This window comes from Hevea brasiliensis, chromosome 12 (assembly GCF_030052815.1).
Source record: "Hevea brasiliensis isolate MT/VB/25A 57/8 chromosome 12, ASM3005281v1, whole genome shotgun sequence".
Taxonomy (NCBI): Eukaryota; Viridiplantae; Streptophyta; class Magnoliopsida; order Malpighiales; family Euphorbiaceae; genus Hevea; species Hevea brasiliensis.
In genome coordinates this window covers 14,038,810-14,110,898 of record NC_079504.1, presented here as the reverse complement: position 1 = coordinate 14,110,898, position 72,089 = coordinate 14,038,810, and the positions used below count along the sequence as shown (strand labels likewise).

The 72,089-nt window shown below is 32.5% G+C and overlaps 3 protein-coding genes and 1 non-coding gene across 9 annotated transcripts; 3 read left to right on the top strand and 1 right to left on the bottom strand.

The window, feature by feature from the left end:
* The first annotated feature begins 15,754 nt into the window (after positions 1-15,754).
* On the top strand, positions 15,755-15,861 carry LOC131171493 (small nucleolar RNA R71). Its single transcript, XR_009142153.1, has one exon. It is a non-coding gene; the product is annotated as a small nucleolar RNA R71 (small nucleolar RNA).
* An 18,617-nt stretch (positions 15,862-34,478) lies between these two features.
* On the top strand, positions 34,479-50,480 carry LOC110640539 (uncharacterized aarF domain-containing protein kinase At1g71810, chloroplastic). 6 transcript variants are annotated; one of them, XM_021791874.2, is made up of 21 exons: positions 34,488-35,135; positions 35,785-35,829; positions 35,991-36,029; positions 37,296-37,466; positions 37,626-37,778; positions 37,875-37,910; positions 38,990-39,033; positions 40,198-40,288; positions 43,517-43,558; positions 43,674-43,782; positions 44,437-44,551; positions 44,646-44,695; positions 44,819-44,897; positions 45,128-45,178; positions 45,317-45,458; positions 45,546-45,590; positions 46,967-47,071; positions 47,194-47,235; positions 48,344-48,526; positions 48,861-48,980; positions 50,272-50,480. In XM_021791874.2, exons 1-21 carry the CDS (start codon positions 34,776-34,778, stop codon positions 50,344-50,346), a joined length of 2,097 nt encoding a protein of 698 aa, XP_021647566.2. In that variant the 5' UTR covers positions 34,488-34,775; the 3' UTR covers positions 50,347-50,480. The 6 variants fall into 6 exon arrangements, with proteins under 6 accessions (XP_057987170.1, XP_021647566.2, XP_021647564.2 ...); XM_021791872.2 differs by lacking the exon at positions 50,272-50,480 and adding an exon at positions 49,203-49,514; XM_021791873.2 differs by lacking the exon at positions 50,272-50,480 and adding an exon at positions 49,521-49,975 and having other exon boundaries at positions 34,493-35,135.
* A 4,898-nt stretch (positions 50,481-55,378) lies between these two features.
* Positions 55,379-64,611, bottom strand: LOC110640538 (cleavage stimulating factor 64). Its single transcript, XM_021791871.2, has 10 exons — positions 64,121-64,611; positions 63,848-63,926; positions 62,371-62,545; positions 61,698-61,731; positions 61,345-61,589; positions 61,182-61,259; positions 60,493-60,528; positions 59,886-60,404; positions 58,691-59,032; positions 55,379-55,780 (listed from the first exon to the last, which is right to left on the bottom strand). The coding sequence occupies exons 1-10, from the start codon at positions 64,152-64,154 to the stop codon at positions 55,637-55,639; spliced, it is 1,686 nt and encodes a 561-aa protein (XP_021647563.2). The 5' UTR covers positions 64,155-64,611; the 3' UTR covers positions 55,379-55,636.
* Positions 64,612-65,746: 1,135 nt separating this feature from the next.
* On the top strand, positions 65,747-70,597 carry LOC110640540 (very-long-chain aldehyde decarbonylase GL1-9). The gene is made up of 3 exons (XM_021791876.2): positions 65,747-65,866; positions 66,182-66,544; positions 69,760-70,597. Exons 2-3 carry the CDS (start codon positions 66,314-66,316, stop codon positions 70,300-70,302), a joined length of 774 nt encoding a protein of 257 aa, XP_021647568.1. The 5' UTR covers positions 65,747-65,866; positions 66,182-66,313; the 3' UTR covers positions 70,303-70,597.
* Positions 70,598-72,089: the final 1,492 nt, after the last annotated feature.

Here is a 72,089-nt window from a genome sequence, read left to right as displayed (position 1 = left end):
CTGACTAAAACTGGGTAAACCAATTGACTAAAGTTGAGTAAGAGCAATCTGCCACTGCACAAACTGACCAAATGAATAGTAACTGTTCATTTGGTCATAACTAGAGCTACGAAGGTCAAATTGACCTGAAATTTTACCAGCAATTAGATAAGATATAGACCTAAAACTTTCATGAAGAACACCATCCCAAATTATGCCATTAACCTAGTCAAATTATTGAGCAAAGTGGAGTTACTGTACCTACGATTCTGCAGAATTGCCATTGAGCAGTAAAGTTCCAATGGCTATAACTCTCTCTAGAAAACTCCGATTTAGGCGATTCTTAAACCGATGGAAACCTAAGACATAGTAGAACATTTCATATGAAGAAAGTTAGACCAAATTATGAACTTAACTTGATCAAATTACTGAACAAAGTTGGATCAAAAATCTGCCAGAACCAAAATCTCAGCATGAACAGTGCACGTGAACAGTAATTATATTTTGGCCATAACTTGAGCTACAAAACTTCGATTGGGGTGATCCAAAAATGAGAATACACTTAAGACAATAAGGAACATTTTCTATGAAGGAAGTTTTGCCAAATTCCAATAGTAGATTGACCAATGGAACAGTGCAACTTCGGAGCACCAAAACTGAAAATTGGCAATTTTGCCAAAATGACTTAAGCTTTGAGAAAATGACCAAAACCAACAAGTTTAATGGCCAAAATGTGGTATGTGGGTGAAGTTAGAGTTCCCATACCTATTAAGCCTTAAAAAGTCAACAATTTGACTTGAATAGTGTAGTGAATAGTAACCCGAAACACAAAATTTCAAGAACATCGAATTTAGCACGTTAGAGCTGGGTAAAAGTGAAGTTAAATTTATTATTGGATTTATGCTAAGTTATGGTACTGAAACACTGTGAAATTGTGTGTTTCAGTGGAAAAGAATACCGGGACAGAACCCGAGGAGTCGAGTCAAGGCCAACAGGCGACTCGTTTGAGGTTTGTGCACAACTAACACTTTTGTTACTTTTCAATTCCAAATTGATTTGAAATAAATTTATTGTATGATTTATGATTTTGTTGTGTTGAGAATTTTAACTTATCGAATGAAATTGTATAATTTGAATATAAATTTTCTTATGCATTTAAGGATTTATTGCATTGTTTTGAGGATTATAAATTTTAAGTTTGATGTGTTGCCAACCTTGAGCATGAATTTATGATGATTAAATATGTTGATTTGTAAATACTTTATAAATAGAAATTGTTTTGAATATGATTTGAAACCACAGTTGACATGACAAAATATGTTGTGAATTCTCATTAGCTTGTCTAGTGAGATAACTCCTCCACTTGATGGGGCGAGTTTCTTTCTCTCTGGCTTGCCAGTTGGGGAATGATGTGAATGAGTACTCATATATACTAGCTAGTCTTTGTTTCTCCCTTTTAGCCTCGGTTATTGGGAGTATGTGAAATGTCGTGGTGTACAACACGGCATCTATTCGAATATTGGGTCATGGGTTCGACTGTGTGTATTGTTGGCAACGCCTTTTAAATTATGCATAATTTGATAAATTGTGATTGAAATAAATAATTTGTTAATGATTCAAAAATTTTTGCATTGTCTCGGAATTTAAAAGAAATGTAAATAAATAGTTACTATTTGATCAAATGTTATTCGAATGAATAATTTGCATGAATGAAAATGTTGATTTCTGAAGGTCATGGATTTTGAAGAATTTAGAAATTTTAAAATTCTATTTGTTATGAATTGTCAAGCATAAATTGTATTAAGTTTTAAATTATTAGTTTGTGCACCACTGAGTTCACTACTCAGCGATAGCTTGTCATGCTGTCGCAGATATAGAGACTAGAGGAGCAGCAGTTGAGCTGCTGAGGACAGGGGAGCTACCTGCTAGAAGTTATCGGGTATAATTTATACCCTAACTGTAAATATTCATTTTGATGTATATATTGCACGTAATTGTATGGACATGTAAAAGCGGTCTTGAGCAGCTTGTACAAAGTTTGTATAAAGTTGTAATAAATTTTAGTTGGATTTTCTTAATGAAAATTTCTTGTAATGATGTATCTAAATTGTTTTGTTTCTAAGGAGATATGGATGATATTGATTGACAGTATTTTGAGAATTACTGAACTTGTGAATTTGAGAAATTTGTTGAGATTGAGTATGAATTTGAAGCAGTGGTTAGAAAATTATTGGAAGTGCTTTTATTTCAGGTATTTGAAGAACTGGTTTCCCAAAATACAGACAGAACTCTGTTAAAATTTTTATAAAATTTGCGGAAAAAGAAAATGAGCCAAAAGTTTTAACTAGTTTTTAATTTCAATTAAATGTTTTAAGTACTTATTAGAAAATGCTCACCACTTATCAAAAGTAAGAAAATTGTTTTAAAATCCCTTGTAGGGTACTTAATGAGTTATCGGTTGGTGAAGTTCGGTAGTTCATTAGGTATTCTACGGGATCATGTTATACCTTACAGAGGAGTAGGGTGTGACATTCAACATTGGGCATGAACTGGGTTAAACCGAATTGCCTCATTACCAAAGCTGGGATGTAACACGTGCGCCCGGTTAGTCCAATCAAAAGTACTAAGTGATTATCCCCCGTACTGAACAAAATGTGTTAGCCCATAGTTCATAACTTCCTCCAGTAATAGTTATGACTGTTGAAGCTTAGAATCTGCTCTTACCATTGTAGTTCATTCTTTGGACTTATGGCCAATTTAGCCATTTTTTCAATGAGAGGCTAGTTGGGATACTGGGTTAATCCCTTAGTTTCCAAAGGACGGATGTGGCTAAGGATCCAAAGATCCAGTAATTGGGAACAGCACTTGATGGTTCCCTTACCTGTCATCGGCAATACGTTAGAGTTAAAAAGGTCTTTGTGAGGATGGCAGGTATTAGGTTGACATTTTGCTTCTCTACCGCCCAAAACATTTCCGTGGTGCTGTAAGTTATAACTCCCAAAGGCCCGAGAAATAAGATTAGGCTGTAAATTCCCAAAGTTAGTGCTAACGAAGCCTGTTCCCATTGCTTGCTCTGAATATGCAGATCCAAATGCCTTTTGATGTAAGTCCAATACTACCCATGTGTGCTTCCCTTGACGGTTTCTTTTGCCTTTGCTTCCTCTATAGAGATTCCAGGTATATGCACAAACTATTTCCAGGTCTGCCTATGCTCGAGGTGTAGATAAATCCTATTCTGTGTCACATAAGGGATTTCTAGCAGCGCCTGACATTCCTCTATAGTGGGAATTGTATCAACATCGTTGAAGGAGAACACCCTACAGCTGGGATTCCAAGTTGATAACATGGCCTTTAATGTAGGAACTTGTACTCTGACCCGTATCAAAGTTGCAATCCTCCCATATTTTCTCTCAAACTTTACTTTAACATGATCAGGAAGTGATTTCCAACTGCTGGATAAATCCTTAAGACCGGTCATTCTAACCTCAACCTTACTTGGATCCAATGGAGGTAATGGGCCAATGTCTGCCCCTATGTCATCAATCTGTAGGGACTTTGAACAATGAATTAGTTTGGACCATTGTTTAGCATTCTATTCCTGCCTTGAAACTCCTTCAGTTGACTGACTCAAGGATGCCATTTTAAAGTTTCTGTTTATCCTTTACAAACTCCAGTTTACAATACCTGCAGAAAGTAAGTCAGTAGAATAAACTTAGGTAATTTTAAATTAAGGTGATGACATCTTTACACCTATCAAGGTAGGAAGGTGTATAGATTATCTTATCAACATAATTCAAAATCACCTTTAAATTACATAAAAAGTAAAAAGTAAACGTGGGAGTAGAGCAAGAGCAATTATGTTCCTTTTGTCCTGTGAATAAGGAGAGTCCTAATACCGAGTAAGTACTATCTAATCGGATAGTTCTATCTTACGAGGTAGTTGGCTATAGCTTTCAGCTAATGTGATAGTTTAGCTCGAGTTGTAAAAGCTCAAAGGTTCCAAAATTGTCCCTACTGTATACAGCAAGGCCTCATTCCACCACCATGATACTAATGGGAGAATTCCACGGGTATCACAATAGATGAAACAAGTTCCAATCTGAGCAGAAGCCTTCACGGATACTAATGGGGTAAAACCCACGGGTATCGCTACATGACTCCCTCCTATTTCCTAAAAGGGTAAGAAAGCCCGGGTATAGGGCTGAAGTGTGTGAGGACATAGTGTAAGTAATCAGTGTGTGAAGGGACATATTTACCTCTTCCCTGTACGGGGGGGAGTTTTAGACGAAAATTGCTGTAACAAATAAGATAAGCAAAATAAGCAAAATGGTTAGAAAGAATAACAATAATCAATATATCAAGACTTTTGAATTTTGTAAGTTAAGCCCCCTAATTACGATTTTAATTTACATGAGCATAAAATTAAATATGCTTTTGGACCTCTAAACCAGGGTTAAGGAGGATAAGTCCCCAGTGGAGTCGCCAAACTGTCGTAAGGGTTTTGCGGTCGCCGGACGGTTCTCAATGAAGTGGAAAAAGTGAGGAGTCGCCACTTTAATTTTGAGGGAAATTAAAGAAAACTATTTGTAAAAATAAAAATCCACTTTGAAAATAGAGATTCTAGGTTCGGGGTCCGTATACGGGAGGGGAAGGTGTTAGGCACCCCACCTCGTCCCTTAATGAGGGTAAGCAGATTTAATATTGTGCTCTTTATAAATTGATAATTTAAGGGTTAGAATGATGATGTTAATCCTTTGTACGGATAAAATGAATATTTGATATTTCACTATTTAGGGTTGCCCAAGAAAACAAGTACATGAGATGACCCTTCAGTGAATAGGTGCTGTGTAATAAATTTTTGTTGGGGGGTTAATTTGAATACTGAAGTTGTGATATTCTCAGGGGGGGGGGTCCTATAAATATGAGTACCTTGAGGAGAACTCTCCATCGGGCCTCAACCTAGTATTCAAGATACTTTGGGAAGACCTCTCTCACCGACCCTTTGGTGTATTAAGCGTTTAACTGGAGAGCTTCGTGTAAGAAATCTCCCCCAACTTCTTAGTATATTTTAGTTTGGATTTAAGCAAAGAGAATTCAAGTAAGAACTCTATCCCGATCTCTTAATGTCTTCTATTAAAATTTAAGCGGAAGATTTCGGGTAAGAACTCTTCCCCGATCTCCACATATTTTATTAAGATTTTGGCCAAGAATTTGGGTAAGAACTCTCCCCCAATCTCTATATACTTTATTAAGATTTTAGCTAAGAATTTGGGTAAGGACTCTCTCCCGATCTCTTGATATATTGCGTTAAAAAAATAAAGCTAAGTTCGGATAAGAACTCTCCTCCGATCTCTTAATATATTGTGTAAAAAAATTAAGCTAAGTTTGGCTAAGAACTCTCCCCCGATCTCTTAACATATTGTGTTAAAATTAGGCTGAGTTCAGGTAAGAACTCTCCCCCGATCTCTTAATATGTTGCGTTAAAATATTAGGCTGAGTTCGGGTAAAAACTCTCCCCCAATCTCTTAATATATTGTGTTAAAAATTAGGTTGAGTTTGGGTAAAAACTCTCTCCCGATCTCTTAATACGTTTATTAGAATGGTGTCTTATAAGAACTTTTAACAAAGGATTCAGGTAAAAGGGTCCTTCTTAATCCCTTTTATATGGGAATGAAGTACCGAAGACGTAGGAAACCCTTGTGTAAAGCTTTTCCTAGTCCATGGGACCTTATAACTAGATGGCGGACGATAGGCCGAACTCCTTACCGATCTTCTACATGATCGCTTTACTAGAACTCCTTGATTTGCGACATCCGATCTCTTTTTAGTCACTCGCGCGGGATCCGAACTTATCTTGATTCCCGATCTATTGTATTATCACCTAGGTTCGTTCTAAGGCCCGATCTCATAACTTATTTGTTTTACCTAATCTTGTTTCCATCCTATTCGACCTTTGCTACACCTATCTTCCTTTATCATTTTTCACGTTAAAGTACTTCTGCCTATATTCTTTAGAGTATTTACGAGTCGTCAATGACTCAAACATCTACTCCCGAAAGGAATGAAAACTAAGTGACGATAAATGGAGTTTACAAATGAATAAAGAGAAGGGACAGGAAATAACTACTGGCCTAGATAACCTATTCTGAGATTTAATGTGATTGGATATAAAAGAAACTTTAAAAGAAAACTGGAGAAAACAAACCAAGGATATTCAACAAAATGACAGTTTAGAAGCTTACCTGTGGAAAGTTGAGGAGATAGGTGAGTTGACTCCGGTATCCACAAATCTTGGAGAGGTGAAAGCTGACGGCCAAAGGACTTGAACTTACCCGAGGTAATGGGAATGGATCGGAACGAAGTTGAACTCGGGCGGGTAATGCACAAATACTTGGGTGGTGGGAATGAGGCGGAGTGAAGATGGTTTTATAGGGTAATGCACAGGCACTGAAAATAAAAATGTTCAGGATTTAGAGATCATTGTGATGAAATACTTCAGAAAAATGGTTTCTAAAGTTTTCCAACACTTTGAAAGCTCCGAATGACAAGTAGCAAGACTGAATCAAAGTCCAAAGTCTTTCCACGATAATCACCACCTTTTTCCCTTTTTTCTACAGTATTACATGTAGGTATTTATAGGGAATGGGTGCCCAAAATGAAGGGTCAGGATCTTATCAGGAGGAGACGGAAGACTTAGATTCAAAAGGACATAATCTGATGTCTGAGAATTAAAGAGAATCAAAATGGAGGGTCGGGATTCCGTTCAGAATATCTGTCCTTTCTCCCCTTGATCCAACGGTCACGGGTCTTGCCTTACGAAATGGATCCAAAGGCTGGGAATAAAAAGCACCAAATCTGTCATCTGCTTTTGATCTGAGGGCTTTAAATCCATCCTTACAATTATAATCAATAGTGTAGATCGGGATGTATAGGGCTGCTTTAACTATTTTGGCGTCTGGGTGCTAGGAGGGTGTCCTTACGAATGAGATGTGTGGTGAGGATCTGATTATGCCTGCAATGCTTTAACTAACTCGGATCTAATGGTGGGGGAAGCTAATTGAAGGCTATGATCGGTAGTTATCCAATCTCCCTGAGTTCTTCAATCTTACGGGTCGTTCTTTGCTTTTTCGATCTTCCCATTATGACCATCCCCTTTTAGGGTTATTATTCTGATCTCCGATAAGTGTACTCATTTTGATCCCTAGACGAATCGCCATTTGCCGATCAGTGGGTTTGGAAATTTGCTCAATCCGATGACCTTAGTTGGCCAATCTAATTTATCTGATTTTTTTACTATGTTTCTAGAACCTTCTTGCGATGTGTCAAGGAGGCGGCACGGTTCCACTAACCGATGCGTCACTTGGGACTTCTTGAGCATTTAATGCTCAGACGGGTATAAATCAGGGAAAGGTGAGTCATTTGTTTCCTTGTGTCATTTTCAGAACTTCCCCTAGCGATTCAACACTTCCTCTCACTTTCTAAAGTTTTCAGGCATCGATTCACACTCCAGTAAGGGTTTTGATCTTTTCTCGATTAATTTTCCTTTTATTTTGTGAAAATGAGTGGTACCGAGGGTCAGAGAGCTGCGAGTCTACCTTCCGTCCATATTTAGTGGACCTCAGAAGAAGGCAACGCGATTAGACCAGGCAGACAATCCAGCACAGCCATCATTCCTGTTACTAGTCCGGTTACCAGACCAAAACAAAGAATGTCTTTGAGAAAGGAAACCCTGTCGGTTGATGAACTGCTGTCAGTCCTTAGAGAAACAGATCTCCAATCCATAAGTCAAGAATACAATTTGCAGATCGACTCTTTTGAACTGATCAGATGCTATGGCGATCTTCGGGCAGATCACTTCTTTGAAGAAGGCGATCTTATCATAGTGTACAAGGAGCAGCTGAAGTCCGGGCTCTATTTTCCCTTGGATGGATTCTACAAGGCCGTCCTAAAATTCCACCATGTCTCGGTAGCTCAAGTGCATCCTAACTCCTGGCGGATTTTAGTAGCCTTCTGAGGCCTCTATTGAGCCAAGAAATTGGAAACCACGGTTAGGGTCTTTGCCGAGCTGCATAGGCTTGCCCGAAGAAAGGATGACAAATTCTGGTTCTTTCAAGTGAAGCCGAACTACGGGCTTTTTACCGATCTCCCTTCTTCGCTGAAGAACTGGAAGGATCGGTTTTTCATCCTTAGAGGCAAGGATCGGAATGGCTGATGGCTGTCGAATCCACCAGAAATTAAATTAACTGAAATTACCAATTATGAAATATTTTTTGTAGCAAGTGGTAAATCCAGGTCGAACCCTAGAGACTGAATTACTAAATTTCGTGCACTTGTGTAATGGAAAACGGAAGAGACAAAGATTGGGGGGGTTTTGTAACACAAAATCAGAAGAAATCAAAAATTCAAGAACTGAATATGAAAATCTCAATTTAAACAAACTTCTGTCCAAGGTAATTCGCATTCCACTGCATTGATTTGATCATAGACAAAAGAAATACAATTATCTCTTATTGAATACTTAACGTAGATTTACCAAACAGCAAGGTAAACCCCTGACTTCCCTATACTCATCAATTCGAGCCCAGCACTCTTATTGACTCTAATTATTAACTGAGTTGGTATTAAGCAATCCTCATCAAATTAATAACTATTTTAAGAAAAGGAAGTAGTTAAGCTGAATAATAATTTATGAAGCATAAATCATTTAATCCACCCTATTATTTCTTTAGGTTATTATCGAAAACTGGGATCATAATTAATAAAACTTAATTGCTACTCATGTTCAATCTTACACAATAATTACGGATTATAAAGATGAACTAGCAATTGATCAAATCAAACAATTAACTAATAGGCATTTTTAGCAAATCATTCAACAGATCAAAAACAATTAAATCAGAAAACAATAGATATTCAAAAAGGCATAAATTAAATGAAGAACCTGGTCTCACAAATCAAGCAAAAGAACTTGAATCCCTTGAACTGAATTAAAAACTTAGCCACTCATGTTCATGGCTTACAGAAAAATGAAGAAAAGAAATCTAAAATGTGAATGGAGAATAAAAGTCTTTCTGATGTCGAGAGAGGCTCTGAATTTCGGATCTCCCCTTGTGCGGCTGTTGTCTCTTCTATTTATAATAGATGGTCTAGGGTTAGGTTTTTAGAATTTCTGTCAAAAACTGCAACTGGAGTAAAATCAGGAATCTGACTGTCGACTGATACATAGCCCGTGTATCACTACATGGCCCATGGCTGTATAACTTACTGGAGCTGAATGGGCATGTTTCGCATGGGCACAGAAAGTTACACGAGTCTCCAAGATTTATACAGGTCAAGTTACACGGTCCGTGTACTTTGTCTCTTCCTCAGTTCTCTGGATTTCTTCTGGCAGAATGTTACACAGCTCTCCAAGATTTACACGGATCAAGTTACACGGCCCGTGTACTTTGCATCAACCACGCTTCTCAATCCTTTAACCTCTCCAAGTTTTCTTCCACACTTCTACGTTATGGGACTTCACCAAAATCCTGAAAAATACAGAAAGAGTCAAATTAATGCAAATGCTAACAATTTCTCCATTTAACACAATTATTCCAACAACTCTCTAAACATATGCCTAATAGATAATTATACTTTAATCAACTGAATTAGACATAAAGATATCCTAGAAACACTCAATGTGATGGAAGTAAAATTAATAAATTATGTACTTATCAAATTCCTCCACACTTATTCCATGCTTGTTCTCAAGCATGACTTAAACTCTCAATCAACTCCACTTAGAAGTTCCTTAACTTCACCCTATCACAACATTCTCCAATAACAGATTAAAAGTTTGAAAGAAGAGGCAAGTAAGGTAATAACCATCATAATAAATTCCATCAACACTGTGACACCCCTTACCTGTCTACAGTATAGCCGAGTAAGATATGTCACATAGTGTACGGAACACCATATTTTATTTCAATCATTTTTATTTTTCCTTAATTTATTTTTTTCATAGTTATGAAATACAATTTGTGAAATATAATTCATTGAAGTCATTTATTGAAATTATAAATTTATTTGAGGTTCCGCAAATTTTATAGAAAATTCGGCAGAGTAACAGCTAAAAATAGAGAAAACAGTTTTTCAGAACCTCTGAAAAACACTTTCAATACTTTTCACTCATTCCCAAACTCCATTATATCAATAAAGTCTCAATATTTCTCAACAATACTTCTATTTCTCATTCATTCATTTCACATGATATTCATTTACAAGTCATAAATAAATACTTAATTTTTCATTTATAAACACAAATTACAAATATTTATATTAATACCAAAATATATTACATGAGTCTCAACTATACATGAGAAAATAAAAGTTTAATTATAAAATACCAAAATGAGACCTAGTGTCCTACCAATGCACTGAAGTCTATGAGGTGACACGGACACTATGCAGAATTGTGGATGGCCTCACCCAGTCTGTGGTCTACTGAGCTCTCTGTCAGTCTCTCTAGAACCCACGCATGGCAAAAAGCAATGCGCTAAGTAATAATACTTAGTGGTGCCAATAATAAAATAAAAAGAGCTAAAAGGAAATAAATATGCAATGAATGTATTGATGTCTCATGCAGACAAATTTTTGATAATTATTTGTAGTCTTATTTATTTGGTACTTGTTAGATTCATTATTTCATTAAATTTTTCAACTTTCATTTTTGGTTGCCCAAGTAACCTATATCGGATAACTGGACTGGATAAACGGGTAAACTGACACTGGGTATCAAGTATCTCGGGCCGTCACCGGTCACATATGTATCTCCCGGTATGCAACAGAACAGCTGATAAGCTGTAATAAATATTAGGCACAAGGCCAAGTATTACCATAATTTTAGAATGGCTAAAAGCCATAAAATCACATAATGGAATAATGCCATATGCAGTTCTGCTAACTGAACCCTATTGGCATGCCAACCTATCCAAACCAATCTTACTAGGTGTACTAGGGCATGTTACACTTTTAAATTTTACCATTCTTGAAATTGAAGTTTAATTGTTACTATTCATTTCATTAGTCAACTAAAATGTTGACTTTTTTATAGACAATAGGTATATTGGTTCTAATATCCCCAACATATCACATTTTGCATTATAAAGTTGCTGGTATTGGTTGCCAATACCATTTCAAAGCTTAGTGTTAGTTATTCACAATTTTCAGATTTCAAGCATTAAGTTTACTGTTCTATTGGTCATTTGTACAGTAGGAATTTGATAAAATTGTCTTCATGAAAGTTGTTCCTTATTGTGTCTAGTTATATTTCTTATTTTGAATCACTCCATTTGGAGTTTTGTAACTCAAGTTATGGCCTAAACACCATAATTGGTCGGATTACAAATTTCCAGATTTTCTGGGCAGAACCAATTCTACAGTGTTTTCTACACTGACTGCAGGTCAATTTTTGAATATGTTATAATCAAAATTGGGGTTTGTTTTCTTCATGAAAGTTGTAGGTCTATGTCTCAGCTTTCTTCTGGTAAAATTTTAGGTCAATTGGACCTTTTTATGCTGAGTTATAACTAAATGAATAAACACTGTTCATTTGGTCATTTTGCCCAGGCATAATGTAAGTCACCCAGATTAGGGTAATTTTTAGGTCAACTTGGCTTGATTTTCTGGGCAGGGTTTCTTCACCAAAGTTGTGCCATTATGTGTCTAGTTTCATTTCCAATAAACCTTAAACCAATTGAACCTACACAACTCCAGTTATAGCTGCCCAAAACTACTGGACTCACACCCTGTCCTACAGGTCTCCGAAGGCAGCATGCCTAACCTCAATTCCATTGCCCTAAATCACTTCAATTCCTCCTCACATATAGTCAAATGGTCACTAATTGATCATTACAATGTTCATATACCATTATATGAGCAAACCCTAATTTTGTTCAAGTCTCCAAGTTCTCAAAGTTTAATTTATGCATTAAACTTACAATTTCAACTTATATCATGTACTTAAACATGAATTGAGTGAGAGAGAATAAATTATTCACTAACCTTGATTTAGCTAATTTTCAAAGCTTGAGAACTTCTCTTTTCCTCCTTATTTTTGCTGCCCATGACTTGCTCTAGGTGTAAGGAAAATTTTTAATGAAAGGAGCAAAGGATTTTATGGTGTAAAATGGTGGGAAAGGAAGCTTGGTTAGGATGGCAATGGTAGATACCTTGGAGCTGGTTCGTTGCAGCTGAGGAAGATGGAAGAAACTCATTTGTTTTCTTTCATTTTCTGCCCATTTAGTCATTTTAAATGAGTTATTGCCATGTGTCACAATGTGATTGGGTGGGAGGATTTTAATTGCATAAGCATGATGTCAAAAGTCTCATTTTTTTTTCATTTTTTTTCTTTTCTTTCTATTCATTTTCAATTAAATTTTTAGCAATATTTATTCATATTTTAGATCATATTAATTATTGACCTAAATGGTCAAGTTAGTAAAAAATTATCTCTGAAGATGAAATGACCAAAATGCCCACCGTTTGGCTTAACAGACCAAATTTATCTGTACCGATTGAAAAATTTTTCTAAGCATTTTCTTGGTATTCTAATGCTATAAAAATCTCAATGACTCTTCTCTGGAGTCTCAAAAATTATTTTATGAATTTTCTCTCGGGTTTAGGGCTTCTAGTTGCGGGGACGACAACTTTCCACTGGGTTACCCATTGCTAGGGCACCGGCTCATTTAACTAGGTTGTATTTTATTTCTAAAATTTTTCCTAAATTTTTCTTATTAATATTTGAGTTAATTATAGTTCCTCACTTTAGTTTAAATATTTTTCAGATGTTCTAGCTATCCGAACCGACACCGGTCACCGGAACAGTAGAATGTACGGAATTGCTACAGTGAGGATGTTACAAACACCATACCAATATATCAACAATTCTTCAATACAAAACAAAAGGCTTGAGATCAATTAAGCTCACACAATTAAAGTTTCATAAAATTTTAAATCAATACATACCAAAACACAAGGCTAATTTATCAAGGCATAACAATTATAGCTCTTTGCAAATCTTAGGGGAGATAAAAATGGGCTTTTTTTTTTTTAATTGATACTTCTCTCTTGTCACACTTATATATATATATATATATATTCTTTTTTTTTTTCAACTGTCATCTTCAGAAAAGTACCTTGCTCATATCCTAGCTAGCTTTTGACCTGAGAATCGATATGGGATTTATAAAGACCCCTGGTTAGTTTGCTTAACTAAAATAGTGAAGCAATTTTCAAGTTCAACATTTTATTTCCCCCAATATATACATCTATATATTATAAAGTACCCTGATAGATTGAACAAAGTTCTGAAATATGCATGACACTAGTTTAAAGCACACAAAACTAATCATTTCACCACTAAATCAAGCCTAAATGATTTATACAGAGAAAAATTTTCTCTATGGTATGGAGAATAGGGAAAATTTATCGTTAAAGTTACTATTACCTTGCCTAAAATCTCAAAAATTCAATCTAAAGTAGAAAAGTCATTTAAAGGACAAAGCACTTCTCTCCGATAGTTAATAAAGAATCATGAATCAAGCTTATGAGAACAAATTTTATTTTTATTTTTATTTTTTTTATTATTTTTTTTAAATTGCAGCAACAAATTTCTCCTCCTCCACACTTAAAACTTATATTGTCCCCAATAAAGCTCAAATGTAAAAGAAAAGAAAAAAAAATGCTAGAAAATAAAATAAAGTAAGGGAAAGAAAACAAATCTGATTGTAGCTAACAAGCCACCCATGGGTTGCCTCCCAAGAAGCGCCTTTGTTTATTGTCATTAGCTCGACATGGCAAAGCTCCTTAATCCTCATAAATTGGGTTACTCAATTTGAGTTCCTCCACTTGTATGCTCCTGAAACCCTTCATAAAATGGCTTGAGTCTATGACCGTTGACCTTGAACACCTTATTAGTTCTTAAACTTTGAATTTCAACTACACCATAAGGAAACACATTAGTAACAACAAAGGGTCCAATTCAACGAGAACGCAACTTACCAATCATCAGCTTCAATCTGGAATTATACAATAAAACTTTTTGCCCAATCACAAACTGCTTCCTTAGTTTATCATGGAATGCCTTTGTTTTTTCTTTATAGATCCTAGAATTCTCATAAGCCTTAAGGCGAATTTCCTCTAATTCATGCAATTGTGATTTTCTTTCTAACTCATCCTCAAAAACATCCTGCATAAATGTATCAACAACATTAATAGAAAAGACAGAATGATCATCAGCAGGATACTTCATGACGTCAAAGATATTAAATTGGACAGTCTCCCCATCAAACTCCATAGTTAAGGTTCCCTCATCCACATCAATTTTTGTCTTGGCAGTTTTTAGGAAAGGTCTTCCAAACAAAATCAAAGCTGACTTTGATGTGGGAACACTATCATCCTCCATATCCAGAATGTAAAAATCTGCAGGAAAAATCAATCCTTCAACCTGCACCAACACATCCTCAACTACTCCCAATGGGTAAGCACTAGAATGATCAGCTAACTGAATAATGACACTGGTTTCTTTCAAAGGACCCAAATTCAAAGTTTGGAAAACTGAATTTGACATAACATTAATAGATGCTCCTAAATCTGCGATTGCATGTTCAAATTTAGAATCATCTATTTTGCAGGGAATAGAAAACGAACTTGGATCCTTACACTTAGGGGGTAATTTTTGCTGAATTAATGCCGACACATTTTTTCCCACACTGATCTTCTCATTATTCCTCAACATGTGCTTTGTAGAGCATAGCTCTTTAAGGAATTTAGCGTACTTGGGAACTTGTTTGATTGCATCAAGGTATCCAAAATTTCTTTCTCTTGTTCTTCTTTCTTCTTCTTGGCCAACCTGCAAGGGAATGGAGGAAGAACAGAATTATTTACCATATTCAGTTTAGGTTCAGTACTTACCTTAATTTCAGGAACTTCAGACTCTTTTTCTCCTTGCTTCTTCGTTGGCTCATGTGGAGTTTGGTTATCAACTTCTTTCCCACTTCGCAACAGTATTGCACTTGCATTTTCTCTGGGGTTCAGGACTGTTTGTGATGGAAGCTTTCCAAAACCTTGAGCTTCAAGCTTGCTCACAGATGAGGCTAACTGACCAATCTGTCTCTCTATATTTTGAATGCTATTTTTGGTCTCCTGTTGAAATAGTTGAGTATTGTTAGCCAAAGCCTTAACAATTTCATCAAGTGACATACCTTGATTTGAGGGAGGTGGAGGTGGTAGATTCACTTGTCTCTGCTGCTGGTATAGGTTTTGCACCGGTTGATTCCCATAACTCAGATTGGGATGATCTCGCCATCCTGGATTATAAGTATTGGAAAAGAGATCATAACTATGTTGTGGCTATCCATAATGTCCTACTGCATTAGCATGTTGCATTGATTCATCCTCTTGTAATGCAGGACACATATCAGTAGCATGACCCGAACTCGAACAAATTCCACATACCTTAACAGCTTGCATGTTCCCTATAGCTAATTGCCTCACCAAAGAAGTTAAATAAGAAATTTGTTTCTCAATGTTAGATGTACTTACCTCATTAACCTTCATGGGTATGTGATCCATTCTCATTCCAAACTACTGAGAATTCACTGCCATGTTAGCAATCAACCTCTTTGCCTCTTCTGGTGTCTTGTCAACCAACGCTCCTCCACTAGCAGCATCTATCATACTGCGGTCCATTGGCAGAAGTCCCTCATAGAAATATTGAATCAAAAGCTGTTCACTTATTTGATGATGGGGACATCTTGCACACAACTTCTTAAATCGTTTCCAATATTCATACAAGCTCTCTCCATTGTACTGCCGGATGCCACAAATTTCTTTTCTTATGTTGCCAGCATGGGAAGCAAAAAAATACTACTCCAGAAATATCTGCTTCATCCCATTCCATGAGTTGACAGATCCAGATGGAAGGTAATACAACCAATCCTTAGCTATGCCCTCCAGTGAGAAAGGGAAAGCCCGAAGCTTGATTTGATCCTCTGAAACTCCTTAATTAAGGTTTCATGCTGGAACACACAACATGAAATTCTTTTAAATGCTTATGTGGATCCTCACCTACAAGACCATGAAACTTAGGCAATAAATAGATTAGTCCAGATTTCAACTCAAAAGCAACATTTAAAGCAGGATATTGAATATAAAAAAGCTGTTGGTTTAGATCAGGAGCAGCCAACTCTTTCAAGGTTGTAGCAGCCATGTTTTTGTTTTCAGAATTTGATTTTGAATTTGAATCCGAACTTAACTCCCTTGGAGATTAGACTCCTTCAGATATACTCGGAATCAACCTACCTTGCTTAGCCAATTTTCTCAACTATTTAGTTATTTTTTCTACTTCTGGATCAAAGATCAACTCACCAGATTGAGAAGTTCTTGTCATAAACAAAAAGAAATCAAAGTAAAAATAGAAAAATGCCTCAACACCCTAGAAAATGATGGAATTTTGGTCTTGATCAGAGCGTCATTTCCTTCAAAATAGGTATGGGTAGCCCTCCAAATTCAACCAAAATTCTTGATGAACAGTAACACCGTAAAAAAATACTTTTTTTAAAAAAAACCTAAAAATAGCACAAACAGAATTAATAACAACATATCCTAACACCAAAAATACGAATTCCAATAAATTTCAGTTCCCCGGCAATGGCGCCAAAATTCTTGGTGGCTGTCAAATCCACCAGAAATTAAATTAACTGAAATTACCAATTATGAAATATTTTCTGTAGCAAGTGGTAAATCCAGGGCGAACCCTAGAGACTGAATTACTAAATTTCTTGCACTTGTGTAATGGAAAAAGGAAGAGACAAAGATTGAGGGGGGTTTTGTAACACAAAATCAGAAGAAATCAAAAATTCAAGAACTGAATATGAAAATCTCAATTTAAACAAACTTCAGTCCAAGATAATTCGCATTCCACTGCATTGATTTGATCATAGATAAAAGAAATACAATTATCTCTTATTGAATACTTAACGTAGATTTACCAAATAGCAAGGTAAACCCCTGACTTCCCTATACTCATCAATTCGAGCCCAGCACTCTTATTGACTCTAATTATTAACTGATTTGGTATTAAGTAATTCTCATCAAATTAATAACTACTTTAAGAAAAGGAAGTAGTTAAGCTGAACAATAATTTATGAAGCATGAATCATTTAATCCACCCTATTATTTCCTTAGGTTATTATCGAAAACTGGGATCATAATCAATCAAACCTAATTGCTATTCATGTTCAATCTTACACAACAATTACGGATTATGAAGATGAACTAGCAATTGATCAAATCAAACAATTAACTAATAGGCCTTTTTAGCAAATCATTCAACAGATCAAAAATAATTAAATCAGAAAAAAATAGATATTCAAAAAAACATAAATTAAATTAAGAACCTGATCTCACAAATCAAGCAAAAGGACTTGAATCCCTTGAACTAAATTAAAAACTTAGCCACTCATGTTTATGGCTTACAGAAAAATGAAAAAAAGAAATCTAAAACGTGAATGGAGAATGAAAGTCTTTCTGATGTCGAGAGAGGCTCTGAATTTCGGATCTCACCCTGTGCAGCTGCTGTCTCTTTTATTTATAATAAATAGTCTAGGGTTAGGTTTTTAGAATTTCTGTCAAAAACTGCAACTAGAGCAAAATTAGGAATCTGATTGTCGATGAATACACGGCCCGTGTATCACAACGAAAATGGTCAAATAATGTAAATGACCTTAATTGAGGTTGAAAATGGTCAATTGGGACCATTTGTAATATGTTTGAATTGGTAGAAACCAAGGTGTAATTCAAATTGGTTAGGGTCACTATTCTAGCAGCTTGACCTAGGTCTCTTTCAGGAACTGAAACTGAAAATTTACCAACCCAATTGGTGTGAGGCCAATTGAGAATGAAAACAAACACATAATGACACATTTTTTATGTAGAAACCATGCCCAGAAAATGACATTAGGATAGTTAACAATTAGGTCAAACCCGGGTGTAGTGCACTACCACTGTACCAAAATGACTAAATGAACAGTATTTGTTCATTTGGCCATAACTTGGGCTATACAGATCCAAATGACCTGATTTTTGTGGCATTGGAAAGGTAAAAATAGCACTACAACTTTCATGAAGAACACCAACCCAAATTCTGCCCATAACTAAGTCATTTTGCCTCCCAAATTTAGAGATCCAAAACTGCTAGAAAAAATTAGGTGCCCAAAAAATCTGGGTTAAACCAATCCGGCCAGCCATGTTCAAATGGCCATATCTTGGGTTACAAAACTCCAAATGAAGTGATTCAAAAAGGAAATTAAAGATAAAACAATAAGGAACAACTTTTATGAAGAACACTTTGCCAAATTCCCACAGCAACATGACCAATGGAACAGTGCAAAGTAGGACATCAAAACTGAAAATTTGAAATTGTGCTTAGGAGACTTAAAATTTGAAGAAACAATCAAAATCAACAAATTAAGCAACTAAAATGTAGTATGTGGGTGAAATTGAAAATCCCATACCTATTAAGTATAAGTCAATAATTTGACTTGAATAGTGTCATGAATAGTAAACCCGAAATGCAAAATTTAAATAATATTAAATTAAGCATATTAGAGCTAGACATAAGTAATTGTGAATTTATTATATGTTATGAAACTGAAACACTGTAAAATTATGTGTTTCAGTTGAAAAGAATACCGAGAAAGAACCCAAGACGTCAAGTCAAGGTTTAGAGGTGACTCGCACAAGGTTTGTGCACAACATAAAATTTTTTTGTAAATTCTCTTGACAATTTATTTTGATGAATAAATTGTGATTTATTTTTATTGCAAATTTGTGAATGAAATGAATATTATACTTTTGACTTAAATTTTTGGAAATTTAATTGTATGTGTTTGAATTGTCAATAAATGTTTAGTAAAATGTTAAGATGGTTTTGAAACCGCAGTGTCATGACCATATATCTGAATGCCTCACTAGCATGACTAGTGAGAGGAATTAGTTTTGAATTTTGATTCCCTCTCTGGCTGAAGTGCTGAGGTGTGTACCAGTAGAGGAAGAAATTGAAGGGGTACCCATAGATTGAGCTAGCTAGCCTTGAGATTCCTCATAAGCCTCTGGCTATTGAGATGGATATTACACTGATGGCATGACATAACTGTGTGTTTTTATGAAATTATTTTGTGACTTCTGAAATGAGAAGGTTTGACTAAAAGTATAAATTGTGTTTTGTATCTGCTTTTCCTTTTTAGTACCATAATTGAATAAATGTGATTTGATTTACACATAAAATTGTATTTCTGTTATGTTGTGCACTACTGAGTCATTGTTCTCTGCGATAGCTTTTCATTACTATCGTAGATAGAGAGACTAGTAGAGCAGCAGAATAAGCTGCTGAGGATTTCAGAGCTACTTCTGGACCTTCTGTCGGGTCTAATTTTATACCCTGATTGTACATGTTTATTTTGATGTAATTAACTGTATGTACATTTGTAAATTGGTCATGAGCAGTTGTACAGATTTTGTAATATTATTATTTTGGATTTTCAGATGTAATTTCTGGACTGATGAATGTAACTTAATTTTTCTTTAATGCAATGTGTATGAAACTAATTATCTCTATTTTCGGAAATATTTGAATTGAAATTCTTGAGTTGTGAAATTTTGATTTGAATCATGGGAGTTGAGCTAATTTGTATTGATTTGAGTTGAAATGGTGGTTGTGATTTGATGAAGTGTTATATTGGAAGTATTTTCTACAGGTAAAATTTTTGGTTTTTCTCAAATACAGTCGACACTCTGCTGAAATTTTTCTAAAATTTGTGAAAAAATAAAAATGGACCAAAATTTTATCAAAACTTTAAACTTCAAGTAAAATGTTTTTAATACCTGCTAGAAAAGCTCACCACTTTCAAAAAGTAAGAAAATTATTTTAAAATCACTTATAGTGTATTTAATGGGTTATCGATAGACGGAGTAGGTAATTCATTAGGTATACTGCGGAATCATGTTATGCCTTACAGAGGGGTAAGGTATGACAGAGTTGATGTTGGAAATAAGGTGAATGCTTTGTGGTGTAGTTAAGAGATCAGGTATGAGAGCCCTAGTCAAAATTCCATATGACTGTATTAGCCTCAGATGCTTTCCTGTGACCATCACCAGTTTGTCTATATTAAACTTTAGTCAATGTCTGCATTTAAAAAATAATGGTGTCTGTCACGAAAAACTATTTCTGTCTGCTTTAGTCATGAGAATGTTGTGTTTGTACTTAAAAAATAATGGTATCTATCACGAGAAAACTATTTCTATCATGAGAAAGTTGTAAAGGACCATAGGGTCCCATTGTCTACTGTTTTACGTTTGACTTTTCCTACCCTCTTCTCCTACATAAGAGAGGGTTTGTGATGTTGTAAGATTAGTTGTCCAAGAACCTAAACAGATAGCTCAGCATCTACCCCCTTTAAAAATTTCCCACTGTCTATTGTCTTATGTTTGACTTTTCCTACCCTCTTCTCCTACATAAGAGAGGGTTTGTGATGTTGTAAGATCAGTTGTCTAAGAACTTAAACAGATAGCTCAGCATTCATCTCCTTTAAAAATTCCCAGTACAGGAAAAAATACTCTAAACTAATACCAGTGATGAATACTGGGTTGCTATCTTGATTTAAGAGACTGATGGAAAGTAACCACATCTATGGATATGCTAGTAGATAACTCAAAGAATTTGAAAAGTATTATCACACAGTTTACAAGGAGATCTTAGCTATTAAAAATGGCATCATAAAATGGTTTTGTCCTATCTCCTCTTGGAGACGTAATCTACATAAGATTATTGAAATCAATGGAGTATGGAAAATGCCTCCTGCACAGGCAACCATAGTCCACTCTCTGTTCATTCTCCACCAACCATTTTTCAGGAATTCTAATGGAATGCTTTGTCTTAGAATTCTCAATATGAATGGAAAACTTATGAAGGCACTATCACCAATAGGAGTGAGTATTCGATTCAAACCGAACCAAACCGAATTAAATTATAAATACCGAATTATATATTTTAGAAATCGAACCGAATTGAAATGGATGAAAAATCAAATCGAACCGAACAGCTCTATTTTGGTTTAGTTCGATTCGGTTCAAATCGATCAGTTTTATTTTTATTATTTTTTAATTTAGACTTAATTTTCAAGTTATTTGATCTAATTTTAACTTTGGTTTGAACTTAATAACCATTAATCAATGAAATTAAACAATATATATATATATATATATATATATATAATTAAATATAATTCATAAATTTTTCATAAAAATAAATCAATTTAAAAATCGATTTGATTTGATATGAATATATAAAATTACTATTTTGGTTTGGTTCAGTTTAATCAATTTTTTTCCCTTCAAAATTGAACAGAATTAATTCGGTTCGGTTTGATTTTTCAGTTTGAACTAAAATATGCTCACCCCTAATCACCAACCACCAACAGATGGCAGGCATAAGGACTAAGTTGAACACTCACCTTTGTGCAATAAACAATTACCAGCCCAAGAGAAGAATGATTAACTGTACCTCCTTGGATCGTCAACTATTTTCCATTAATCTATATGGAAAGCTCTTCCAAGTCGTCTAGTCCTTCCACTCACTTGATTTGTCCACTTGATAGTTTTCCTCCTGGTTGTAATCCATCCATGACCTGACACAAATCCAAGACTATGCAAGAAATAATCTATTTCATTTCCAGAATTGTTGAATTTGCTTTATCATCAGATTTTTATCAGGAAATTTTAATGGCTAGGATCTCCTAATAAACTATGTGGTAATGCTTTTCAGATTCTTTGAATTGTCCACTAGCATGTTCACAGATGTGTTTCTATCCATCAATCTCTTCAATCAAGATAGCACCCCAATATTCAGCACTGGCATCAATTTGGAGTATTCCTAGTTTGTGAAGTTTGTTGTGGTTTAGGTCTAAGGGAGGTATAGTTAATCATTCTTCCCTCGGGATGGTAATTATTTATTGCATAAAGGTAGGTGTTCAACTCAGTCCTTATGCTTGCCATCTGTTGGTGGTTGGTGATAGTGCATTCATAAGTTTTCCATTCATATTAAGAATTCTGAGACCAAAGCATTCCCTTAGAATTCCTCAAAAATCTTGAGTTTTAAAAATTAATTGTCAAATAAAATAATTATTTAAATAATAAAACTTTAGATGATAGTGATAATAATAATTATGCTTTAAAGAAAAAAAAATTAATACGAAAGAAAATGTCATGTGGCAATATCATGAAAAAAGAATGTCACGTGTGTATATATATATATATATATTACTTTTGAAAAGAATATTCTATACATTTTAACAAAATTGTTTAATTCTTATGTTTTTGAAAAATATATATATTATTAGTTCCTATATTTTACTTCCATTAAACAACTTAGTTTATTCATTAAATTTTCTGTTAATCAATGTCAAGCAAACTATTATTTAATTTTTTTACTTTAGCGAAACTAATTAATTTGCCTCTGTATTTTGAAAAAATACCACTATTTAGTTTATCTATTTTATTAGTGAAAGTAATAACTAATTAGTTAGTTCTTATATTTTGAAAACACAATATTTTGAAAAACATATTCCTGCGGTGAAAATAAAAATTTTGTTATATAGAGACTAAATTTGAATTTATATATATTTTTTTAATTGTTTAAATATTTTCATTCAATTCCCTAGTATCATTTTTGTATTTTTTTTATTAGAAAACACTTTTTCTTGATTATTATATTGATTACTTAGAGATTTATGGCAACTAATTGACCTTTCTACTTATATGCCAATTCATATCAAAAGATGAAAATAAAGAGAGAATGAGGAAAAGAATAGTGCAGGTACAAAAAGAAAGAAATATAGGTAGACAGTCAAAGCAATTTGAGTATAAAAAAGATAATACGAGAGATTAAAGAGTTAATGGAATCAAATTACAGGGACTAAAGAGTTAATAGAATCAAATTATAAGGACTAATTAATATCGTTTTTTAAAATACATCGATCAGTTAATTAGTTTTATTAAAATATAGGAACTAAGTAATAATTTGACTGACATTAAAACTCTTTGACTAACGAAAATAAAATATAGAGATTAAATAGTATATTTTTTAAAACATAAAAAATTAAATAATTAGTTTTATTAAAATATAGAGACAAAATAGTGATTTTTTTATTTTTAATTTGAAAGTAGTGTGAATAATTTAATTCTAAAAATATATATTAATTAAAAAAATAAGAATTAAACTTCTGAGTTTTCAATTTTGGCCCAAAGGAGAAAATCATAAGTTTGGAGTATTGTTGAGTATGGGACCTAAATATCATCAAGATTTAGATTTGATTTCATAGACACTAATACTAATTCATATGGTATGTGAATTATTATAATAAATTATTTTTCTAATATTAGATTCCTTTTTTCCACAAGGTTTGAATATGTCGTTTTGATTATTTTGATGAGGGCATTTTTTCACGGCCTCTTTCAACGCATTATGGGCCGACCGCGAGTGAAATTTTTTCTAAATATACTAATTGAAAAAAATTAAAATATAATTTAAAATTAAATTTAATAAGTTTAATAACTATAATATTAAAATAATAAAATAATTTTTTTAATTTTTTTTAATAATATTTAAAATAATATATCTTTTATTAAAAATAATTTTAACTCTCCAACCGTCCCTAAATATTGTTTGGTTTAAACTTACAAAAGCAAAGACTATAAGGGACAAAAAATTATGTTTCTCATAAATTTCCGATTGGATTTCGTAATATAATCATTGGGCTACGTGGAGTAAAAATCTCATACTTAAAAATCGATCAGTTCGATTTTTTTTTTTTTCAATTTAAAATAATCAATAAATAGAAAATAAATTTTTTTAAAAATTAATTAAATTAAATCAAATCAATTAATAAAAAAACTAAACCAAAAAAATCAGCTCTCAGCCCTACTTTCAAATCAATTGTTTATTTATTTATTTTTGTCATAATTTTATTATGTTTATTATTTTGAATGAATGAATATTATTTGCAGTTTTAAAATTATTACAATTTAAATCTTAAAATTTTTCAAATTAAAATATAAATTTTTATTGGTAAAATAAGAATTTTTTAAAATTATTGTGGTAGGAAATTTTTAATATTGAGGTTTTTTAGTATAATTTTAAATGTTAAACAATATATCACAGTTGATTTTATAAATGTTTTAATTAATTTATATATTATTATAATTTTTTATTATTTATTTAATTTTAATTGAAAAAAATTTAAATATACATTCATCATGCGTGTACTAAAGCTTGTTGATATAAATGAATTCTACAAAATGTTGAAAATTTTATTTATAAATCCATTTATATCATATTTGTTATAAATCAAATTTTATTTATAAATTTAAAATTTAAATTCTATAGAATTTATTAATTATAATTAATTCAAAATCTATCAATTTTAATGAAATTTGTAAATAAATTCTGACCTTAAAATATTAAAAATTTTATGGGACAAAAATACCCTCTACTACTCCCTACTCCAGAGAATCAATTCCTTATCTCCCATTTTTTTCCTTTCCGTGTTCATTTCTCCCCTGCTGCTCTGCTCTCTCTCAATCATTTCTAGTTAGCTCCTCCAACATCTCTATTCGCATGCCATTCTTCGATTCTACTCCTGAGGTTGTCAAATGAGTTTGACAGCTGAGCTTTAGTATCTAAAGGTATGTTTGGTATTGGTAGTGTTGAAAATTTGAATGTGTTTAAGCCTATTACTTCAATTGATACAAAGTGATTGAGAAAATTTGTAATCAATTTTATGCATGCCACCTATTTGTGTTTTTTCTCACACAACTCAAAGCTGCATCTACATTGTTCTTGAATACATAGTGAAGTGGTGGAGATAGAGGTGGTGGTTCAGGGGTGGAGTCTGTGGTGACTGTAATGGAGTAATAACGGTGATAGATATAAAAGGGTATTTTTAAAAATAAAATAAATTAAATTAAATTTCACATTTTTATCAAACATTAAATTTATTTCATTTGAAATGAATTTCATATTTAATTTATATTTTACAAAATAAATAAATTCATTTATAAATGAAATCCATAATGAAACTCATATACAAATCAAGTGAATTTATTCGAACCAAACAGAGGCTAAAGCTCATATTGCACTATTTTTGAAATAGTGATATATAATTATTTTATTACATTTGTTAAAATGAAAAGAGAGGCACTGCTCATTCAACAGTGCTAAAATTTTTTAAATTATAAGAGTATCTTATCCAATGTGCTCAAATATATGAAATTACCATGCCAATATTGTTATTAATTTCTTTTATTGTATTTTTTTATTTTTAATTTTTTTACTTATTTAGTTTTATTACTATTCAAATTTAAAACTTTACGGTTTTGAATATAATTCCATTATTCTACTCAACTCAACTAAACTTTTATCCCAAAAATTTAGAGTCGACTGTATAGATTATCTTTCTCCACTCTAAATGATTTTGGGTTAAATCCTCCGAAATGTGTAATACTTTTAGATCATGTTATACTACTCTCTTCCAAGTCAGTTTAGGTCTAACCCTTTTTTTTTTTTTTATCATCTATCCTAATGTGCTCTACTTGTCTAACTGGAGCCTCCGTATGTCTATACTTCACCTGACCAAACTACCTCTATATCCCTTCTCTCAACTTATCCTCAATTGACATCACTCCTACCTTTTCTCTAATACTCTCATTACGGACTTTATCTAGTCTAGTATGGCCACTCATCCACCTTAACATTCTCATATCTGCAACTCTTATCTTAGATACATACAACTCTTTCAGTGCCCAACACTTACTACCATATAACATGGTCAGTCGTATGGCTGTACTGTAAAATTTTTCTTTCAATTTATTGGAAATCTTGCGATCATATAAAACTTTCATGGCATGTCTCCACTTCAATCATCCGGCTTTAATCCTATGAGTAACATCCTCCTCACATCCCCCATCTACTTGAAGGACTAGGCCGAGATATTTAAAGTGATTACTTTAGGATAGTACCACTCCATCCAAAATAACTCCTTCTCTATCACCAGTTCAGATGCATGTATTCTGTCTTCGTTTTACTTAACTTAAAGCTCACTGACTCTATAGTACTTCTCCAAAACTCTAACTTTCTATTGACTCCTTTTTACGTTTCATCTATCAGAACTATATTTTCTGAATTCCATTCTTATTGAGATAAATTTTATTAAACTTTCTGAATTTAAGTTATTAAAATATTATATTAATAAACTTAGTAAATATTTACATTAAAATTATGAGCTCTTTCAAATGATTTTCATATGATTTAAATAATATATAATTAAATTATCAATTGAATGTACAAAACATTTTTCATCTTTTTTTAACAAATAAATACCATAGCAATATAAATTTAGAAAATTCAATTTTTTTATTCAAAATAAACAATAAATAAATAAATATATGCTTTTGTCATTTTATACATGCATACATATATGTATGAACTTCCTTCTTTCAATTGGCTGAACCTCTATTAAATTTTGAACTTCACTGAATTATTTTTAAAAATTTAAGTGAACATCTGATGACTTAAGTGACTTTGGTCATTTTTCAAGGACTTAAAAAGGGGTTTTGCGTTTTAATAAACTGTAGGATTTCTGTGACACGTTGCTGTTGTTGTGTTCTGGAAGAATTTGATAAAGGAACTTGAACCAGCTGGCATATATGGCAGGAAGCAAAGCGTTCCCCGCTCCTCCTGACCTCTTTCCTTTTCAGTCAGCGCAGAAACTAGATACGCGGTTGACAGGAGGAAACATGAGTTCAGTTATTGATTTTGTTTAGCACTGTTTTGGCCGGTGGATTGATCTACAAATTTCTCAACACTTGTCCATTCTCTCTGTGGAAAATAATGCATTGCCATCCGTTGTTTTCACTGTAGTTTGAGATAAAGGTATTCTAACTAAATATAAAATTTACGCAAATCTCCCCCTCTAAAACTATATTTAGTATTGAGTTAAATCTGATTTATTTCCTTTAATGATATTAAATCTTGTTTCACGCTTTAAATTTTCATATTTAAATATAAGAGATGTGTTTTTTCATATTAATTCAGAATAAAGTATCTGAGCTAAATGTAAGACTTGCAAACCCTCTCTTTTTAAATTAGGTTTTAGAATTAAATTAGGCTCGATTCATTTTTTCTACACTAATTATATGCACCTTCTTTGTTAATGGCACTTAAAGCAAAATCAAATAAAGAAATCCAAACCCTTTAAATAGATCAAAAGTAGCAGCGGAGGTACAATAGATCACTAGTCAACAAAAAGAGTATCCATTCAATCTCAAAAGGCTAACACAAAAGTATACTAGAACCTTCGCAATCCAAGTCTAAATGCCAAACCACCTTATCAACTCCTCAAACAAAATCAAACTTAGATGAATTGGACAGGAAAATTATTAGATGTATTCGGTGTATATATATTTTTCTCTAAAAAATATAAGTCTCACATTCTTAAAAATATGAATAACTAATTTTTTGTATCAAATGAAACACTATTTTTAATACTCTCGATATATCTAATGATTAGCCAATTCGACAAGTGGGAGGAGACAAACATTTGATGATATTTATTAAAAAGTATGAGACTTATATAAAATAAAATTTTCATTTATGATTAAAAAATATCTCATATTTACATGTATACTGGTATTTTATATATAATTTAATTTTAGGATCTGTTTATTTTGTAAAAAATAATTTGTATATGAAAAATATTTTTTAAGAAAATGTTTTTATGAAAATATTTTTATTTATTTGGTTGTAATATTAAATAATAGTATGTCTTTATATCATACATGTTAGACAATGACTTACTCTTTTGGAAAGAGAAAGTTATTTCATTTAAAAATGACTTTATATTTTATTTAATCAATAAAATATTTTTTGTTAATATTTTTCTAAATGTCTTTAAAGCTGAAAAAAAAAGAGAAACATATTTTTTAAGAAAGTATAAATATTTTTTATGAAATAAACGGAGGCTTATGTTAAAAAACTATGTGTAAAAGCAAAAGAGGGAATGATTTCCTTTTTTTTTTTCTTTATATATTTATATATAAATTTACAACATGTCTTATATATAATGTACAAATTCAAGCTAAAAATAATACACTGCTAAATAGGAGATGTAGTTCTGGTTTAGTTTAGAGTTTGTTTAAGAATTGAAATTAAAATTAAACTTTTGACATAGTATTAGTTTTATTTTTTATATTTCGATTCTAATTTGATTTAATTTTTAATATTTCAGTTTTATATGATTCAATTTTATTTTGATTAGGTTTTAGTTTTAGAAATAATTTTATATAATACTATCATAAAACTTATATATAAATTACTATTTAAATTTTAAAATTAATAATTAGCATACAATGTATTATATAATATAATCTTTAGTTTTTTAATTATATAGTTTTATATATAATTAAGAAATAAATATTTTGTATAATATATTAATGCATTTATAATTAAAAATTATAAGGTGTTGCCTAGCATAACTTGATATAGTAACTGAAAATATATAATAACTTATCTGGCAGATTCAGATTCAAATCTTAATTTTCTTATCCCCTATTAAAAGAAAATATAAGGCGTTAATTTTCATAAGTTAAGTCAAACACATTCTAAATAAAAAACCTTACTAAAAAAAATAAAAAAATAAAAAAACAACCATAAAAATTACTATCGATCAAACTTTCATCAGCAATTACTGATCTTTAAGTTCTAACCAGCAAATTAAAATGTGAAATAAATTTTATTGACGAAATAATTATCAACAATAGTAAAATTAGCATCAAATATTGACAGCAATGATATCGACAGATGAAATAATTTGTATCAAGATCCCAAAAAATTTGCATATAATTTCTTTAAAAATTTATCTAAATTTTAAAGTTTAATTACCCAATAAATTTCCATGTTATTGATGAAATAATTTTATAATGGAGTTATAAAATATAATTAATTTTAAATATATATATATATATATTAAAACAATTTCCAATCATATGGTAACAAAAGAGAACAATCTTTTTTCACTATAATAATACAATCTTATTTTTATAAGTAATATTAATGTATTTTAATTATATTAATACGTTAGAAATAAAATATGTGAAAATAAAAGGATTTATATCCGATTAATACAATTAATTCGTATTTTCTAATAATAAATATTGTAAATTATAATATAAAATTGAAAATCAATAGTCCAATTTAAATGAGAGAACTAATTTATGAACTAACTAAGTTATACATGGTTAAATTAATATATTTAAAAATATAAAATAAAACTATTTTCAACTATAAATATTACCAGTAATTTCAATTTTAAATATTTAGGATTTAAATTTTAGTGATTTATGTGATAAAAAAAGCATGTAATTTTATTAAAAATAAATTAAAAGTTTGATAAATAATGGATAGATCACTTGATTGTTCAGTGAAAAAGTAAGAAAAATTATTATTTTGTTAACTTATCAGGGTTCTTAATCAATTGGAGTTATTAAACATTATCTATTATTTTTATTTAAATAAATTTATAAAGTTGTGTGTTAAAAGTATGTTTTTTTTTTTAAATAGTGATTAAAAATAATAAAAGTGCACATATTAAAAATAGATAAGATAAATGTGCAAGTGTCATAAAAACTGGTAAATTAGTGAAATTATTATTTAGGGCAACCCTCTCATGATAAAAATAAGAAAAATAAGAATAAAGACAAAAGCAAGAATGACAACTGGGCAGGTTAGAGGTAGGATCACTTTCCCGTCCCTGTCTCATAATAATTCAGGTCAAAGAAGAAACCTCCTCGTTAGGCAGGGGCAGCGTATCCGCAAAAAACATCCTACCTGAATCTAAATTTTATTAACATTCTTAAAATTTAAATTCATTTTTAATTTGATTAAAATTTATTCTCAATTACTTGAATTCATCTCAAACTCAATTATTATTATTCGAAAAATATTTAAATTTATTTAATTTTATATATTTAATTAATAATCTATATAAAAAATTATTTTTATTAATAATTTATATTTTTAAAATTTAATAATTTCATAAAATATTTTAATTTTATTTTATATAAAATAAAATATATACAAATTTATAAATATTATTAAGAAAATATATATTTTATATTTAATTAAATATTTATATAAACGAGTTCTGGTAATGGATACCCAACATATAAAACCCGAACCCGACCCGAACCGATCACGAGTATTAAATTTCAAATCCGACCCCGTCCCAAACCCGATTATATACTACCTAAACTCGTCTTATTAGGTTCGATTGGATCGGATACCCGTAAAAATCCGATCCGTTGCCATTCATGGGCAGGGGCGGATTTCCCCACAAAATATTTTTTCTTTTTTTATTTTTTCATTCTTCATTTTAATTTATTATTATATAATATAAATTTATTTATTAAAAAATAAATTAAAAATTGGAAATATAAATTTCAATAAAATTTTAATAATATATTTATATATTTTTTTATAATTATCTATAAAATATAAATATATGAAGGGGACATTTGATTTGACAAAATTGCCATCCATCCTATATAATAATTACAACATTATAAATTTTAATAATTTATAGTTATTAATATAATTTTTTCTAATATAATATTATTTTACAAGTAATTATAAATTGAATAAAATTCTATTTAAAATAAAAAAATAATATTATGAAAGTAAAGGATTTGTTTTATTTTATTTTAATTGGTGAAAAAAAATAAATTAATTAACATAATATAATAAGTTTTAATTAATAAAATCCTAATAAAGAATATGAATTTTAGTAAAATTTCAAAGCCAATTTATGGTGAAAATAATCTATGAATTTTAAGCCACATAAATATACAATATATGTAAGAAGTTAATTCAATCGAATAAAGAAAAATAAGACTAATTTTAATTAATTAAAATAAAGTAATATACAAAAAATGGAAGATATTAAAAGGTCCTCTTAAACAAAACCACAGCTTCCTAAAAGTAATTGTATTTTCCTTATATATACTATGGCTCTATTTGGACGGATTGCTTTTTGTTTCTTAAAAATTGCTTTTTGTAAATTTATGTTTTTCTAGAAATATAATAATGGAGGATTAAATTCAATTAACTATTGAGAATTGATAAATTTTAAATAAAATAAAAATATCATAAAATTAAAAAATAAAAATATTATATAATTTTAATTGTAATTATCTATGAACATAAATTCTTATTCAAATAGGAAAAGAATACTAAAAATTTTAATAACTATGAACTAAATTATATTAATTCCGTATTTTCTATATTCTTTTTTCCACATTCACAATATTGAATTGTAGTAAATTAATTAATAATTTAATGTAAAAAATATCTATATAAAAAAATAAACTATAATATAATCAATTAATTTAATTTTAAATATTTATTTTTATATAATTAAAATAATTATAGAATAACTGGTAAAAAATAAAAAAGTCCTAAACTAATATGTGCACTACTAATAATAATATAAGAAATGATTTCACCCTAAACTATATAAACATAAACAAATAGTAGAACCAAATAAATTGTAAATTATATAAATAGTATAACCAAATATAATGAATGAAAAAAGTACAGTTGAATTTAGTTTATAATTCACTAGTTTATATGAATCATGATAGTGCACTATTACTATAATTGGAATTAATATAAGAACTCGCCAATCTCATATGCGCTCATATGCAAATAACTTTGCCGCTCAAGGCACTACTCCAAGAAGGCTCTACTCTAAGAAGGCTCAATTTGCATGTGAAATTTGCTCCAAGAAGGCTCCATTTGCATATGGAATTTTCTGTTATTTCTTCTGAAAATAGAGTGGAGAGGGATATAAATAAAAAATAAGATGAAGATGAAGTGCACTAAACTGTAATAGAGATAAGTGTTGTAAAGTGATGGCATGTCAAAAGTCATTTGAGATGTACACATTTTTGTCCAATCCAATCACTGGCATTTAGCTTTAAAAAGGTGATAAAAAATAACCTAATGACATCTATAACAACTTTTAGAGGACCTTCACAAGGAACAACAAGAGAGAGAACAACATAAGTTATTTAATGGTATCAATAAACACAAACACGTAGCTAATAATAGTATAAACACGTAACAAGCATTTATTTGTGTGTGAGCTCTGTGCAAGAAATTTATTATTTATAAGATAGAAGCTCATGAAAAATAAAACCGAAAATGAAGGCTTTGCATATATAATAGCTCATCTCACATTCTGCAATCTTGTAAAAAAATACCACCATTTATATGTGTTAAGATAAACTCTGTTTTAGCAATTGGCAAGCATGTCATTATATGCCTGCATATTCTAATGGTGAAATTGATTTAGCTTCCTTCCAAAGAAAACTATCACACCTCAATTTAGTATGCATATTAACATATAATGATTTACTTCATGATTAATAAAGTATAAATGAAAATAAATAAGAATTTGCAGTACATAGCACATTTCTTACATGTTAATTCACCTTAAGATCTTCATGCAACACTTATTGTCTCCTCCTCTATCAACTGGACATATAATTTTTAGGTTACTTAGGTATATCACATATATTGAATTTTAATTTGAAATTATTTCAAAGTCTCCATAAAATCTTTGCTCGAAAATTTGCACACCAAGCCATTGCTATAGTGTGTTCTCCCGTAGATTATACATTATGCAAACATCTATTGTAATTATTTGATGATTCATTATGCAAATATCTATTATAATTATTTGATGATTCATTTAATCTATGAACAAGGAAACTATATAATGATCTTTGATTTTAGAATAGCAGTTCTTAATAGGAGTTGTTATCCCAATAAGAGATTATTACATTGGAAACCATTTACAAAATTCCCAAATTAATGGCAAGCCAACCATGGAATCATCTTTTATTTATACATAGAAAAAATCCAAAAAGTAATCACTATAATTTTAACATATATTACTGATAGCTCCAAAATGAGCTTGTGACATTCATTTACTTCATTCTATTAAAATATCTTAAAACGAAATTTAACATATGGGCTATAAATTCATACAAAGGAGAACCAAGATTGAATTGAAACAAATAAAGTTAATAAGATAGAAACCTCACTTATTTTGATCACAAATATAAAACGATACTAGTATTCCTCTTAATTACACTATTAAACCTCCTTAACAACATGAAACATTCTATAATAGCTAATATAGAAGGAAGATAATTCACGAACCTCGAATCTAAAATCATTAATATGCGATATTAAATTATAATTATAAAATTTAGAATTATAATTATAGAATTACATAAATATATTGATTAATTTATTTTTATTAGCCAATCAAAACAAAATAAAATTAGTGTTTTTTATTGTTTATCGGTATTTTTGGCTATGTCATTATTTCTCTTTTCCCACTTTTATCTATGTCATTTATATTTATAGAATTATAAATATAGAGATAGATAAATATTACACTAAAGTATAGCTATGTGAATAGCAATTATTTTTCAAGTAAAGTATTATCATCGTGCAATTGCATAATTTATTTGATATTTACATTATTTTTTTTTATAAAATATGGCTTTTAATATTTATTTGTAATAATAGAATTATTAAAAATTAATTTTTTTCTCCTTTACGTTATTTTTCTTATAAAATATTGATTTTGATATTTAAAATTTTAATATTACTTTTAGTCATAATTGAATTAGAATTGAAATTTTAACTCTTTTCTTAAATATATTGATTTTTAATAGCTAATTAGTAAGGAATATAAATATTGTGTAACACATGTTTAAATAAAAAATTAGTAATATTTAAATGTTTAAATAGTAATATATTGTAATAAATTATTTTTTAATAAAAAATAATAAAATATTTTTGTGGTCAGATTAGAGAAAGTAATGGGTAAGGTACTACAAAAATAATCTGCTTGAATTCGATTAATATTTTCAAAATTCAAACTCGATTATTATTAAATGGAAAATACTCAAATTCATTTAATTTTATATATTTTAATTAACAATTTATATAAAAACTATTTTTTATTAATAATTTATATTGAAAAATTTAATTATTTTATAAAATATTTAAATTTTATTTTATTTAAATAAAATATATAAAAATTTATAAATACCATTATAAAAAATATATATATTATATTTAATTAAATATTTATATAAATAAATTTAATAACAAATATTTCATATGCATAATCCGTAATAAATATTAAATTCCAAAATCAACCCATTCAAACTCGATTATATGTTTCCAAATTCGTTCAATTACGTTGAATAAATCCAATACCCGCAAAAGTTCGACCCGTGAGATCCTTGGCCAGATATGAAAAAGGATACCCATCTCTGTCGCGTAGTATCGAGAGCGGAGCAAAATTGGAAAAAAATTAATCGTGTCGAGGCTGGTCGGATAGAGCCCGGAACGATCGCCATCCATGGACAAAAGGATAATATATAAATGGATCACAAAAGCCACAATGGCTAGAGACACTACGGGACGCAATCTTTTCCCTCCACCAGCACACAACTCAATCCTGTAACACAACCAAACTGTGAAACTGACTTCACCCTTCTCATCCTCTCTCACTCTCTCTTCCAAGCGCCAATTCAAAGATTTCAATATCTAAGTTCCTCAAACAATGTTACTCCTGCCTCCGCCTTCTTTACACCCCTTTCCCGCCAATCTCAGTTCCAATTTTTCGCCGATAAATCCTATACAATCACCGTTCAGGTCCTTTCCCCAGCCACCTCGGGCCGTTAACCGTCGTCGCAACGACGATGTCGATGCGTTTACAAAGAAGTCTGGTTACATATTCGAGCTCGGTACCAGCGAAGCTGACTCTTTAATCGATTACGATATTAAAAGAATTGCTGCGATTTGTAGGAGGAAACCGTTGATTTTGTTTCGAAGATTGTTTCAGATTGGTACTACTTTTGGGGGGTGGTTTGGGGCTCGTTACATTGATGGCCTTGCTGAGAAATCTGATCAAATGTTCAAGGTTTGAGAGCAAGACAATTTTTTTTTCTTCTAATTGTTAGTGTTTTTATTTTTTTTATTTTTTTTATTTTTTCTTTCTATGAAGGAAATTTTAGTGGGCATACACTTGTTAAGCATATAACGTCTAGTTATAGTATGTCAGTTTCTGTTTCCGTAGGTGAGTTGGTTATATTTGCTTCTCCGACTGTGTTCAGTTGTCTTGAACATCTTATCGTTTCTGCTAAATTTGGTGTTTGAGTACTCAGAGAAGGAAAAACCTTGTGATTTTGTCTCAGTATCCAAAATTTGGTGTTCTATTGGAAATGTTACGTAGTGGAGCATACTAAAATGTGACTGGTGTTGAATCATAAATAAAAACTTATTCATTACATTCCTTACACCCAGTTATTGTTTTAACTTTAAGGGAACACTGGCTAAGACCATATCATTGGCTGGAATTTTTTGTGCCAGGGTGTTGGCGTTTGAGGAAATTTGCTATGAATGACTAGAATTCTTAGGCATGATTCGGGGGCTGTAGTCACAGCCTTAATGTCTCTGATGTCTGATTTGATTTTCATTTTTGGTGCACAGTAATCATGGTGTTTTTGTGCGTTTAATGGACTCATGCTCTTTTTTTTTTTTTTTTTTTTTCTTATGTTTTTCGACCGCAGATTAGAGCTGCAGATCTTCGGAAAATATTGCTGGAACTTGGTCCTGTATGTTTTGCGTTTTAATATTCACAAATTTGGTTTTCAGTAGTTGTTGTGCTTCTAGTACTATTTGTTTTGGTTTTAAGATTTGTCCAGAAAAAAGAGAGAAGGGTATATAGATAGATAGTGTCTTTTGAGTAAGTTGTTTTTCTTCTTTCTGTTTTCAGGCCTATGTCAAAATTGCACAGGCTGTTTCATCTCGAGCTGTAAGTAGTCATATCTCTGAAGCAGCAAAGCTTTTCAGTTCTTGCCCATATTTTGTTATTAGGAAGCATCAAGCATCCCTTTTTATAGGGTGCATTTGATGTTTAATTAGGTTACTTATAAGTCGTAACATGATTGCTTTTAGTGTAGGTGATGTGGATCTTGGCTAGGCCCATTGTGATGTATTCTTCTTAAACTATATTACACGTACAAATGGAATGAATAGTATATTCTCATGTTAATGTCATAACATTATTTGAAATATATAGTCCATATCATGTAGTCATATGGTAAATAAAGGAGCATTTTCCAAAATGATAAAGAAATAATTCAGAACTTGATAGGATGAAATGAACAGAGGATTAAATAATAGAAAAGAAAAAGAAATTGTCTAATTAATTCATTTTTCACTAATGAGAATCATAAAATTAGAATTTTATTTGTAAATATTTTACGATTTTGTTAAATTTCAATTTACATGCGCAATTCAAAGCAACAGACACTTGAATTGAATTGAATCACAAGATCTGAATAATAATTGTATAATTTTAATACAATCTCCCTCATTCCCTCCCACCCCGAAATGTTCATTTGAAAAATTATTGCTTGTCACTCCAGCTATTAAGCAGGCTTCAATTGAGCATTGTTGTTGTTGTTTTTTTTTTTTTTTAGGGAAGTGCGAGTCTATGGTTAAAAAACATAATAATAGCCAATTGTAATGTACTTTATGGAAGGTCATTTTAGGACTTGAAATTTGGTGGACTACTACAATATCCTCAATATATTTGGATGATAACTTGTTAAAAGTTGTATTATTTTTACCTCTCTCCAGTTTTTAGGATAGTTTATGTCTAATCTTGGTTACTGCCTATAAATTATTAACAGGCCAAACAGTAAAGGGTGTAGAGATTATTTTGTGCAACACCTTAAATAAAGTAAATGTCTTTGAAAAGTTTACATTAGTTTCTCTGAGGCACTCTTTTAATTTTTTTTTTGTTTAAATATTTAAAGGAGGAAGAGGGAGGTGGTTAAGAGTATCTAAGCATGTAACATGACTATGATATGTTATACTGAATGTCATATTTTTGGCTTTTGATTTGAGTAATATTTTTTATGCCCCCACTGATCTAAATTCTGGCTCCACTACTGTTCATGATGTGGTTATTAAATCATAATATCTTGTAAGATTAGGTTTGCTTTCACTTCAGTGCAGAACAAAAAAGAATATATGTTGCAAGTAGGATAATATCAGCATATTTTTCTTGTAGGATTTGATACCACCATCATACCTTGATGAACTTTCACTATTGCAAGATCGAATAGCTCCATTTTCCTCAGAAATTGCTTTCAATACAATAGAACAGGAACTTGGATTGCCAGTAGACGAGCTTTTCTCGGAGATTTCACCAGAGCCTACTGCTGCAGCATCCCTTGGGCAGGTGTGTTCTTAATTATGTACCATGACTTATGATGTAGGGATTAATTTACAGTGTGTGTGTGTGTGTATTAATATGAAATGTTTTGAGTTATCCAATTGAAAATGCAAGTGACTACTCTCTTCCCGTCTCTTTCTCATGTGTGTGCATGCATACATATAGGTCTATCAAGCAAGGCTTCGTCATAATGGACAGCTTGTTGCTATTAAAGTGCAGAGACCAGGAGTCCAGGCTGCTATTGCCCTAGACATACTAATCTTGCGTTCTATTGCAGGAGTGGTGAAGAGAGCAGGCAAATTTAACTCTGATCTCCAGGTACTACACTTATCATACTTAATGAAACTTGAAACATGGGTTTTATTCTTTAAATTATTATGTTAATAACTAAGAAGCACATGCTTCAATTTGCAGGCAGTTGTTGATGAATGGGCATCAAGTCTTTTTCGGGTAAGTTTTGTCCATTAAATGTTACTTATAAAAGCAATTTTTCTTTCTGATTGCATAATATCTTGCCTACACTTTTGCTTTCATTTCTTTTCTAGTGTATGAATTGTGTGTTGTCTGTGTACACTTGGTCGCACCTGCCTTATTTACTTTAGGAAATTTTAATTATTTTCACATTAAAAGGGAAACTCTTATGCTGTAATCAAGCACTACTTTTGATGCTGGGGGCAGTTTAACCAAAATTGCTGCTGATAATGTAGATTTTATTACTACTGTTCCCAAGTCTTTGCAAGATTTGTATACAATCCTTTTGAACTTTCTTTTGTTGAGCACATGATCAGTCTTGGTGCATTGTTGATGGTTTCTCTTTTTCAACTGATAAAGGGTGTCTAAGCATGTCGAAATTTGAATAAGATGGTATAAGTGCAGTTAATACATGTTGGTGCTATGTTCATTTCAACCACAAGTTTTATCATCAAACTCTCTGTAAATGGAAATTTGATTTTCTCCCTTATTTGGGATTGGGCCAAGCAATTTTCATTGTTGTGTTGTTATTTGATGTAGCTTTTGATTTAGTAAGTAAATAAATCCATCTATAGAGCAGAGTATGAAATTGATTATGTCTCCCTCTACCAAACAGTCAAATAAATGATCAAATAAATGATGCTACAAACAAATGGATTGAATTGAATACAACTCAACTCAACTCAACTAAGCCTTTATCCCAAAAATTTGGGGTCGGCTATATGGATTCGCTTTTTCCACTCTGAACATTGAATTGAATACAAATGATATTTTTAGCTAAAGGAAAAAAAAAAAAAATCAGAGTATGTCCTTCTGGTATTTTAGTTTTTAATTATCTTTATTGACTTTGTAAAGGATAGTCTTGTCCTTTTCAAACTCTAATAAACTTTTTAACTATAGGTGGTTGCCATTTCACTTGCGAGGCCCTTTAATTGTGGATTGCATTATGCATTTTCTGTTGTTAGATGAATTTCCATTAACTATATGTTACTTTTAGCTAATTTGAGGAATATTCTTAGAACTTCATATTGAATACAGGTAAATCACATTGAATGCAGGAGATGGACTATGTGAAAGAAGCAAATAATGGACTTAAGTTTAGGTAAGAGAATATTAAAAAAAAAAAATCTAGACTTGCTATTTTTGTTATTGAAATTTTCTGCCTATTATAAGCATTATTTTTTTTTCTAACACCTAATAGACTCCTGTTTGCACTTTTTCAATTTGTTAAAGGAAAATGGTTATTGATGTGTTACATATCATGCACCAAATACTTTTCCCTTTGGGAGCCGCCCAACAATTGTTTATAAAGTTATTTATTTTTTTGGAGATTTTTATTTGGTTGGCTCACAGTTGATTCCTTTTATTATTTCTTTGTTTTTTATTGCTTTGGGCTGAAAAACTAGTCATTGAGGACAGAATTGTTCAGAGGTGTTTGTAGTACTGTATCAGCTTCGATTTGGAGAGTCTTTGCATAATGCTCTTAACTACAAATTATGAGTGGAGCCAAAATGGAAAAGCGAAAAAATGTCTTAATAAAAGACGATATTTTAATAATTTTTGTCAATAATAAGGGGATCTTGGCATCTCAGCGCAGCAATTTTTACTATTGTTCCTTTTCCTCAATTAAATGATTAAAAAAATTCTCTCTCACTATTGCAACTAGGAAGAGCCATTATCAAGCTTTCCTTTATATTATACATTCCTCACTCAAATTTCCTTTTAAATAGTTTCAGGGCCTTCTAATATGTGATTTACATGTCAGTTTTGAGTTTCTGATTATTTGACAATCATTTTACAAAGTATATTCATAAAGATTTCTAACTTATGGGTTGTATTTTGTGCAAGTTCTGTGAGTAATGCATCCTCAAAGTAGATGCGTAGATGCAGTGATATTTTGCGAGTGAAATTGGATATTTTCATACCATGAATTGCATGGTTGTTGCATATATCCTTTGCTTCATCAAGGCATGGTGCTTTAAAACTAGAAATAATATTAACTCTCCATGCTTGTTTATATATTGCATGTAATTTTCTAACTGACAGTGTAAATGACTGAAGAAGCATGCTTGCAAAGTTTTCAGACAGTACTTAAGTTCTCATATACAGAAAAGTTTCCTTGAATCATGCCAAGGCAGTGGAGCATTCTGATTTTGTTTATGCTTTGTTTATTATTTCATCGACAAAAAAATGCACATACTTGTATATTCTGGTATTCTACTTTGCAATTTATTCTCTGTTAACGTTATGCTAAATGCTTAAACAGGAAGCTTTATGGTGGCATACAAGATGTTTTGGTTCCAGAAATGTATATGGAACTCACAACTCAAAAAGTCCTTGTAATGGAATGGGTCGAGGTACTTCTTGTTCCCTAGTTGTTGTGTGTCTATTTGTTCATTTTGACAAGGAAGATCACTAATGGGAACCAAGGGCATAAGAATAACCCAATTACAAAAGGAAGGGAGTTATTAACAGGAGAGAGTAATAGAAATGATAGCAATGTGAAAATCAGCAAAATGTTTTGCACAATTCAAAATCTGATGTTCCTAGGTGACCAATCTCTAACAGTGTAGTTCCTCTTTACTGAAAACTGTTGTTTTTTTTTTTTTTTCATCCTTACCAGAAATTGTGAAGCACCAAAATAAGAGCCATTTTCCCTCAGAGGATGCATGCCCTTCGATTCCCATGACTCAATTGATCTTGCTACTGAATATGCAACTCACTTAACTTCCTAGTTTAAGGACAATGTCGAGACAAGTTTTGCATAAATGCTGCTGCCTAATCACCATGATTTTTCCTTTCCTTTTCTCTTTATCATTTGAAATATTATCAATAGTCAAAGCCCTCTTTAAGTAACCTTTCAAGGGATAAAGCAAGCTTAAACGATGCACAAACCATCCAAATTGTTTTCATGGATAATTGGTTTATTTGTTCTTTTAGGTATCTTTAATAATGGGATGACAATAGGATTTCCAAATTACCATTCTCATCTCCCTTTGTTTATTCCTATTCTCCCTTATGCACACTAGACCATGTCATGCAACAAACAAATAAAAAAAATTGAAAAGTTTCTTAGCTTCTAATCTTGAGCATTCCATGTAGAAACACATCCCAAGTTTTCCCTCTAGAGGATGATTGCATATGGATGTTGACTATGGCATCCTTGTCCCTAACTATTAAGAAACGGTCAATTAATTGGCTTTTAATTGAGGATTTGCTGCATTCAATTGCAATGCCAAGAAAAAAAAAATCAATTAACTGTTGCCCACATCAAATATGACATAAAGAAAAAGCTCATTTGACCTCTTTCTAACAAATTCACTTTCGCCATCATATGTTACCTTAACCACCTTTGTTGTGCACCTATTATGATTCCATTCCACACCTGATAATCATTGATTTTCAGATGTTGTTTATCAACATCCTGCTTCACCACATGGTCTTCAATCTCATTGCACACATTGCCTCAAAGAAATTTCTAATTAAGCAGTTTAATAATTTGATAAACACTACAAATTCTTAAAATCATATTGCTATTATCTTTAGATTCACTTCAAATATTCAAGTTCACTTTAATAGAGTACAACTAACTAATAGAATCTTAGCCGAGTTCAACTGTGTTGAAATTAGCCAAAAAGAAAAAAGAAAAAACTCAAAACGGTACTCAAATCATGCTGGTAATGTGGTTGTCTATCGCCAACCACTATCATATGCTGTCCCCAACAACATTGATTTGCGACACCACCCACTCCTGAATCTCCTCCTGGCAACTCCAAAAGTCTTCCAATCTTATCATTGAATAAGGTATAGGGAAAAGAAATGTGAAATAAATTGAAGATTGGGGAGTATATTTTGTAAGGATAATCCCTCAATTGTTGATCAACTGTTGTTGTCTATAGTATAGCATGAATCATTTAGCAAACTCTGATCAATTACTAATTGACCATATTGTTGAATTTGCTTCCTGATCATGAGATAGGATCACAAGTCAACGAACTTTGACTTCATTTATTTTTCCTTGAAAGAAAGTAAGGTAATTGTTTTTCATCTTTAGTTGCTATTTGCTTTAGCTTGCAAAAGGTTTGTTTCAGTTAAAAATCATAGGCCCACGAGTGTTGATCAACAAATAGGCAAGCCTCCATGTCATTTTGTTTTGGTATTGCCCCATTTATAAACCCTTCCATTTTCACATGCACAGCCGATGTGGGACATTGTCTCTTAAGTCCATATTCCAACACTGCTTCTCAAATGTAGCTGGGTTCAGCTCAGAGCCTCAGACTTCATAGACCCAATTGTTACTTGGCATTGCATGGGATGACTCATCTAATTTGGGTATGGCTCCTCTTGGCTTTGCTCTCAAAGTCTAGCTTCTCTTAGCTAGCCCATGGGTCGACCTAAGTCTGGCTTATATTGGCTCAGCTCACAAGTTTGGGTCATTCAGGCTCAGTCCACAATATTTTTGGGCCCAGATCTATGGCCATTGGCCATCACTGCTTCAATACCATATTGAAAATTAAGGCCCACAAGTGTGGATCGATAAAAACCCAAACCACCATGCTAAAATGGGCTTGAAATTGGGCTACCTATTGCCAAAATGGCCTAAGGCATTTTGGTTTGGCTTTGACCCATTTATAAACCCTTTCATTTCATGTGCCACTGATGTGGGACTTTGTCCTTTAAGTCCATATTCCAACAGTTTCTTGCATAGATCACATTCCTAAGTGGTCATTTTCTATCTTATTTGATGTCCCTAAAAAAAAAAAGGATATACCAAACACAAATACTCTTTTTGTTGGCTGCCCATCTACTTACCCGCCAAGACTACATTTTTTTTTTTTTTATAGAACTAACAAAAGAATATTTAGCCACCAAGACTGCTCACTTTCATCCACCATCCCTCCATTGCCCCTCTCTCGAAGAAAAAGAAATAACTCTTGAATATATGCAAGTCCTGCATTTGAGGATAAAGAAATTACTCCTGAATTTGGTACAAGTGGTGTTCTGTTCCTGGACTGATATATTTCAAGATGACAAGATCTGTATCAAATGGCAACTGCACAAAATTGTTGCCCAAATATGCTCTTTTGAAAGATAAGTTAACTATGAAATTCTCCTTCTCTCTCTAATACCAGTATATCTCACACATAACTTTTGCCTTGTGATGCAGTCAATGAAAACTAGATTTAGGAATTATTTTTTTGAATTTTTAATTGTGAAATTAAGATATTTAGTTTGCATTTTCTAGTAAAATTTTTATTAGGAAGTTTAGATTTCTATTTTTTAGGAATATTTAAAAAGTTACAGTAGGTTTAGAATTTCATAGGTAGTATTAGTTCAGTATTTTCCTATTTTGAGATTCCTAATTCTTGTAGTAGTAGGATTAGTTATTAGTCTATAAATACCTATGTAATTTAGTTATTTTTCTAGAGTTATTTTTATTGACAATTGAGAATTAATAGAATTTTGTGGGCTTTATTTCTTTTTCCTTTTAGTGTGTACTGTTGGTTCTACATCACCTTGTACATGTGTTGTTGTTGTTGTTGTTCTTCTTCTTATTATTATTTTTTTCTTTTTTTTTTAAACAGGGGCAAAAGTTGTCTGAAGTGAAGGATATTTACTTGGTTGAGGTATTTTTTGAAACTATATGTCAATTCTGTGGTTTTTGTTTTGATGATTATTCTATGTACCTTTATTGTACGGTTCTGTGGCTGAGTCAAATTACTCTTTTCTGGAGTTGAATAGGTAGGAGTTTACTGTTCATTCAATCAACTTTTGGAATATGGATTCTATCATGCTGATCCACACCCTGGAAACCTTCTTCGTACATCTGATGGGAAACTAGCTTATTTAGGTATTTTTGCTGAGTTTTGATTACTTAGATTGTAAATTCCCCCTCTTATCATGTTTCTTTTAATTCTTTACATAATCTCATATTTTTAAGGTGTAAATTTTGTATGGCATTATGTTATGCATGACATGAGCTTCTCCAACTACTTCTTTAAACTTCTGAGGTTAGTGTGTGCCAGTTTGTTTGATTATTGCTCTTGATGCTGCATCTTGTGCTAAGCTGATTTTTTGTTAATTTGGTAGACTGAAGTGTGATTTTGTCAGGCCTGGTTTGGGGGGAGTTGGTTGTTGATTATAAAGTTTGGTATAGCCTTATATAGGGTGTATATTGGATCATTGATGGAAAACCTGTTATCAAACACTGTCAGGTAATTGCATTATTATATTTTAAAAAGGTTTCTTAAAAATAAAATAGAGTGAAGTCTTTGATACAAATTCTTGGACATGGAAATGAATATTTAATGATTTTTAAGCTTAATGCTTTGGTCGTCACTTGCAATCTGCATTATAAAAGGAAAAAAAATGAATGACATCTTTTGTTTTGATTCTGTATCTATTACTGTTTTGCCTGCGTCATGGGAACTGCATAATACAACATATTGTGTTAATGAAAGGTATGTACTCTTCAGAATTAACTTTTATCGTCTTTCCCTGCCAGATTTTGGAATGATGGGTGAATTTAGACAAGAACTCCGTGATGCATTTATTGAAGCTTGTCTCCATCTTGTAAATCGTGATTTTGATTCACTGGCTAAGGACTTCGTTACTCTTGGGTATGTTTATTATCCATCTTCTAAGCCAATTGCTGGGGAAATTATTCTCATTGATGTGGGTATATGTAAGGCTGAATTACTTTTTGCTTTACAGGTTTCTTCCACCAACTGCAGACAAGGAGGCTGTTACAAAAGCTTTAACAGGTTTTATTTCATGTGTTTGGGAGGCTCTAATTCCAAATCACTGCATTTGTTGTTGGATTGTCCTGAAGTTATATTTTTGGAGTTATATTTTAAGTGTCTCCGATATCACCTGCATATTTGTAGGTGTCTTCCAAAATGCTGTTGCAAAAGGAGTCCGCAATATAAGTTTTGGAGACCTTTTGGGAAACTTGGGAACTACAATGTAATGCGTTCTCATTGCAACTTTCAAATTTTAGACTCACAAGATATATGCTTCATGTATAACTAATTTGCGATGTTATTTAGAGGTGGATTTGGATTTGTGTTTCAAGTGAAAAAATGATAAAATTCAAATACCCATTCATTTGAATTCTTATCAGTCGAAATGTACCCTTAAAAGTGCTGATTATGTTTTTCAAATGAGTTAAGTGATTGTATGTTCATTATTTGCAGGTACAAGTTCAAATTTCAAATACCTTCCTATTTTTCTCTTGTCATCCGGAGGTAGTCATATTACTGCATCATATGAACGCAACAATTCGCGAAGAGTTGTTGATAGTTCTAAGTTCTTTATGGCTCCTCTTATTCCACAAATATTAATATTGCCTGCCTAAATTTCCAATTCCTTTTTCTGGATCTTAGTCTTGCAGTGTTGGAGGGCATTGCTATCAGTTTTGACCCAAATTACAAAGTTTTAGGTAGTACATATCCATGGATTGCTAGAAAAGTACTAACTGACAGCTCACCAAAGTTGAAGTCGTCTTTGCAAGGCCTGCTTTACAAGGCATATCTGCAAACTTTTCCATATTGTTAGATAAACATTGTTCTGTGTTCAGTACTAAGCATTCCAAAATCCTGATTCCCTTTTCAGGATGGTGTTTTCAGAATTGATCGTCTAGAATCTCTACTTTCGGAAGTGAGTTTCTCTATTTTTCTCTCTTAACTTTTCTGACTCTTAACCTGTTTTCAGCTTGATTGCTGTAATTATCAAATATTACAGCTGCTGATTTCTTAGTGAAATAAATTTCCCTGTGAAATGTATTCTCCTTTGTATTCTGATTATAATACTTGATTTATTCCATCAAAATGATGCTAAAGTGCTTTGGAGTGGTGCTGTATTTACAGTCTGATAAAGCATTTGAATGAAGAGGAGTGCCGACATTTTCAAAAATCAAAGTCTTATCTTAATTTATTGTGGGATAATATAGTTTTTCTTGGATTTTTTGTGGGCAAGTGCTTTGGAGGGCTTTACCTTTTCAAGTCTTCTTAAGTAACCTTATTAGGTAGTTAGATTGTTTAAGAGGACTCCTTATCCTCCTTTCTGTAATCTTTCTTTGCCCTTAAAAATATCTCCTTTATTTTGTTGTCTAACCTGGGCATTCCTGCATTGTCTCGACTCCCTCAGTAGCTTTTATCAGAATGGATCATGACTTGGAGACTGCCCAACATCACACAAATTTGGGCTTTGAATTTTTTTTTTCTTTTTTTTGTGTCTTGGGACTGCTGCACCTTCCCTAGATAATACTTGGGTAGTTGGGGTGATATGTTACTTGAGTTCCAACCTTATCCAGCCCACATATGCAATTCTTGTTCCCTTTTTTTTTTTTTTGAAAAGAAACATATTATTTTTATATTGAACTGTGCTTATTGTAGGTCAACATCAACATTGAATATTGAAATTTTGGTTAAATTTCAGCCAAGTCACAGAGGTATAGCAAAGTCCACACATTGGGTAAATTATATATTTTATAAAATATTATTTTTTATATTTATAATTATTTAATATAAAATAATAAAAATATAAAATATAAGATTTAAATGTAGGGACTATTTTGTTAATAAAATAAAATTTTAGGGAATAAATTGTTTTAAATTGAAAAGCAATTAACTGAAGAGACTAATTTATTAACGTAATTTAAAATTTGAGGTCCAAATTGCTACTCAAAAACAAACTGGGGACTAAACTGTGGATTTTGCTATACCTCAGAGATTTAGTTGTAATTTACCCTAAAATTTTAAGCAAATGATGTTCAACCAGACTGATGGACCAGATGTGTTGTGGGATATGTCTGATAATAGTTGTCAATTTTGAACCTTTGTACCTGGCCTGATTCATTGTTTTCATTTTCTAATCTCCCTTTACCAATAACAAGTGAAATGATGGGCTTATCAAGCTAAAATTCCATATCTTTTCTTGCTTATCCAGCTAAAATTCCATATCTTTTCTTTCTTTGTTCTGATATTGCAGTTATATTGAATTAATTTTTTGCATAATCCCCAATTCCATGGCAGTCCCTTCGTGCTCGTACTGAGAGGGCCTTGGTTAAAAGCCGAGTAGGACAAACTAGTTCCAATGTGGCTATCAAGCAAATCCTTTCCTTCACATTAACTGAGAAGGTTTTCTTGTTACCCTATGTTTTTTATTATTTTCATATAATTTTGTGACTTAATTCATTAATGAGAGGAACTTCCTACTCTCTTTTTTTTTTCATTTAATTTTTAATCTAAAATATTGGCAGGGTGCCTTTGTGAGGGAAATACTTCTTCAAGAAGTTGCAAAGGTAAGGGTTTTTTTTTTTTTTTTCCCTTATGTATCACATCTATGCTTATTGATTACTCTCAGTACTGAATGATCAAGAGACAAGACTTGAGGTGATTTTCTTCGCTAATTAGTGATATTGATTTGCATGTGCTGCTAGTTGTTTTGTTGACTTCTTCCAGGACAATTTATTCTTCTGAGATCTTTCTTTACTTGCTACTGGAATTATGTCACTGATGAGACAATTATCAGCATCAACTTATTAGACTACAGCGACATTTATTAGGGGATTGTTTGTCAAATATCGTATAGGCTTGGATTTGTTTGAAATTGAATTAATTATTGGTAGAAAAAAATGCCCAAAGTGCTTTAAATATAAGGGTAAATTATTATTTAGTCCTTGCGGCATGTCAAAATTCATTAACTGGTACTTTATTTTTAAAACCAAATTAAAAGTCATTATATTTTAGTTCTATTAACAAATTAGCCTTTCTGTTAATCTTTTTTGGAATTTCAGAGTCAATCAAAACCCTAAATTAATATTATTATTCCAAAACTATCATTTGCTGAGAAAAAAAGGCTTTCATTTTCCTTATGATTTGGTTTCTTGGTCTTTTTGACATAAAAGCAACAATGAAGATTTTATGACAAACCTTGAGTTTCAGTTTGCAAGTGCAAGGAACAAGGAATTGTGTGGTGGGTTTATGTCTCTTGTGGTGAAAAAAGTCAAGGGGAGATTGAAGGGGCTATCAATGATGTCATGGGTTAACTTGTAATGATTTGTATGTTTAGTATCTGTGTTTGTCCCAGTCAATAACTAGTGAATCTCCTGTCTGTAAAGATTCTTGAAGAATTATAGCTGCGCATAGGAATTTGGTTATATTTTTTTTTGAGGACTTAAAAAACATTTTCCCTAATTTTCTTATAAAATGTGTGAAGAATAAAATGTTTATACTATATTCTGTTTGCCTGTAGATTTTGAGAAATTGCCCAGTTAATCACTATTTTTTTCCTTTTCCTCCATTAGAGTGCATCAGTCTTTTACATGAGAGCTGTGCTAGTTCATATACTACAATCAATTGTTTGTGGGTGTCTGTGATGCATCAAACTACCTTTGGAAATGCATGTAGGGTTTGGATGCGCTTGGGCTAGCAACACTTGATTCTTTAACTTCTGTGGCTATTACAAGCATTCCCTTTGTCGCTTCCTCTCCGTCCTCTTCATTGACTGAGGAAGACATAATGAACTTGAGAATGTTGCGTCGCCTTATGCTACTGTTGTCTGGTCTCCAAAAGAATGGTAGTTCCACTGTGGTAAGTGCTTTTGTTTATTGTCATTGTTACAATTGGATACTTGCGTCGTAGTGGTTCAGAAGTTAAAAGAATGTACCGATATTCTTTTCCATAGAGCTGGTACGCGCACACACACACATACACTCATATATGCACGTGCATGAGAGAACTGATATATACAACAATCAACTGAAACCTAATGTACACTTACTTTTTATGTTCAACAAATCCTTATTAATATACACTTACTATGTTCAATAAATTCTTCCTGTATGACAATATTTCATACCATTTCTAGTTTTCTACTGTATCATATAATCTTAACAGTTATACATTGCAACTAACATTCATGTAGGAGGTGACTGGGAATGTTGCACACAAGAATCAAAATACAAACTTGGAAGAATTATTGCCTGTTTTCTATCAAATTTCATCGGTTCAAGAGATTCTGCCTGTCCTTTCTGTTATTCCTGAGGTAACCTCATTAATAATTATAACATGTGTTCATCTATAAATACAATAGCATGCACACAAAACCACTTATCAACATAAATACTTGTGTGACTTGAATGGCTCTTTAACATGTGGAACCTAGTAGGAAATTGTCACAATAGATAGTTCCATATTAGGGAATGGAAACCTACATTTGCCTTGCATAGGCCTAAGTCTTGATTTTCTGTCTCGGATTAATATGCAGCCATTAAGCCTCATTTTTATCACCTTCTCTGCATTGTTTTATCGTCTGGGCCATTGGGGTGTGGCTTTTTGATCTGGGGCTCTCCATCTCCAAATGGGCTTCATCACCAATTGGGCCAGCTTCTTTATCAAAGACTTTTGCTATGCCTCATTTTTATGCCCTTTCTTTTTGAATTCCTAACCCAATGTGGGACTTCCACATCAAGCCACTTTCCAACAAATTTTAGTTCTACAAGCAGTGAGGATAGCTTTAGAAAGCCATGGCTTCTTTTAACCCAAATGGTCGTTTTGCTGACTAAACCTTACCAATATATGACAGCTCTCACCAGAGCTGCAACAGCAGTTGCTTCTTTTGCCAGCAGATCTGGCTGGACGGTTGATTTCCCGTGCTGCTGCTAGAACCATCAGGAGAATGTTTCTTTGATGTCAACTTGGTTTCAGGGCAAGCGTGATACAAGATAATTCTGTACTTTTCGTTGACAGAAAATTAACTCACAGCTTGTATTTAATTATTTGCCCTAGAATGGGAAGGAGAAGGGCACAAATTACCTGAAAATGGATGGAAGTTTTGCACTTTCTCTTTTTATTTTTTATTACCTTTTTAACTTCATAGTTTTCTTAAATCTTTGGGTTGGAGAGTTATAGCTGTTTACATGGTGTTAATTGCCATGTCAGGAAATGTAAGCCATTGTAAATTTGTGTATAATTTGTTTCTGTACAAGAAGAATTTTATGGAATCCTGTAGGAGACGGGCCTGTGAAGCATTTTTGACAACTTGTATTAATAGTAGGCAATAGCTAAATATATCTGACATTTCCAACTTCCACAATTGATAATATGAAATATTACATATAGATAATTTAGGAGTAAATTTATCAATAAATCTGAAGGTAAACTGCATGGAAGTGTGTGATGAAAACAAGCAAGAATCCACTCACAACTCATAATAAGGAAAATCTGAGAAGTTAGGGAAACGTTTTTGTAGACATGTTATTGGTGGCTTTAGATAGTTCTGAATTTCTACAACCACCTGCAAAAATTCATTGCTAAGAATAGTTAGTTCGTTTCAGAAATTCAAGCGACTCATTGTGTTTACTGTAACTTTGAAAGAATACGCAAGTGGAGAAGTTCAAAATCAAGCGTAGGTGAGATCTCAAGTGCTATGGCAGCTGGTCCCAGATTTGACATATCCTGGAAGCCCAGATTGTGAGCAAGTTCAGTGCATAAACAGGGAGAGGCATTTTTATTAAATTACTGAAGTCCTTAGAGGTGTAGTAAACTTCACATATTAATCCCTGATATGCTTTTGAGTAATAAGTCTGAAGTATGGAAGCTAGATATGGAGGCCAATGATATGTGGATACAGATGGCATCAAAGATTAGAGAAGTAGCTAGAAAAATACTTGGGGAGTCTAAAGGACATGGACCACCCTCAAAAGAGAGATGGTGGTGGAATGAGGAAGTACAAAAGGCAGTGAAGAGAAAAAGGGAATGGTATAAGAAATTACCTAAATGTGATAATAATGAGGCATATGAACAGTACAAGATAGCAAAGAAAGAGGCAAAAAAGGCAGTTAGCCAAGCAAGAGCACAGGCCTTTGAAAAGTTATATGAGAAACTTGGAACTAAAGAAGGGGAGAAAGATATTTATAGATTAGCAAGGAGTAGAGAAAGGAAATGTCAAGATCTCAATCAAGTTAGGTGCATTAAGGATAAAGAAGGAAAAGTGTTGGTGAAAGATGAGGACATTAAAGAAAGATGGAGAAATTATTTTAATGATCTCTTTAATAATAGTCAAAATGGAAATAACGTGAATATAGATTATAGAACAATAGAAAAGAATGTAAATTATACTAGAAGGATTAGATCTTTAGAAGTAAAGGAAGCACTTAAGAGAATGAAAGTAGGTAAAGCCTGTGGACCCGATGAAATACCAATTGAAGTGTGGAAGTATTTGGGAGATATGGGAGTGGCATGGTTAACTAAATTATTTAATAAGATTCTAAACTCAAAGAAAATGCCTGATGAATGGAGGAAGAGTATTTTAGTACCTATTTTTAAAAATAAGGAGACATACAGAGTTGCTCAAACTATAGGAATTAAACTCATGAGCCATACTATGAAGTTGTGGGAGAGAGTTGTCGAGCATCGACTACGTCCTCATACTTCTATCTCTCTCAATCCATTTGTTTTCATGCCCTGTCGATCAACTTTGGAAGCGATCTTTCTCATTATAAGCTTGATTGAGAAATATAGAGATGGGAAGAAAGATCTACACATGGTTTTATTGATTTGGAGAAGGCTTATGATAGTGTTCCAAGAGAGGTCTTATGGAATGCGTTAGAACAAAAGAGGGTCTCTATTAGGTATATACAAGTATTGAAAGATATGTATGAAGGATCAACTACTATTGTTCGCAGTGGGAGGGGACACAAGAGATTTTCCGATCTCAATTGGATTACACCAAGGATCGACCATAAGCCCTTACCTTTTACATTAGTTTTAGATGAACTGAAACATATACAAGAGAGTATTCCTTGGTGCATGATGTTTTGCGGATGATATTGTTCTGATAGATGAGACACAAGAAGGAGTCAATAGGAAGCTAGAACTTTGGAGAAGTACTCTAGAGTCAAAGGGTTTTAAGTTAAGTAGAACGAAGACAGAATACATGCATTGTAAGTTCAGTGAAGGCCAAACTGGTGATAGGGAAGGAGTTAGTTTGAATGGAGTGGCACTGTCCCAAAGTAATCACTTTAAATATCTAGGCTCCCTTCAAGTAGATGGGGATGTGAGGAGGATGTTAGTCATAGGATTAAAGCCTGATGGTTGAAGTGGAGACGTGCCACGGGAGTTTTATGTGGCGTAAGATTCCCAATAAATTAAAAGGAAAATTTTACCGTCTGACCATACGCTATGCTATATGGTAGTGAGTGTTGGGCATTGAAAGAGTCGTATGCATCTAAGATAAGAGTTGCAGAGATGAGAATGTTAAGGTGGATGAGTGGCCATACTAGACTAGATAAAATCCGTAATGAAAGTATTAGAGAAAAGGTAGGAGTGGTGCCAATTGAAGATAAGTTGAGAGAAGGGAGATTGAGGTGGTTTGGTCATGTGAAGCGTAGACATACGGAGGCTCCAGTTAGACAAGTAGAGCACATTAGGCTAGAGGATAGAAAGAAAAAAAGGGGTAGACCTAAATTGACTTGGAGAAGAGTAGTACAGCATGACTTAGAAGCATTACACATTTCTGAGGATTTAACCCAAAATCGTTCAGAGTGGAAAAAGCGAATCCATATAGCCGACCCCAAATTTTTGGGATAAAGGCTTAGTTGAGTTGAGTTGAATAGTTGAGTTGAGTTGAGTTGAGTATGCTTTTGAGTAATAATTTAGTCTTTGTTTAATTCTGCTAACAAATTATTTTCTGTTGTCTAAATTGATTGCTTTTCAATTTAGAATAATTTAATCCCTAAAATTTTATTTTATTAGCAAAATAATTTCTATATCTAAATATAAAATAAATAATTACTTAGCTACAAAATTTAAATGTAGGAACTATTTACGAATAAAATAAAACTTTAGGAATTAAATTGTTCTAAATTGAAAAGTAATTAACCATAAGGACTAATTTATTAACTAAATTTAAATTTAAGGACCAAATTATTACTAAAAATAAATTAATGACTAACTTATAGGCTTTCTATATCTCAAAGACTTAGTTGTAAAATATCTTTTCTTTTCAGTCAACATTAGGCTAAAATGAACGCAACATTGATTTCATCTAGGGATGACAATTTTAAACACGATCAGCACACATGATACGAACATGACACGAAAATATAGTGTTTGGATTAGGCTTATTCGTGTTGACCCATTTATGACACAGTTATAATTGTGTCGTGTCACGGGTTAACTCACTAATTCGATTTGATACGTTTATGATGCGATTTAATATTCGTGTCACGTGTTGACTCCTGACCCACTAACCCATTTGACCCACTATGACCCATGAACTCATTTATGTAGCGTGTTAAATAGGTTAAGTCATATCAAATCAAATCATGTTAAATAGGTTATTTCGAGTTAAATGAGTCGTGTTCTATTGAATACACCTAATACAATTGAATATTAATCGTGTCATGTCATGTAAACCATATAACAGAAGGGTTGTGTTCATATTTAAATTTTTAAGACGATTTGTTAATCGTGTTGTGTTCGTGTCAATTTTAATCGTCTTCGTTTCGCGTGTTGACACGACATTAACATGACCCATCAACCAGAATTGCCACTCCTAATTTCATCCAGACCTAGGGTATGTAAAATCGTTGCCTGTTGATACCCACATTAAAAATCTCCCAGACAGTTTTTCATTTTCATCCTCGTCTAACCAAAGAAAGTGGCAACTGTATCATAAACTTCCAAGCAAATAAACTTGCAAAAGCACACCTAAGAGCAAGTTTGGGACCGTGGACAATGACTTTGCACAAAGCCATCTTAAAAGGTAATTCTTAAGGAATCTTTAAAGGTATTTATCTTAACTTATAAGCTGATCAAATCAGTTTATAAACTCTAAAGTAAATTGATTTGTTTATTTATAATAATTTTTAAATTTATAAGTTGAGCTTAAAATTTAAAAAAAAAAAAAGTTGAGAGAACTCAGCTTTTCATTTTGATGCTTATAAGTCCTGTGTTAATAAGTTAATTTGACCAAATATTTTACTATATCATTCTCAATTAATTTGTAAAATTTCATCATAAATCACATTTAACATCTTTTTTTAGTTATTTTGATAATAAATATAGTTATAAACTATTTTTTACTGAAAATATTAACCGTTTATTAGTCACTTATAAACATTTTAACTAAACACATAATTAATTAAAATTTTAAATACTTATAAATTAATTTCTAAATACTCTCTTTATATCCTGATTTCTTATAGAATCAGTGTTTAGTTGACCTTGGCTTTTGTGCATCGAGGCTAACCACTTACATGATGTTCAACAAATTCTGGTTAGTCACTCTGACAGAAAATAAAAAAATGTACAAGTCTAGTGTAACTTGCAGTCGTGTAGGAAAGAATACAGGCAGCTCACCTGCAGGGCAAATCGTATGCCTAATCAACTTGTGTAACACATCAATTTGTAGTTTGCTGTACAAAAATGATCAATGGTCTTTCGGAACTTGGATTTTCTTCCCAAACAATAAGATGCAAATGTCTACGTTCATTTTATGTTTGTATATGATAGAAGAGAAGAGGAATACAACTCATTCAGTAAGTGAAGACAATATACGTGAAACAGTAACATCAGCATCAGAATAAGCCTCAACTCTCTATTTTGAATAAAAAAAAAATATGAAAATGATGTAATTCATCCGTTATTTTTATTATGAAATTATTGTTGAATAAAATTATTGATTGCTTATGAAAATATTGAATACTTGGTGATATCCATATTAATTATTTTGATTATGAGGGTATTATTGAATAAAAATATTTATTATATAATTCATCCATTATTATTCTAACACATTAAACTTCCTTTGAATAAAAGGAGCATGTAACTAATAATTTTGCTGTATAGGAAAAAAAATTTGTTGAAATGTTTTTTCTAATTATTTTGTCCTTTATCATATAATTTCACGAATTCGACTACTTAAAGCTATATAACGAATTGTCCTCAATGAGCCATTACAATGAACATAACTAAAAATTGTATATGAATCTAAAGTTTCAAGAACTACTGAAATGTAGGTAGCTAAGTAAAATCTCATATATCTTTCCTAGCTTGGTCTAATGACCTCAAAGCATATTACTAACTTGACAGAGCCAGATTTGCGTCCCTACCCTTCTAATTCCCTTGCTAAGCTCCCAAATTATCACCGGTTCCTAGTTCAAGATGCCATTTCTTTTTCTTCTGTGTTACCCTTTAACACTAAATGAAAGAGGAATCAAAGGATTAATCCGATAATGAAAAACATTAAATTACAAAACAGAAGTTAACAAGCTCAAATGAAGGTGATTATATTAATTAACCAAAGGGCAACCATAGTCACGCTCATTCGTAAAGTACTGTCAAATAGGTGAAGCAGGGACATCAGCTGGCAAAGCCAGTCCTTGGAAGGGATAAAATGTTCAAAATATATTATGTGAAAAATTGGAACTCCAATAGCTGAAAAAAATGCTGCAAAATTTCTTTTCTTTTCTAATAAATTATTCTTTCAGGTATGCTAATCACAAGCTAATCAATGTTACATGGATGGTATAATGCTTGTGCATTTCACATTTTAGAACTGGACATCATGTGAACTATCATTTTACACGCTTTGAGGATTAGATGAATCAATAGCATGCATTTTTCTTCCACCAAGGAAGGATCCTGCAATGATGAACAACGAATGCATCAGAGAGTTTCTGTGTTACCCCGTGCCTGCTATGATGGTTGTGTCTGATCTCTCCTAAGTGCTTGTTGGAGCTGAATAACTTCTTGTCGCTGTTCTGGTGGCAATAAATTCAACTGCTCTGGTGTGAGGTTCAGCACTTGCTGCAATAATGCAGACTCCACATCTGGATGAAGCTGCGATGGAGCAAGGGAAACAATTTTAGCTTGCATAAAAAAAAAAACCACAAAATATTTTTAGATTAAACATCATTTTTTGTGAACCATATCAATATACATCGTAGAAAGCATAACAAGACAGTGCAAGTATTGTACAATGTTTATAGACAGGCAAATTGAACTTTTTAAAACTGTAACAACAGGAAATCCTCTCATTCTTTGGAAATGTAGAAGTACTTGTAACAGTTCCCATTTGCATTTCACTTCCAAATAGGATTTCATTGACAATATCTTCCAAAGCACCACAACACGCGATATTACTTAACCCATCACAAGAGATGTTTTTCAGAACCCAACCACCTAGACAGACCCTCCAACAAGAACATGTAAAAATCTTCTACTGTCACTAGAATGGGCAATCTGAATCTGCTCGTGATCTTCCATTTAAGACATAATGAAACTCTTGAGGACTTGAACTGTTGAACCTATTTAACTGCACTTGTTGCAATTATGAGAGCTACAGTATTTATTTTTGCACCAAAAAGCTTTTACAGATTACTATTTTTAAGATCTTAATATCTGAGAGTTCATTTGACAAATCACAGTAATCAATGCTGAAACTCTTAGTGGAGTAACTGAATATATAGACTTCTAGCGTACATAGACAGACAGATTATAAGCTGTGCAAGTGTTAGATATCCATAAAAAGTTTGTGATCAGATTAGAGTAATGATAGAAGATTTATTGCCCGAAACAATTATTTCTTCCCCACAGTTTCACTCCACCGCAATTATGGGGCAATGTCAGTTGCTTGATAGTTAATATATTAGGGATATAACTAAACTAAATCACATTTGCCACTTATGACTCAAATTTTGTAAAATCCATATACTCTAGATATCCAACTATATCTATGTACACAATCAGTTAGGCTAATTCTGATTCTCAATGGGAAGAAGAGAGGATATAGACAGGCATATTGACAAAAGGTCCTGAACTATACACGTGGCCTTTAAATTTTATTAATTGCAACTACAGATTTAGTTAACTGTAGCCATTCTAGCCACTAGTTTTTTTCCCCCTCTTCTACGATGTGTCAATGAGTGTCAATTAAGATAGTCTGGCCATGTCCAACATAGAGAATCAAATGAACATGTACGGTAATGCGATAAATTAGTGGTGAAAGGAGTGAGAAGAAAAAAGGGGAGACCTAAAATATAGAGGGAAGTAGTTTCAAAGGATTTACAATCTTTGAATATGGTCTCAAACAAAGTTAAATGGCAAAAAAGATCCATATAACTTACCCTAACTAATATGGGATTGAGGCTTAATTGTTGATGTTGTTATTGTCCTACCATGTGTCAATGCTGACATGGCCAAGTGACATGGAATTACTATTTATGTGAAGCTATCTAGGAATTTTAGCAAAGCTAATTGGATTGGTAAATGAGGGTCTCTAATGTTGGAGAGATAGATGTTAGAGTTTCTTTTTGCCAACTATAGACCCCCTGTCCACCCAATCTCACCTGCACCTCCAACAATCACCTACTTCTCTTCCTCAGGTTATGATCCCTTTGCTACATCGCATCACTCTCTGCATAAACTAAGTAAATTGTATTGAGGGAAAAAAAAAGTATAAAACATTGATTGCTCTTAACAACTTTCTTCCCTAAACTCCAAGTCCCAATACAAAAATCTCCCAAGTGACTTCCAAATAAAGGGTATAATGCATAAATGCAAATAGAAAGAGAATATCTATTTCAGGATGACAATACTGTATAAAGTGGTTGGGGGATAATGGTAGAGGCGGTCACAGTCCAGTTTGGATCAGACCGGTCCAACCCGGAACCAAAACTGGTCAAATAGGTTTTGACCGAAACAAGACTCGAACTGGACCAAAAATAGCTGATCCAGTTTCATGTCAAAACCGAATTTTTCCCTTAAAAGTTTTTTTTTTTTTTTTTTTTTAAATGACCATTAGATTTGATCAAAACTGGACTGAACCAGGATTAAAATCAAACCCAGGACTGGAACGACCTGATTCCAATCCCTTTGACACTGGAACAGAAACCGCCAGTCCGATTTCAATTCCGACCCAAATCCAGACCATGGCTGGGTCTAGATAATGGTAATGGTGGAGTTCAGTACAGTGACAAGGAAAACAAGGTATTAGCAAGGAAGATCCTTAAGAAGCTTCCGTTAGGAATCAATTAAACACTGCACTTTTTGAAATGCTCTTGCATAATTCTTTTCCTTCCCCATCATTACTTCCCTTTTTTTTTTTTTTCAATTCAAATCTTCAATTTGTTGCTAGACTTATTAGAAACAGAAACATCATTTATGGCTTAACTGGAAAATTTAATCCAAGTTATTTGAACAGAATTTTTTTTCCTTTTTAGTTTCTGACAAATCTCTTTTCATCAAATTTTATTTTAGCAACATGGAGAGAGCTGCAAATGGGTAAAATCATTCTTGGCCTAAACCATGTTTTGATCCGCTTAGCCAGGTTGAGGTTGCAACAGGTTCTTTTTCTTTCCTTTTCTTTTCTTTTTTCATTTCTGTCCTTATTTTTCAAATATTTGTCTCACCTGAATAGAAAATCCAACAAACTAGTCCTTGAATAAGTTCATGACTGCAATTTATAGAACTTAGAGAAGCAGTAACAACTGAAAAGGCACTTCTAGTTCAAGTGGTTTTTTTTTTTTTTTTTTTTTTTTGGGTCATCAGCCTAAAAAAGAATTTCCAACCAACATTTAAGAATTATAAACAAAGGACTTAAGAATATATATGTGTATGCACCACAGAGAAATTCATGATGCCCATCATATCCACCAGAATAGTGCATCATGCTACATTAGAAGATTGCCATTTGGGTGATCCAAAAGGTCAATGCATACTGAAAAGCAAAAGCACATGATGTGATAGTACCTGAGATTGAGAAACTTGTTTTTCAGATTGTTGCAGCTCTTCTGGATTAGGAAGTGGATTTGAAGGCACTGAACTGACTGTAAAAGCTTGGGATGGTCCAGATACAGTGGAATTGGGCACACACAAAGCCCCCGATGAGATAGACATGCTCCTTCCATCATTCAATTTTAGCAGCTTTGAAGGGTGATTAATTGGTTCTTTAGAATCGTTAACCACATTTATTTGTGTGTTCAAATAAGCATTACTTCTGCAGACCAGAGCTATATCATCAGGAGCATGGATAGATCTATCAGTACCATTTCCAACTGCATCTGAAATGTCTGATGATATTGGGGGGCCAGCCTGTTATTATGAAGTACATTAGAAACCAATAGAAATAATTGTGACCAAAATTTAAAGCAAAGTTCACATCTATCATACATATACTAATCAAAATTCACTAGTCATCTGTTTGGTAATAAAGATGGGTTAAGAAAGAGTTCTTGAGAATAAAATTTTTTTACTTCTTTTGTTTGTATGGGAGAAAAATGAAGGGAATGAATGTGGAGAGAAAGTTGACGAAAGCGAAATTATATCGTTCATTTTTCCATATGCAAAAAATTTTAATAAGAGTAAATGAGAATTTTCCATCATTTTCACCTGCACTCTCTCAAGAGATTTTTGTTGTAAAATTTCTTTATATTTTATTTCTGTCAACTTTCTCTTCATTATCCCATGTACAATACCTTTCCCCTTTTATTTTCTATCCTTTATTTTCCTTCCATCCATTCCCCCCCTGCAAACAGAGTGCAAGTGTTTCTCTACACTTAAGTAGCAAATATTCACCACTAAAAAAAAGCAATCAGTTGCAGCCTACATACACGAGTATACAAGAGAGAATGACCTTGCTTTTTTGTGAAATAGAAAATGATTACTTCCCAATTTGGGAATACTTCCACATAAAATGCTTAAGCAAAATGATTTGGCATGAGCCATTACTGGGAATTCAGTATAACTCATGTACCCGCTTCTTTCTTTTATCTGTTCCTAATCCAAGGTTGGTATGCAACCAGGAGCATTTTCATCATACAAAAGCAGACCCTGGGAGGGAGGGAGGGAAGGAAGAGGAGGGGGAAGTTACTTGCTACCAAAGCATTCACATCTGATCCTTCCTTTTTCTGCAGTGGATAATAAGAGTGCCAGCAAATTATGGTACCTGGAATGCAGCATTGGATGGGGAAGGACGAGATACAACAGATGATTGTATTGATGCATTTGAAAGAACCAACTGAGAGGTATGCCCAAAATTTGCAGTTCCAACCTGTTGTCCAGAGTGTTGTAGCAATGAAGGTGGTACTTGTTGGTTTAAAGAAGAGAAACTTGCCACCTGAATTTGTGGTCTAACAGAGAGGTGTACAGGAGGAAGTGGTGGAACTCCAGACTGGCCTGGTAATGTGGCTTGTTGAGGAACATTGCTATTGGCATGTTGTGGAATCAGAGTTCGAGGCTGCATGGATTGTGGGAGTGCAGAAAATTGGTTTTGTAGCAAAGAGTTTTGAGGCATAGCAGAGAATTGGCCCTCTTGCAGTTTGGACACCAAGCCAGAGTGTGTTCTCTGTGCAAGGGGGGGTAACCCAGTAAGAGTTTGAATTGCTGACTGCTTACCCTGCTGAGTGTTTTGTAAGGAATGAAGTGCAGATTGACCTGGAGGCTGCCGAATATTTGGCGTCTGCAACTGCACAATCCATAAGCATTTCTCAGGTGGCATAATTGCTAAGAAATAACACCAAAATAAATTATTCTTTTGAGTTATCAAAATCAACCACTTGGGGGGTCACCATTCCCAGCATTATCTGTGCCTGTAAAAAAAGCCAGATTCATCATTCTATGCAGTATATAATCATCACAATCAAATTACAAAAGCAATAAATAATATCAGAATCAAATTACAAGTATATCAGGTTATTGATACATATTGCATACAAAAATAAATCACATAGCTCTTATTAGTATTAGTAACTATTGATAATTTAAAATTAAGAGCTTACAAAAAATAAAATTATGTCATTAATTAAAAATATAGCTAATTCATATTAACAAAATTAAAATAATTACAAAAAGTTTTGAAATATTTATTATTTATATGATCATGAATTATAAATTTAAAAGATATACATGCAACATAAGTGCTATAAAAATTATTCTTATTACATAAAAAATAAAAATAAGCTTTTAAAAACGTAAACAAGGAGGAATGCATTTTAAGAATTATTATTTAATATTTATATATAAATATAATTATAAATAAAATAATTAATAAAATAAAAAATCACATGATGCACATGCAACACACGTGCTTCAAAAACTAATATAAATAGAAGTGTCAGAATAAATGGCTTTAAGGACTAGGCAAAGTATACCCTGATGTCTACTAGTTAAACAGTCCTGAAAAGAAATGAGTAAAGTGATAATACCTCTAAGCTTATAGGAACAGCCAATAATGGATGAGTACCTGAAAAAGAGCTTTTGGCAACTGTGGTCTCGCAAGCAGTAGCTGGCGAGCTAGTTCCCTGTTTTGCGTTGCCATGACCTTAGCAGAACAGATATAGAAACTATATCACCAATTGATTCAATCAAGAAAACAGATCGAGTATGAGTTTTATTCAAATGCATACCTTCAGCTCCGACATGATATCATTCAATTGACTCCTTGACATTTTGGCCAAATGAAGAGTTAAAGGATCACTGGCTAATGCTGACTGACTCTGCAAACCATTTTGATTGGCCAGCATGCCTGTCTGAGCACCACCTAAAGCTCCTGCCATGACAGTTGCAGCAGTTATGGCTATATGGAGACCAATTGGCTGATGCTGTGCAGATTCCCCGAGGATTGCTGGGCCCCCTACTTGTTTCTGAGGGTCTGTAATGCATAAATTAGACAAACTATATGTGTTTATTTTACTTGATTTATTTATGTGAGAATACAACTCAGCATACAAAATTTGGAAAGAAACAAAAGGAGACTAACCAACACTCGCAGCCAGTCCAGGTCCCCCACGACCCTGCAAGATAAGTAAATGTAGTCCTTATCCTTAGTAATTTAACCTTACAATAAAAATTGGCATTTGAAACAACCACACCTCAAAGCTGAAAAACAATGCAATATAGTTACTGCAATATCAAACAAAGTTGTCATACTGAGGAAGATAAAATAGTAACTGCAATATCCCATGCAAACCTAAAAGCTCCAATTTAAAGTATTTCATCAACACCACAATCAACGAAGGCATATAGATCTAATAGTATTCAGCCAAGTCTCTTCTCATAAAGGTAATATTATCATTGCTATTGTTTGTGTCTAGGACACCTCTATCGTGAACAGTGCCTACAACTCAGGCAGTGCAATAGGTCATGCCATTAATTGATTTCTTACGCTATAACTTCAACAGCTACAATATCCAAAAAAAATATTATTCAACCTTCAACAATAGAATAATCAGGTAAAAAAAACTCAATGACTTGACTTCAAGAAAACTGAAAGCACAAAGGAAACAAACAAGCTCCTTACTAGGCATTAAAATTGCTAGCTGGGGTTGGTTGATCTTCCTGGAGTTGATTCCAGGGGTCAAGGGCTCAAACCCTAGACCCTTCCCCAGAGAATCACCAAAGGAAAAAAGATATGCCTTAAAATTTAACTTTACCTGCTCTCGATTTCGGTCAGCATTTTTGTCATTTTCAGCAAAATCAACCCGTAATTGCCTGCCATTGATCTGATAACCCTGAAGATTACGACGAGCACTCAGAGCTGTTTCTTCATCCTTATATTCACAGAAGCCATAACCCTTTGGTTTTCCGGTTTCTCTATCAATGACTAACCTGAAATAAAAAGGAATATCAATATTTTTTAAAAATAATTACTGCCATGGGAAGGAAAAAAGAAACTGAAAATACAAAACAGATTTGTTTTCTCAAAGGCAAACCATCAATTCTACTGGGCAATTAAAAAATCAGAGATTTGGTTGAATTATCATATGTTTCGTATAGCATTAACTATAATCTCCCCTAGAAGATAAACCTTGAAGAAGAATATTAAAAAACTACCAATGCTCATTAAATAATGAGCTATAGACTGCTCCCCAGCTATTCCTTTTTGTCTTGTTGAACTGTGACCTTTATTTCTTGATCCTATGTAGCTGTCCCATCTGACAGGCAGTTCCATCTTTACTGACACAGATTCACCAATTCAACGATTTTATTGTAATAAATCACTGTCTGCACCTACTGGATATATGTTTCAAAAATAGCTCATCAAGCCCCATACTAATTTTCCCAGCAAGTTTACTAGCATAGTGGAATCTTGGGTTTGGCCAAGCCTTATGGCGGACAACTAAACATTGCTAAGTAGCTTCATTTCCTGCATTTTCTTTAGGCCTAATGATACAAAACCAAGTGCATTCCTAGTGCGCGGAAGGACAAAGTCCAGGACAGATGGAGACATTCCCGTCTCTTATAAGAAACACTGATGAGCATCAATTGTGTACAACCCCCATAAGCTGTTACATCTTTGCCATTGCAATATATTGTAGTCACCTATCCTTTTCACTTTAAGCATCACCAGGGACTTTAGCCAACCCCTCTCCAGAAATATTGCTCATAGGCATTGATGAGCATGTTGCATTCTGCTTGAGTACAACCAATAAATGATTCTACACCATTACATACGGACATTAACACTCACATGTGATCATCTTTTCATCAAACTTAACAATAGCTATTTGCTCCCCCTAGTTTAACAATTAAATGCCAACTCAGAATTAGTATTTTGGTATTCCATAGTTTTCCACTCAAGATGTTTCCTTTCTTCCGCCATCATCTTCTTTAACTACTTGTACCAAAAAAATGTCAACCAAAGTTGAACCAGTACGAATAATTTCATATGAGAATTCCCATGCAGTTTGTATGAATAATTATAAGGTGCCTAATAATAGAAAAGCTAGATAGAGTAAAAACCACCAGAAAAGATAAAACCTTTTCAAATATCTGCAATTGCTGAGCCACATAACAAAAAACACAACTGGAATTTGACATTCAACTACCAAACTCTAGGGCAAGCAGGCAACACATTCGAAATAATAGCTCTGCTATTTGATATTATAGATTAAAATTAAAACCCCTAACCTGAAAGACACTACAGGCCCAACCTCTCTGCAGATATCCATAAGCTGTTCCTCAGTAGCATCATATGGTATATTCCCAACTGTCACCACATGCCAATTTCAAAATCAGATATATAATTAAAAAAAAAAAAGATAAAATAACTAAATAAACGAACTTTGAACCTCTGAAATGAGTTCCGAATTCAACACGCAGCTACAAGATTTTTTATTGCAAGCAAAATAATTCAAAGCGTAGAAGCGAAAGAAAGATAGAGAGAAAGAGAACAGAAGTTACCAAAAACGCAGCGATGCTGAGAAGAGAAAGCCATGAATTCTAACAAGAGAAGAAGAAGGTGAAGCAGTGCTTCACTTCTTCCTTCTTCACATATCTCTTCTTCTTCTAGCAATCAAAAGGGTGCCATATTAATAGATTTCATCATTTAATATATAGAAGCTTGTGCGTGCAAATTCCGTCAATGAATTGAAGAAATTGGTTTTCTTCCAGCGGATGCAAGAGAGAAGGGACGACTGGATTCAATCTCTACGTGTCTTCTGCTGTGAAGGCAGAAGCAGAATGGGAGATTCTCTGTTCAATCCCCAGCGAATGAATGTTGAAAGGAAAGACAAAGGCAGCTTCGCTTATGGATTCAAGAAATTCAATTCTGTGATTCTTATTTCTATTACGTTTCTCTAGCGTTTGAGTGTTCATCCAAACTAACAAAGATTTTCTTAAGCTTGTTTGGAATTTATTTGGTTAATAAATTATATGAAATTTTATTTATTTATTTATTTTTCTGAAACATTGGATTTTGTTCGAGCTAAGAGAATAACAATTCTGCAAAAGGTGAAAAATAAAAAGCCAAAATAATGAAGAAAAAAATGAAATCACTATTTACTTTTAATAAATAAATTATAAATTAATTAATAAATCATCTTTTTATTATTTTTTAAGTTATTTGACATCTACTAATAAAAATATAAATAAAGTAAAAATAAATTATATAGCGATTTTTTAAGTAACATGATTAAATTCTTAGATTTTAAATAAAAAAATATTTTGAAAAAAGAATGTTTAAATTTTATAAATAATTTTTTATTAAATAATTATTTATATATTAATATATTTTAAAAATAATTCGCTCTTTTTTTAATTTAACTGAAAATTTAATTAAAGAAATATTGATTTTTAGAAATATATAATATTATTTGTAATGCTTAAAAAATTTTAAAATTCTTAAAAATTATAATAACAAGAATTTCAAATAATTATTTTTTTATAAGCTAAGATTTTAATAATTAAAATTTAAACATTTTTAAATAAAGATTAATATTTAATATGTTAAAGTTTTTTATATAAAAAATATAAAAATAATTATAAAATAAAGAGAGTATGTCACATGGATACTTTTTAAGTCTTAACTTTATTATAGATACATAGGTTTTGTTTAAATTTTAAATTATTTTCTTTTTATTAAAAATTTATATAATTTATTTATTTTACTTCTTAAATTTTAAGAAAAATAATATTTTAATTTTTATAGAAAAATAAAATTAATATAATAAATAGTGCTATTCATATTTTATTATTTGATGTAAATAATTTTATTTATATTATTATTTTAAAATAATATTTATCAAATACATATTATACAAAATATTATTTTAAAATAAAAATATAAATAAATTTATTCACATCAAATGATAAAATATAAATCGCACTGTTTATTATATTAATTTTATTTTTTCATAAAAATTAAAATATTATTTTCCTTAAAATTTAAGAAGTAAAATAAATAAATTATATAAATTTTTCATAAAAAGAAAATAATTTAAAATTTAAACAAAAGTAGCCATCAAAAGCGAATACAGCTACGCACAGCGCAGGGTCAGCGAGATGAGAGCACTCCCTCTCTCTCTCTCTCTCTCTCTCTCTCTCTCTAAAAAACCAAAAAGTCCACCAAGGTTTGAGCCACAAGTCCACCGCTGCTGGGGCTATACCTCTGGTAGATCTGATTGCCATTCGCGATCTCTCTCGCTTTTTGTGAGTTTCTACTTCTTGAATTTTGAATCGTTTCTGTTTTGTTTGGTTGCTCGTAAATGGAGGGAAAAAGAGAAGGAAAGTAAAGATCTTTAGTTTTTTTTTTCCCTTAACGAATTTTCAAGTCAAATTTGAACTTGGTAGGCTAATTTCTGTTCTTTTTTTGCGAAATTATGATAATATGGTACTTAAACATTTGAAATTGATAACTTTTTGTTTTCTCAATGAAAAGAACATGGTATTGAAGTTTTTATTTTCTGGCATTGGTGTATCTTCAAAGTTTCTAAATTCTGACTTTTTTCATTTGCATGTCCTCAGGTTATTTGGAGTGTTTGTTCACTTGTAGGTCTTTAAACTTTAATGTGGCTTCAAAGTTTGAGACTTGTGAAGCTGAAATCAAAGTTTTAGAATAGAAACAAGTGATAAAGCACCTTGTAAATTGGATCAGTTATGGTGTTTTGGGAAGGTTATGTGAGTGATGAAGCAATGGGCACTTTTGCCCCAATTGTGGTTTATTGGTTGTACGCTGGGTTTTATCAGTTGTTGCCGCCATTGGATAAATACCGGTTGCACACTAGAAAAGAGGAGGAAGAGAAGAACTTGGTCCCACTGCCAAAGGTGGTCAAGGGTGTTTTGCTCCAACAGCTAGTTCAGGCAATAGTTGCTCATGGGCTCTTTTGGGTTAGTAATTGAACTTAATATAATATTTTATATTTGCTCTCTATTTTATGTTGTAAAGAAATGAAGATCCTTGCCATTGTAAACAGTGAATGTGGCTTGATAAAACTTTCAATCTATTATCTATCTGAAGAAGTACGAGCCATAGACAATATGATCTTGAAGTAGAGGGAGAAGGGGAGGATGGATTGGTGGTGCACAGAGTTTATAAAGGGAGGGAGAGTGATATTAATATTAATTTCTCTAATGTCAATTAAGCATTTAAAAACATTATTGAAGAATTTGCAATATTTTATTCTTTTTCTTTGAGTTGTTGATCCCTTGAGAGTTGAGAATGGCTATTTTATGTGACAATTTTGCAGGTTAGGAACATAGTCACTCTGTGTCTCCTAGGAATTTTCTTTGTGCAATAAGCACGGGTGATAACCTCTCTATGAAGTAGTAGCTGTGAATTTTGGTCAAAAGGGGATGTCTCCCTTCCATATCCATCCCATCTCCCCCCACATCCACAAACACCCTCTCTCCCCTTCTTATAATACCATAAGAGTTGCAAACAATTGGAGATAAGTGTTAGCTAATATCTAATAACTGACCTAACAAGAAAAGAGTTTGATGCAAGTTTTGATCATGGACTGGGTCCAAAATTCACTGTTTCTTTGTGCAATAAGCATGGGTGATAACCTCTCTATGAAGTAGTAGCAGTGAATTTTGGTCAAAAGGGGGTGTAGTAGAAGTGAATTTTGGTCTCTCTCCCCCCTTCTTATAATACCATGAGAGTTACAAACAATGGAGATAAGCGTTAGCTAATATCTAATTACTGACCTAACAAGAAAAGAGTTGGATGCAAGTTTTGATCATGGACTGAATATTGTGGCAGGGCCCATGGGTCCATAATTGTTGAGGCATCTTTTGACATAAAGCTCCATAATTGTTGAGGTATCTTTTGACATAAAGCTTTTCAAGTACAATGAAAAGGAGGTTGAAAAATAAGGGGCTTGAGGTGGATCTAAATGGGGAATGGCTTGCTGACCAATGACTACGAAAGTCATACAATATAATTCTGAAGGATATTGTTTCTTTCCAATTGTAACGGCTGATATGAGCTTTCGCTTTATTTAAAGATGCATGTTTATTTTGAGCCCTGGAAATTCCATTCTTAATGGAACTATTTTATTTTTTAAAACAGTTATGAGATTCTTTTCTCTGAAGAACTCAATCATTAGATGAGGGATTGCTTTGCAATGTGTATGGTAGCTTGGTAAGAAAAAAAAAGTATTTGAGTGCGAATTTTGTTTCATTAGAGAGCTCACATTAGATAATAATGGTCAAATTTTTTTTTATTTTTTCCTTAGAATTTTTGTTTACCCAAAAAAAAAAAGGGGGACATGAGAATAGCAGCATGGAAATTGGCAACTTAATGTGCAGATGTAAAACTTCTAGTGACTTCTGAAGTAGTCCTGTTGAAATTTGTATGAATGATCTTGTTATATGCTTATGTATAGCCTGCATATGTGAGACATTCTTTTGGAAGTTTTTTTTTTTTTGGACAATCTTCCCTATGGTTTCTTCTCAAAGCCAGTCAATGGAAATTTTGATGTCAGCCTATCATTTTCTGGGCACTTGTCCTAATAAAAATGATGTGTTATACACTTGATAAAAACACTCTTTTGTTCATTTCTACCATTTCTGGTTTGTTTGTTTGCTTGCTTTGGATGGTTGTAAGATACCCTCCCTAAGAATAAATGGATAATTATGCTGGCATTCAATTTCCCTTTCAACACAAAAGGCTTGCTTAATTTTCTTGTTGATGACTTTAACTTTCTGATCGAACTAAATTATTAATTCTCTGCATTAAACGCTTGCATACTGTGATGTTGTGTCTTTCACCTCCCAAATCTTATGTCATCAATGTCCTGTGCATTCCTTGCAGCTTTAAAAGGTCCTAACAATGGTAAAGTTATCATGAATACGTTGGCTCCTTCGGACTAAATACTTAAACCTTTTTCTTCTTGGTGGTTTTGTCGCTTTTCAGAAGAATTTATTTTATTCTACCATCTCTTCCTTCCGATACTATTTTAACATTCTGTTTCCTCTCTCCCTTCTTGTTTCACTGTTTGTCTTCCTTAACACTCTCATTCAGCTAGATGCCCAGGTTGCATCTCATCTGCTTGTTGCTAAATATCACGGAACATAAGTCCTTTTAGTTTTCCTGTAGCTTTTCTGGTAATTTGAATATGATAGACAAAATATAACTTTGGTGGTTTATGTAGGGATTAGTGCTTATTGTAATTTTTCATTGTTGGTTTGTTTACCTCCTGGAAATTTACTTTGGCCATTTTTTAGGGTAAGGAAAAGTTGGGGTTTGAGGGAGAGGGGGTACGGGGAACTTTCAAGTCCTTTTGTAGTCTTCCCTCAACCTCCTTCCATTGGTTCTCTTTCTAACTCTCTGCACACACTTGCACCATGGATATTCAATGTAACAATTGGCGGAAACCTTTCTACATTATTAGCTGCCCAACTTTTTGATTTCGAAAGGAATACAAAGCTAGTGAACTTATAACTTACCGTTCTTTTTATTGCTTGAGAAGTCATGCATAAACGAGTTCAATAAAAACCACCTCTATACTATATGTGGCAATTTTTGACAGAACCTAAAAATTGAATATCTCAGAAAACTAAAAATAATTTTGAAATTGTTAAAAAAAAGTCCTAATCAACCTGAATTACTCGAAATGGATACCCAAAGGTCAACTTTTTGGGTATCCTGAACCCATCTAAAACCTGAAGTGACTTTGACTGAACCTGCCTATCCTAATGGCCACCTTTATTTAGGTAAAAGATGGGCAAGAAGACAGTTTACTAACAAATATCTTTTCCATTGTTTGTGGTATTATATTTTGGGACTAAAATCCTACATTTTGCGGTGGATTAGTTTACAAGGAGGAAGTGCAAATTAGTTGGCTCCTAAAAACTTCATCAAACAGTGCAAGATGGAGACACATTGAGCTTGTTTGATGATGGTTATGCAGCTTGTTTGTCTGACACAAAGTGTATCTGAAGTTATTAGAGGTTGGTGGAATATAGATGATAAGGATATCGATTACTTGATAGTGTTATTTGACATGCAAAGATCAATTGAGTTTTGAATAGAACTATCTGTTGTTGTTCTTTTACCAATCTATAATTGAACTTCTCATTCTCCTTCTTTGTTGCTACAGTTGACCTCGACATCTGATGCATCTGGGATCACAATCCAGCCCTCCATTCCTATCCAAATTGTGCAGATTATTATTGCTATGTTTGTCATGGACACATGGCAGTATTTTGTGCATCGCTATATGCATCAAAACAAATTCCTATACCGCCACATCCACTCTCAACATCATAGGCTAGTTGTACCATATGCAATTGGGGCCCTCTATAATCACCCACTGGAGGGTCTCTTGCTTGATACAGTAGGTGGTGCCATCTCTTTCCTAGTGTCAGGAATGACTGCACGGACAGGAGTGATTTTCTTCTGCTTTGCTGTGGTTAAAACTGTGGATGATCATTGTGGGCTTTGGTTGCCTGGCAATATCTTCCACTTTTTTTTCCAGAACAACACTGCTTATCATGATATCCATCATCAACTCCAAGGCACAAAGTACAACTATTCTCAGCCATTCTTCTCTATATGGGATAAACTTCTAGGAACCCATATGCCTTACGATCTATTAAAGCGAGCAGAAGGTGGTTTCGAGGCAAGGCTGTTGAAAGATTGATTCAAATTGGATGATTTACTGTTATCATTTCAAGTTATCACTTAACAGAGGAATATTTTTTGGTTGAGACAACCATTCTTTGGAAGTTGAATTAAAATTGGCTATTGACGCGTCTCATGTTCTTGGCATATAGCAGGAGAGTGGTTTTGGCTTTTCATCGCTCTTTTCTAGTTGATTGAAAGTGCATTTGTTTAGTTGGTAATGGTAATTTTACAAACCTACCCAATGAATTGTAATTGTGATGTTCTGTACATTATGTTGATATTGATCGCTCAACAGGGTTGGAATTTGTTCATTGCAGTTTCTAATTTCAAATGGGGCAGGAATTGGATCAACTGCTCGTCCATTTGAGAAGTGCCCATTTGCTTCACTCATGAAGTGGCATAGGAGGTTGATACATATCATCTGTAATATTCATTTATCTTCATTGGATCAGTAATCTTATATGGCAGTACGAAAAATTAACCAATGAAATGAATATAACAGACAAACTTCATTGCTCTCTTGAAGTAACAATTCTTTGTGAATGAAGCTTTTAAAATGTGATGATTCTATTGCTTGTACAAATACCAAAGAGTTTATATTTTCAAAGAACAATTTTAAAATACATATAAAAAAAAAAAATCCAATTTCACCAATAATCTCTTGCAAGAACAAGAACCTAGTTTGAACCTGTGAAATCCAGTTTGTTGTTCTAGATTTTGAATTATGTGACCTATTTGAAGAGGTTCTAATTTTTATTTATGTGATCTCAAACAAGTGCAGCTCTTCCAAAAGTTAACACATGACTGCAACATCCTTGACATGAAATTTAAGAGATCACCGTTCACTTGGACTTATGCACGAGTGCAGAGCCAGGTCCGACAACAATCTTCATTTCAAAGGGTAAAGAGGCAGTTCCATTTTGAAGCCAAGTGCGTGGCTTGAAGCTAGCCAGTGCAAACAAGTGGTCCAACAAGCTTGGCTTACTCAAGTGATCTCTGTCTGTTAATATCCAACATCAGTTTGGCTGTAGTGTGCCCCTTATAAAACCTTCCTCCCCTTGAAATAGCTTTTGGTGCCCATTTTCTTAATAGTCTCAAATGTTTCAAGTAGTGGGAAGGTTATGCAGAGACTAATTACAGAGTTGGAGCAAGCATACTTTCGGTAATGCAAGCTGACAAATGACTCTATTGAAGAGTTGGTTGTCTCAACTCCAATGTACTATTGCCACTTCAGAATCCAAAGAGCAAGAGGTAGAATTAATCTAAATAATTGATGAGTTAATGAAAAAGGAAGAACTTGTTTGGTTTTAGAGATCTCCATTATTTGCATGCCACAACAGTTCAAAGAAAACAGAGGAATTAGTTGATCATTATTAAGGTTGCAAATGGAGTGTGGCTGGAGAATGGGCAGCAGATAGAAGCAAATGTAATTCAGGTCTTTAAAAATTTATATCAGGCTAGAAGTGATTTAATCACCATAGTTTGGATTTATATTTTGTTGATATTAGAAATTAATTATGGTTGGTTTGACATTGCTATTGAAAAAAAAATCTCTTTTAATAATTTAGCTAGAAGTCAATAAAATTTAATATAAAAATTAAATTTAAAATATTTAATCATAAAAAGTTTAAAATAATTAAACAGTTCTCTTAACTATTTTTTCTAACATCTAAAATGGTGCTCTTCTACTTTTTTTCAATCTTCTAACCTTAACCTCAAACAGAACTTACCTTGGAATTACATAGTTATGGACTCAAAATTACCTTTTTTTTTTTTTAATTTTTTTTCTTCCTTTGAGTAGAG

What these genes read in the sequence shown, in the direction of transcription:
- LOC110640539 (XM_021791873.2), top strand. Translation starts at nt 34,776, where the DNA reads ATGTTACTCCTGCCTCCGCCTTCTTTACACCCCTTTCCCGCCAATCTC. An exon ending in TTGTAATGGAATGGGTCGAG is followed by an intron (nt 40,289 to 43,516) that starts GTACTTCTTGTT and finishes TTTTTTAAACAG; the next exon opens with GGGCAAAAGTTGTCTGAAGT. An exon ending in TAGAATCTCTACTTTCGGAA is followed by an intron (nt 45,591 to 46,966) that starts GTGAGTTTCTCT and finishes ATTCCATGGCAG; the next exon opens with TCCCTTCGTGCTCGTACTGA.
- LOC110640538 (XM_021791871.2), bottom strand. Translation starts at nt 64,154, where the DNA reads ATGGCTTTCTCTTCTCAGCATCGCTGCGTTTTTG. An exon ending in GAATGGTGACCCCCCAAGTG is followed by an intron (nt 60,405 to 60,492) that starts GTTGATTTTGAT and finishes TGGATTGTGCAG; the next exon opens with TTGCAGACGCCAAATATTCG. An exon ending in CATCCAATGCTGCATTCCAG is followed by an intron (nt 59,033 to 59,885) that starts GTACCATAATTT and finishes TCATAATAACAG; the next exon opens with GCTGGCCCCCCAATATCATC.
- LOC110640540 (XM_021791876.2), top strand. Translation starts at nt 66,314, where the DNA reads ATGGTGTTTTGGGAAGGTTATGTGAGTGATGAAGCAATGGGCACTTTT. An exon ending in TTGCTCATGGGCTCTTTTGG is followed by an intron (nt 66,545 to 69,759) that starts GTTAGTAATTGA and finishes TTGTTGCTACAG; the next exon opens with TTGACCTCGACATCTGATGC.